This window comes from Macrotis lagotis, chromosome X, assembly GCF_037893015.1.
Source record: "Macrotis lagotis isolate mMagLag1 chromosome X, bilby.v1.9.chrom.fasta, whole genome shotgun sequence".
NCBI lineage: Eukaryota > Metazoa > Chordata > Mammalia > Peramelemorphia > Peramelidae > Macrotis > Macrotis lagotis.
This window is the reverse complement of record NC_133666.1, coordinates 558,867,521-558,939,609: the sequence shown is the minus strand read 5'-3', so window position 1 is coordinate 558,939,609 and position 72,089 is coordinate 558,867,521. Positions and strand designations below refer to the sequence as shown.

The 72,089-nt window shown below is 35.4% G+C and overlaps 1 protein-coding gene across 9 annotated transcripts; it reads right to left on the bottom strand.

Moving 5' to 3' along the window:
• Positions 1–16,469: 16,469 nt before the first annotated feature.
• Positions 16,470–68,488, bottom strand: ATP6V1C1 (ATPase H+ transporting V1 subunit C1). Of its 9 annotated transcripts, XM_074200879.1 has the most exons (17): positions 68,352–68,488; positions 67,710–67,802; positions 52,502–52,752; positions 51,761–51,805; positions 50,969–51,023; positions 44,719–44,886; positions 42,499–42,566; positions 40,369–40,454; positions 39,152–39,246; positions 36,212–36,303; positions 34,073–34,171; positions 33,562–33,630; positions 29,565–29,657; positions 29,384–29,477; positions 25,347–25,444; positions 24,013–24,139; positions 16,470–17,401 (listed from the first exon to the last, which is right to left on the bottom strand). In XM_074200879.1, the coding sequence occupies exons 6-17, from the start codon at positions 44,848–44,850 to the stop codon at positions 17,306–17,308; spliced, it is 1,149 nt and encodes a 382-aa protein (XP_074056980.1). In that variant the 5' UTR covers positions 44,851–44,886; positions 50,969–51,023; positions 51,761–51,805; positions 52,502–52,752; positions 67,710–67,802; positions 68,352–68,488; the 3' UTR covers positions 16,470–17,305. The 9 variants fall into 9 exon arrangements, with proteins under 9 accessions (XP_074056980.1, XP_074056983.1, XP_074056981.1 ...); XM_074200882.1 differs by lacking the exon at positions 50,969–51,023; XM_074200880.1 differs by lacking the exon at positions 52,502–52,752.
• Between the last annotated feature and the right edge of the window lie 3,601 nt (positions 68,489–72,089).

Genomic DNA, 72,089 nt, shown 5'->3' with positions numbered 1-72,089 from the left:
TGTTTGGTTCTCAAAACAATCACCTAAGACATACACAAGGTATGCATGTGAAAAAATGCTTGCTAAAACGCTTATGTAATTGGTTACGTAAATGTAGAGTATAAAAGTATGTATCCTGTGATCAATAAACGAACCAGCTTATGCATCATATTGATGTCGGCCTGGGTTCCCTCCTCCAGACTCGACAATTATTATTATTGGAGTGTGTGTGTCTGTGTGTGTGTGTGTGTGTGTGTGTGTGTGTGTGTGTGTGTTTGCTATTGTCTCCACTCAGTGACTGGTCTCTTTGCCTAAACTCTTGCACAATTTCTTTGAATACATTGCCCAAGGCTGGGGATAACTTAAGAAGTGCATGACATAATCAAAGTTTAGGTCCAGCCATTCATTATAATAATCATTCTCTCAATAATTGTCAACCAGAGCTGATTGTCATTCTTGGGAACATCCCTCTTCTAATGGGCCTCTAAGCATGAGTCCACCACCATGAACCTTGGTTTCCTCACCTGTAAAACAAGATTGATATGAGTGGTCTCTGTCTTAAACATATTCCTTGAACTTTGAAGTCTCGCTTATGTTTCTTTGGTACATTTAAACAGCATTTGTTTCTGTTCTTGTCTCTATCCCAGAACTTTTTGGTAACTGATAAATCATTCTTTTCAAAATAACTAGACCTATTTCACATGTTGAAAAATGCTTTCCCCTTTGACCCAGCAATACCACTACTGGGTCTATACCCTGAAGAGATGAAGAAAAAGGGTAAAAACATTACTTGTACAAAAATATTTATAGAAGCCCTGTTTGTGGTGGCAAAGAATTGGAAATCAAGTAAATGTCCTTCAATTGGGGAATGGCTTAGCAAACTGGTATATGTATGTCATGGAACACTATCGTTCTATTAGAAACCAGGAGGGATGGGATTTCAGGGAAGCCTGGAGGGATTTGCATGAACTGATGCTGAGTGAGATGAACAGAACCAGAAAAACACTGTACACCCTAACAGCAACATAGGAGTGATGTTCAACCTTGAAGGACTTGCTCATTCCATCAGTGCAACTGGGAACAATTTTGGGCTGTCTGCAAAGGAGAGTGCCATCTGTATCCAGATAAGGAGCTGTGGAGTTTGAACAAAGTTCAAGGACTGTTCCCTTTAATTTAGGAAAAACAGATTATATTATTGCCTGATCTTGTTACCTCTTAGACTTCTCTTCTTTAAGGATATGATTTCTCTCTCATCACACCCAATTTGGATCAATGTACAGCATGGAAACAAAGTAAAGACTGACAGAGTGCTTTCCGTGTGTGGGGGGGGGGAAGCAAGATTAGGGGGAAAATTGTAAAACTCAGATAATATCTTTAATAAAAATAAATTTAAAAAAAAAAAAAAGAAAAATGCTATCCACATCCAGAGAGAGAATAGCTGGAGTTGACTACAGATTGAAAAACTATTTTTCTTTTTTTTTATGGGGGACGGGTGGGAAGGGCTGTGTCTTCATTCACAACCTGACCAATGTGAAAATGTTTTTGTATGATTGCACATGTATAACCTATGTCAAATTTCTTAGAATCTCAGATAGGAGAAAAGAGGATGATACAGGAAGAGCATTTGAACTCAAAAATTTTAACAAAAAATGAATTTTAAAAATTGTTTACTGGTAATTGGGAAAATAATACAATATTATTCAAAATAACTAGACCCGAACTTCAGAAAAGCCCAGAAAGATTTGCATGAATTGATGTTGAATGGAGTGCTTAGAACCAGGAGAACAATGTACACATTAACAGCAGCACTGTGTGATGATCAGCTATGATGGGACAGTTCAATGATCAAGGACAATTCTAAAAGACTTGTGATAAAAAAAAAAGTGCCATCCCTATCCAGAGGAAAAACTATGGAGTCTGAATGCAGAACAAAGCATACTATTAGGACTTTTAAAAATGTAGTTATTTTGTGTTTTCTTTTTTCATAGTTTTTTCCTGATTCTTTTTTTAGTTTCTTTAGTTCTGATTCTTTTTTCACAGCATGACTAATATGGTAATATGTTTTGCATGATTGCACATGGATGACCTCCATCAAACTGTTTACCATCTCAGGGAGAAGAAAAGAGGGTGAGGCAGGGTAAGAATTTGGAACTCAAAATTTTTAAAAATATTTTGAAATTTTTAAAATTTTAAATTTAAAAAAATTTTAAATGAATTTTTAAAAATTATCTTTACATGTAATTAGGAAAATAATACAATATTATTTCAAAATAATTGAACTATACAAGGAAACCTACACTTTCATATATTTGAATTTGGGGGTTTTGTTATAACAGTCAGTTGTGTTCAATACTTGTCTTACTACACAGGCAGCAATAATAGATGATGACCATTACTGAATTGGAATTACTGAATGGAAATGAGTGCATTTTAGTTAAAAGAATTGATGAACTGGGTTTTTGACTGAAAAATAGTGCCCTATAAAAAATCTTTTGTCCTTTATTTTTTATTAATATTTTGTTTTCCAAATATATATGTGTGTGTGTGTGTGTGTGTGTGTGTGTGTGTGTGTGTGTGTGTGTATATACACAATAGTAGTTTTTTGTAAGGTTACAAATTTTAGAATTGAAATTGAATGTGTTGAGAGAAATCATATCCTTGAAGAGAAAATAAAATATTAGAGATAGCAAAATGATGTAGTATATAAGACACTTTTAAAAAAAATTGAAGGGGGCAGCTAGGTGGTACAGTGGATAGAGTACCAGTCCTGGAGTCAGGAATACCTGGGTTCAAATCTAGCCTCAGACACTTAATAATTACTTAGCAGTGTGGCCTTGGGTAAGCCACTTAACCCCATCTGCCTTGCCAAAAAAAAATTTGAAGGTAATAGACTTTAGTATTTGTTTAAACTCCACAATTCTTTCTTTGGATACATTGCAGATACTCCAAAATTGTCCCTGATTGTTGCACTGAAGGAATGAGCAAGTCCATTAAGATTGATCATCACCCCCATGTTGCTGTTAGGGTGTACAATGTTCTTCTGGTTCGGCTCATCTCATTCAACATCAGTTCATGTGTCCTTTAGACATGAAGTGGAAGAAGCATAACGAGGAGATGCAGAATTGATGCAGATTCCTAAATTTATTCCAGTTAGTTCAACTGAGAGGAGATAAAATTCTATGTAATGCTCCAAACTAAGTTATGGTCTGGCCTTAGGGAAGGCTCATTAACTCTTTTGGGAATGAGCATATTACTTAAAAGTGCTGCTGCAGCAACTAATCATCACCTTACCTTAGCATCAGCAAAGGAACAGAACACAGCAAGAAAGAAAAGATTAATGTTTAAATGAATGCCAAAAGCATTAGAAACCACACTACTCTCTATGTGATTAATATAATTTAATAGGTTTCTGTGAATGAATGTAGCCATACATTTGGACAACAAAGGTCATATTTTTATAGCTTATAATTTCAGAAAATTCAGCCTCTAAATAACCTTGACTGGGACCATATACTATTACCTTGACAGCTTTACCGTTAGAGCTGACATAATTTTAGCTCCAAATTTATTTAATATTCTGTAACTTGTAAATCAGTGCTAAGAGAAATCTTTTACAAGCCATTTACTGTCTGAATAGTTCCTTAATTAAAGTAATAAAAAAGATCCCATTTAGAAAGCTCAAGAAAATTCTTGTATGAACTATTTTGAATGACTATGGCAAAGTGGCATAGAAGCCCTAAGGAATGGGCAAAGTTCTATATTCCCCTCAGTCTATTCTTGTTTCTTATTCTTCAGGTAAATTTCTTGTGAAAGGGAAATAATTTGCATGCCTCTCACTCAACTTTTTTTCATATTTCAAAAGTTGACACAACAAGGAAGAGGAGGATGTAATTTCTGCTCACTAAGTCAGGAAAAAAGTTACATTTCAGGTATGCCCCCACACTGGTTCTAAGAGAAAATATCAAGTTAGGTGAAACAGTACATAGGAGAAAGCTTCAGGGGAACAGTATTATGTAAAAGTGGTTGATTGACATTACAGAAGGGCTTTGTCACTTAATGGTGTGGCTTGGCTTAATTTATCAATAATAAGCATTCATTTAATACCTGAGTACCTATACTCTTCTATTCTCCCTCCACATTTGTTACCTGGTAACTGCATCAGTTCCCATGGGTTTAATGATCATCATCTGTAAATGATTCCCACATCCATATATCCAATCCCACTCTGACCAGAGCTCCAGTGGTGTATCTCCAACTACCTACTAGATATTTAAAAACTGATGTCTTCTACATATCTCAAAATCAACAAGTTCAAAAAAAGGAACTATTATCTTCATCTCTAAACCTATCCCTCTTCCAAATGTCCCTATTCCTGTCTATGCCACATTGTCACAATTTTTGTCACCATACTTCTGGTCATCCAGTTTTTCAATCTCAGCTCTATTTTTACTCTCTCCTTTACCCTACACATCTTATCAATAATCAAACCATTTCCTCCTCCACCATATTTCTTGAATCTTTTCCCTTTCTCTCATCTCCCATAGCCACCACCCTGGTTCAGACCCTCATCACCCTTCAGGGGATTACTTCATTAGACTCCTAACTGAACTCTTTCCTTCAGGTTTCTTAGTCTCTCCTCTGCACATCTGTCAAAATGATCTCCCTAAAATATAAATCTGACCTTGACAGATCACGTCTCTACTCTTTAAATCCCAGTGTCTTCTTGCTGCCTCGAGGACCAAATATAAACTCCTTGTTTGGTTTTTAAAGCCCTTCATGACCTGGCATCAACATACTTTTCTATCTATATTACTAACACTTGAGGGCAGGGACAGCACCAACTTTGTCTTTGTGTCCCCCAAACCTAGCACCCAAACCTAGCACAATACCTCACAAATAGTTTGCTGGTTGTTGTTCTTTGTGCTCAAAGAGGATCAAAAATGCCATCATTATATAGGGGTCAAGGTCACTGACCAGGGCTGAGAAGACCAAGAGGACCTGGGAAGACTCTCCCACAAGTCTGGCACAAATAGTTCACATGAACATTGGGTGTGGAGATGTCTCTAAATTTGCTCATCTCCGGTTTCCTTTGAGGTCATTGCATTTCTACTTTGCTCAGAGTACAGTACCTTCTTTGATGTGGGCATGACTCATAATCAATTTCAAAGTTCTTCAGAGTGATCACAAATAGTAGAAATTTTATAAATATTGATTCATTGATTACATGATATCATGTGAGATGCTAGTGATATCAATTAAAAATGAAATAGTCCCAGAGGCTTCAAGGAATTTTACATCCATTTGGGGTGGTGAGGAGAGAGAGGAAGAGAAGGGGAAGGGCATACAAGTAGACAAGGAGGGAATAAGCATATATATAAAGTGCTGGGCACTATATTAAGTATTTTATAAGCATTATCTCCTTTGATGCTTACCACAACTTAGTGAGTGAGTACTATTATTATCCTCATTTTATTGATGTGGAAACTGAGATAGACAGGGTCAAATGATTTTTCCCAGAGTCAAAGAGCCAGTAAATGTTTGATGCTGGATTTGAACTGATTTTCCTCACTCCAGTTTCAATGGTATCCATCAAAAAATGTAGTATAAAGGAAATTGAAAAAGAGAAAAATTGATAATGGGGGGGCAGGTCTGAAAGGGGAAAAGAGGAGTGTTAGGGAAAGCTTTACATTTGAGTTGAGCCTTGAAGAAATTTGGGAATTTGAGGGCATAGATAAAAGGGGAGTGCATTGTCCAAAGACTCAGAGGTAGGGGATGAAGTTAGTATGAATAGAGTGCTGCATCCTAGAGACAGGAAGACCTGCCTTCAAATACAGAGACATTTACTAGTTGTGTGATTTAGATTATATTTTTTTGCATATTTATATATTATGTATATTTTACATATGTTGTCATCATCAAAAGTAATCTAAATTTTCAATGAGCCTCCACTATGTATAGAATTCCAAATTCTTTAGTCAAAGGTCTTTATATTCTAGCATTAATCTACTTTTCTAGATTTATTTCTACTATTCTTCCACACAAAAACTTCTGCCTCAGTCCAAATGAGTTATATTCACTGCCTTCTCTAGTAGATGACAATATCATCTGTAGTAGAAAGTGCCCTGGAATTGAGTTAGCAGATCAAGGCTCATTTATTGGTTATGGTCTTTCATCTGTAAAAGGTAAATAACAGAGAACAGCCAACATTGTAGGAGGAAGTAATTCAGACCAGAACTCCAACAACAAACTAAGAAGACTGAAAGACTAAGTAGTAATTAGGAATTTAAAGGAGAACCCACAGTGAATTATCTTTCTAGTCCAAGATCATAAATTTAACCTATAGACAGGTGACTAGAGCAGGAAGTATGGAAGTGAGTCCAAAGCTTATAGTTAGGCCATCAAGCAGCTTAGAGGCAGTCAGAACAGATCTTATTCAGCACCAGTCCAAGGTTATGGCAATGGGTCTAGTAGAGGGGCAAGGTGGAAGGATTCAGTATGTAGAAATAGTAGAGATAACATTTTTGGACATGGCCCAATCTGGGAATTTGTTTTAATTGACTATTTATTGCAGGTTTCTTTCCCCTTCTTGATGGGGAGAGGAGAAATGAGGATGGGGAAATGGGAAGATGCTTACTAATTGAAAAAATTTTAAAACAAAGAAAGTACTTATATAGGACCTTTTTAGGAATTTTTTTAAACATATTCTATTGGTTTTTCTAAATTTTATATCATTTTTTAAAAATGATCAATGTTGGAGAAAATGTGGGTAAATCAAGACACTAATGCACTGGTGGTGAAGTTGTGAATTGATCTAACCATTCTGGAGAGTGATTTGGAACTATGTCCAAAGGATTATAAAACTGTGCAAAACCTTTGATTCAGCCATACCACTACTAAATCTATACCCCCAAAAGATCATAAAAATGAGAAAAGATTCACATGTACAAAAATATTTATAGCTGCTCTTTTTGAAATGGCAAAGAATTCAAAATTGACAGGATGACCATCAATTGGGGAATGGCTGAACAAGTAGTAATATATGAATGTTATGGAATACTACTGTTCTGTAAGAAATCATGAGCAGCCAGACTTTAGTGAAGCATGGAAAGACTTGCATGAACTGAAGAAGAGTGAAATGAGCAGAATCAAGAGAACATAGTACACATTAACAGTAACTTTGTGAGATGATCAACTATGATGGACCCAATTCCTCTCAGCAGTTTAGTGATCAAGGACAATTCTGAGAAACTTGTAATGGAAAATGCCATCCACATCCAGAGAAAAGCATAGCATCCTGTTTACTTTTTTAAACTTCCTTTGTTTTTCCTTTCTCATTTTTTTCCCTTTAGTTCTAATTCCTCTTTCACAAGAGCTCTAATATGGAAAAATGTTAAACACAATTGTACATATACAATTTTTACCAAATTTTTTGCTACCATGGGGAGGGAAGGAAGGATGGCAGTAAAATGTGGAACTCATAAACTTGCAAATGGATGAATGTTGAAAACTACCTTTGCATGTAATGGGGGGAGATTATTATTATAAAGGGGAAAATAAAGCCTTCCATATTTTTTTGCCTGGAAAGTGTTACATAATTGTGAGCTATTAACACTATCTTGTACTTTCTAATTTCTATACCTTTGCAAATGTATCTGGGAATTTTCCTCTTTCTTCCTCAGTCTATTATATTTTACCCATCTTTCAAGAATCAATTTAAATCATAGCTTCTTACACATGAAACCTTCTCTGATCACCCCAGGCAAAAGTTCCTCCTTTGACCTCCTATAACATTTTGTCTATGCCATCTTTTGGTAAATAATTCCTAATTTTATGGTTATTTTTAGAGCTGCAGCACAATGACCAGTGAGCTGGTCTTGGAGCCATGAAAAACCTAGGTTTAAGTCCCACTCTGATGCATACTGCCCACGGGAATCTGAGCAAGTACTAAAAAAAAGTATTTGAGAGCTTAAGTCTTAATTTGCCAAGAAGGTACCATTTGGTAAAGAGTTTCCTTAGCTGGGAGATTTCTATATGAATGAAATCTTAAGTATAGATCCATAACCTTCAAAGTTATATATGTCTCCAACTACAGTGCAAGCTCCTAGAAGTCAAGGACTAAATTCATTTAAAAAAACAAAAAAAAACATCATGTTGTATCCATCAGAGTATCTTATTCATATCAACCATTCTATAAACATGCTGATGATAATCTAAAGCAAAGAATGTCTCTTCTATTCTTTAGAGACCAAAAGGCAAACTCTACTCTATATGGTCAGCCACCATCTCTAGACAAGAGAAAGAAACTCTTACTATAGTTTATCATGCAAAACAAGAAAGGTTGAATTCACATATACTTTTTAATATATAATGGAAATAGAACTGTGGAAAAAGTCCATCCATGGAAGAGACAGCTAATATGAAACTTAATTGATATTAGGAAGAGAAAATTGCAAAGAAGCAAAACAGGATAGAAGAAATAAAGTTCTGAGTTTACCTAATTATTTCAATAATACTGCTACTAATAATTTTTCATATATGTCCATACAAACTTCCATATGCCAATGTAAACTTCTCTGACAGTGTCTAGCTCACAGGATGCAAAAAGTTGTAGAATGAAAATTCCTGTTTTATAATACTTTATACTCTTTCAAAGTTCTATCTCAAATATTAGCTCACATAATCCTATGAGACTAATAGCATAGATATCCCATTATATAGATGGTAAAACAGACATGAGGGTAGTTAAGTAATTTACCTAAAGCTACCCCAAAGTTAATAGTCAAGGATGGAGTAAAAATTTTAGTTTTCTTGACTCATAATACTCTTTCTACTATACTACACTGACATCACATGTAACATTATTTTGGTTCATTTTTCTTTAAAAATTTTTCAAGCAATATTACATTAATTAAACTACCTATACTGCTACAGATAGCCAGCAATAGCAGTACTAAGACAAAGTAACATGTTGCTGTTCTGTCGTAGTCAACATGATCCCATTTGGGGGTCTTCTTGACAAAAATATTAGAATGGTTTGTCATTTCCTTCTCTAGCTCATTTTACAGATGAGGAAACTAAGGCAAACAGGGTTAAGTGACTAGCTCAGAGTCACACTATCAGTACGTGTCTGAGGCCAGATTTGAAATCAGGAAGATGAATCTTCCTAAGCCCGGGCCTCATACTTTATCCACTGTGCCATCTAATTTCTCCTAAGAAATATGACCACCTAGATAAGAGAATTGTTTTCTTACATGAAGCTTCTCACAGGAAAGCTTTCCTACAAATGACTATCTTTACAAAAAAGGCAATTTTGTTGAAAGGGAACACTGAAACTAAGAGAAAAAAGTTAAGAACAGGCATGAGAAAAGATTACCAATCTGAAATTGTCAAAAAGGGAAAACTTGAGACCCAAACTCTATTTTGAGAAGGGAAGTAGGAAAAGAAATATTTGGAAATAAAGGGGGTAAAAAAACAGTTTAGGAGGTATTAGTCTACCTCCTGCTGCTGTACTGTGGGAATCTGATTGATTTGGGGAATCTAAATAGAAATCATAATTATCATATAAGTTAATGTCTCCATATAGTAAAAATTGAGACAAATGTTATGTCTGGTTATTAAGATAAGAGGGAGCCCTCCAAAATATTTTATTTTGGAAAAGAAATGCTGGCTTAGGGACAAGCAAGCAAATGGATTACAGCTATGGAAAAATTTACATTTATTTCAAATCTAACTACATAATCACACTGGCTCCATTCCAAAATACTGTGCTACTAACACTTCTCAGTCTGTCAGTTCCTATACTAGTACCCTGATTGTTTCTTTAATGTAGATTTTCCCACCCTCATTAACCTGAAATTTACTCTAAATATCTTAAAAGTAACTTAAAAGTAACAAGTCAAACTGAGAATGACCTTTGAGTTGCAGCAATCTGTCTGGATTAGAATTTACTTTGATGATTTTATCAACTATATAGAAATCAATGCTTTTAAGTCTCCTAGAAAGAAGCTAACAAGGTGGAATGGTAAATTAGTTCTCTATTAATATGGAAGGTAATGGAAGGAAAGGGAATATAAAGGAGAGGAAGAATGCAAATAAAATCCAATAAGGAAAGCTAAAAACAAAAAAAAATGGTTTCTCCAAAAGACGGGATCAAAAAGAACTAAAGGATTATCATATAATTTATCTCAATGCGCAAATTAACAGCAAATCTCCCTGACAAGAACCTAAGGAAATTGGCTAGAGAAAAAAAATTTCTTAACTGAATCTCACTGAATCTTCATAAATATTATCTTTTCAAAAACATCGGCCAGTATTTGTTTGCCTAGTGAGACAGAATGAATATAAATTAGGTAGAATGTACTGATATGTATGTGTCTTACATACACACACATATTGCTGCAAACAATGTAAATCAAATAGACTGGTAAAATATTTTCTGGGTCCACCCAAGATTTTTTAAACCTATTACATTTGAGAAATATCATGTAATAAAAGCATCTCACCATGCCTTCAGTCAGTGTAGGAATATTCTACAATGCTTGTCATGCCCAAATTATCTGCATTAACATAGCTGTCACGACTATATAAAGGATATGCAAGGTGTGAGATTCACCAGAAAAGGTATAGATCTGGGGAGTATCACCAACCTCAATGTCTTCATAGCTACTGTTAACTTTAATTCTTCCCTGGTATAGTGGGTAGATGCTTCAGTATTGGGCCAAGAGAAAAATGGCATAGGGTAATCTTTGGTAAAACTTTGAAACTTCAACTATCATTCTAGTCTAGGGTACCTAATAAAATGATATTGAGGGGGGGAAAAAATCTAGATTTTTTGTGCTGTTTTCTTCATCATCTCTTTTCAGTATACTTCTCCAAAGGGGTTCCAAATTTTCTACTTTCCTTGCTGCTCAAGTAAGTTGATTAAAGTTCTATTGAGGTCACATATTGCTTGCTCATTTCTGCTTGACAAAGACATACTCCTATCCTTAACCAATGAATGAATGCTATGAGTCACAAGGAAAATCAGGTGAAGGGTGGAAAGAGGATGAAATCAAATGTGAAATCAAATGTAAAATAAAACACACTACTGAACAAATAAATAATTGAGCTTCATGTTCTATTAACAGTAGACCAGGGGGTGGCTAGGTGGCGTAGTGGATAAAGCACTGGCCCTGGAGTCAGGAGTACCTGGGTTCAAATCTGGTCTCAAACACTTAATAATTACCTAGCTGTGTGGCCTTGGGCAAGCCACTTAACCTCATTTGCCTTACCAAAAAAAAAAAAAAAAGAAAAAGAACAGTAGACCAATAGTATCTTCATATAAAAAACACAGTACTAATAAAGCTCAATGTAACATTAAACAATAGACGATGCTGATTTAACACTTAAAGGTTCAGGACATACTTTTTATATATTTATCTTATCTCATCTTCACAGTAAGCCTGTGATGGAGATACTCCAAGCATGAGTGTTACTGTTTTATAGATGAAGAAACTGGAGCCAGCATGCTAGAAGCATGAATTGGAATTGTCTCCAACTTCAAGCCCAATGCTTTTCCTTTACAGAACCCTGCTTTTAAGCAGTGCAAGAACCTCTTCCCTGACAATGTCCTTCCACTAACCAGTGAAAAGGAAGGTATGTATGTAAGGGCAAGGGCAAAGGCTGTCCCTATTATTTCCTTTGTGTCTCTCTCTACAGAGCCTGCAACATTGCTTTGTAAGCAACACTCAATACAAATAGACTGACAAAAGGAAGTCTAGTTCTATTAGAATCACAGCTGTTTTCAATTCAGCTGATCCAATATTTCCCAGCAGAAGTTGTTTTTAATCTTTCTATTGCAGTTCATTTATGTGTATACACAGAGATAAAGACAAAGCATACACGGCTGTCCTCTGTAATGAAAGCTAACTGCTGACCATGTACAGAAATCTGAGTCACTAACACCACTAATTCAGCAGCAGCAACCTCCTATGGGCAATGTTCTAGCTAATGCTTTGGTTTTGATTTATGAACTAGGAGAAGCCAGATTTCCACAATCAGTGAGTTTTCCAGGTGCAAGATCCAAAAGTCTAGTCTACTTATTCTAGTCACACACACTCACACACACACAAACAGAAAAGAAGCTAAAGGAAATGGTCAGGAGCATGCAGAACAGAATGAAGTTAGGTCACTGACTTTTGGCTATCACAGTTATCAGTCTAATTTGAATCAATCTGACACAATGGGGTGAGGCAGAAAGAAAAGGGTGGTGGGGAAGGAGTAAATTCATAGAAAGAATAACTAAGGCATTTCTCTCCAACAGAAGATAGACACCAAATTTTAGATCTAGAAGTTACTGTGAAGATTATCTGGTACAACATTTTAGATGAAAAAACTCAAATGATCCTTAGTCCTTATACTGAAAAAGATGTGCAATCTACTTTCTCCAAGAACTTCCCATTAATATCTTTTTTGTAACATAATGCCCTAAATTTGAACATTATGAAGCTGGAGCAAGTTTTTCTCTCAGTAGATTTCACATTTTAAAACCAACATTGCCAGAATCTTTGGGCTTAAGCAAGCATGTTTAACAGAACTGAGGCGCCCTCTTCTGGTCAAATATATAAATCAATACTTGAAGTCTGCTGGTTAATGTATGGGGAGCTACAGCTGTTTCAAAATAGATGATCATTTAAATGGCATTTCATATTTATCAAGTCACTGTACATATGTTGCCATGTGATTTGCAACAGCTCTACAACACCCTCCCTTTCTCTTCTCTGACACCAACAATGGTGCAGACCCTCATCACCTTACACCCTAGACTATACCAAAATGGTGAGTCTTGACTGTTCCAGTCTCTCCCATTAATCCATTCTACTCCAACCCAACTTGAATTCTATCACTGACGTGATTTTTCTGAAAGCACAGGCCCAACTACATCAGTCCCTGGTTAATAAAACTCTCTGGCCCCCTTTCACCTCCAGGATCAAATACAAAATGCTCTGTTCGACATTCAAAGCTCTTCCTCCTAACTTCTTACCTCCTACTCCCCACCATGCAGTGACTAGCCATCCCTTTGTGCTCAGCATTTTCTCCAGCTATTTCTCTGCCTGACATGCTCTTTCCTCATCTCAGCCTCCTAGCTTCCCTGATTTCCCTTTAAGTCCCAACTACCACTACCTCCTGTATAGGAAGCCTTTCCCAACCCCTTTTAATTCTATATAGACTTGTTTGTATATGTGTTTGTTGTCTTACCGATTAAGTTCCTTGAGAATTGTCTTTTATTATCTTGCAAATAGTAGTAATTTAGTAAATGTTTATTGACTGAGATGTGATAAAACAACAAAGTAAGGTAGCTGGATGGTTCCCATTTGGGGAGGGGGAAAATTCAGAAATTTAAGCTCCTTGCCATGGTCACAAGCTAATTGTTATCAATAACAAAGTAGCAGAGCTGAGTATCATTTTCCAACATTAGAAAATACAAAGACGGCTAGGTAACGCAGTGGATAGAGCACTGGCCTTAGAGTCAGGAGGACCCAAGTTCAAATCTGATCTCAGACACTTAATAATTACCTAGCTGTGTGATCTTGGGCAAGTCACTTAACGCCATTGCCTTATTTAAAAAAATACAAAACTCCTAATTAATCTAGAATTATTCTGAGAAATCTAAAGAAGGTTCAAATAAGTATTTTGAGAGGAAAGCTAAGTTACCAAAACACCAAACAGATATGGAGAAAATATTAAGCCTAGAATTGCTTCCACCATTAAATATCTGTTATTCAATCAAGATGGGCTGGGCAATGGAGCTCAAACAGAAAGGCAGTGCATAATAGGAAAAAACCAATGCCAGACGGTTTCAAATCCCAGTTCAAATACTTAAATTGGCTATGTAACCCTAGGCAAATCACTTGACTTCTCTGAAAGGCTTCTATTTCTTACCTTATAAAATGGGAATATTTGGATTATCTCACTAGGTGATTGTGAGAAAAACACTTTGCAAGCCCTTAAAAGCCCTATTTATGGGGGTAGTTCTATAAGTGAGGAAAAAGAGAAGGGAAAAATTTAATAGGGAAAATTTTAGTCATGTTGAAAAAACAAAAGATCAACAAAAATTTATTGGAAAAAAACTAAAAAGTTATTAGAGACCCATTCTATCTGAGCAAACTAAAGGGAATGAATTTGAAGAAGCATTTCTCTTTGCTATTAATTCATTGTCATAGCCTTCCTACATAAATAATCAGAAAATAAATAAAAAGACCTTAGAGATAGTTCTACTCTAATCACACAAGTGTTCTCCTAAAGCACTGCTATGCAAAATTGTGCAATAAATAACACAATGCTTATGAAGAAAATGGTTGGGGGGGCAGCTAGATGGCACAGTGGATAAAGCACCGGCCTTGGAGTCAGGAGTATCTGGGTTCAAATCCGGTCCCAGACACTTAATAATTACCTAGTGTGTGGCCTTGGGCAAGCCACTTAACTCCATTTGAATTGTAAAAACCTAAAAAAAAAAATAGTAGAGGTTGACATGAGACCTATCAAAGTCACATTATTCCCAAACCATTATTGGTATTGGCAAAACAAAAGATAAAAGTATAGATATGCCACTGTTTCCATTATCATCTATTGTTATGATCTATAGTAGACCCATCACATTTAGTCACTAACACCTCAATGCCAATATGCTACAATAAGGCAATATAGATGGTACTAAGTCTATTACCTTCAATTTTTTTTTTTAGGTTTTCAAAACTAGTTTAAAACCGGCCTCAGACACTTAATAATTACCCAGCTGTGTGGCTTTGTACAAGCCATTTAACCCCATTGCCTTGCAAAAAAAAAAAAAAACTAAAAAAGAGAGAAAAAAAGAAAATGGGGTTAAGGGCCCTATTCTCAAAAACTTTGGTTAAGACAGGGAATAATAATAATAATGACAGTACAATTTTATACATAGAAAATGGTGAATAAATACAGAAATTCTACACTGGATAGTGGTCATCTCTGCTAGTTTTGGCTGCCATTCAGCCTATATTACCCCAGGCCCCAATGAATTGAAGGAGAAGCTGCAACCAGCAGCCCTCCTCAGACCCCAGCCCCTATTATTCCAGAAAATAAACAATATGGCACTTAACTTTGAAAAAGACCATAAGTTTGCTTGTGGAAGTGAGAGTCAGAAAGGTTAAAACCTGTGAGTTAAAATTGTGAAGTGGCGCAGTCTTCCAAGTTCTATCACTGATTGTCAAGGAAGAATTTGAAATTTGTGTCAGGTTCAAAATATTTCCGAATATATTGATTGTTGCAGCCATATCACATTTTTGAAACATTTATTATAGAATGGACTGTGCAAAGAAACATTCACATTCAATGTATATAAATCTGCATAGCTGTATGTAGGTATGTATTCACACATAATATTACTATTGCACAGTACTTCAGAACACACAGGGCATAGGGAATCTTAAAATTCTGAAATCAAACCCAATGAATAAGGAACCATTTCAATACCTGGATGATAAATCTAATGGCAGAATAAATCAAAGTCAAAAATGTGGAGGCATTTAAAACAAAGAGGGGTGACATATTCCCTTACCTACCACAACAATATCAACTTGTAAAACTCCAAACATCAAACTGCTCACCTATTTCTGAGGAAATTTAAAGAAAGCAAAAGTAGAACCGGAAAAGCAAATAAATTTACAAGATAAGAAAAAAACATTTTTGCCATGCTTGATGCTAAATTGTGATACCTAAAAGCTCAGATGGAGCTTTTACAAAGAAGAAAAAAAAATCTCTAAAATGATAAAGGGGACACCAAGAAGTTTCTGCATCACCCAAAATGCACAGTTTAGACAGACTGATAGGATATGTAGATAACATAACAGCAGCAAGCTGCCAAGAACACTGACCCAAGAAGAACCACTAGATGTCCTTGACTGCCTTGATGGCCTTAGTCGTGTCTTCTTGTGCTCAGTACTCACTCTGACTACTGACACAAATTTTTCAAAATCACATACAAATCAAATTGGCCAGGTAAATTATTTGAAGCACTGATTTCATGTGAAGCATATAGGGTAATTATATCTGCTGCTCTTTGTATGATCCTGTCATGAACTTGATAAAAGATAATTAGGTCACCTTTGAACAAACCCAAGAAATTACCTTTCAGCTCTAGTGACTAAAACAGGGTCAAACATAATCCACAGAAGAAAAAGAGGTGACAGGAAAGTTAAATATCACACTAATAATCAAGAAGCTAGAAAGATGACTTATAGTGGGAGTAAAAAGACCATCAATCTCAACTACATTTCTTCCCAAAGAAAATGCTCTTTTCAATGTTCAAGTCTGAAAGGCTTTTCCTTTACAAAATGCTCATTATCAATTTTTTTAAAGTTTCTTCTAAACACGGAGTCAGGTTGTTTCTATTAGTACAATATTCAGAAAAAAATTAAAGGGATTCCTTTATAACTAAGGTTACAATGACTTGAAAATAATTCAATTGACTGAAGGTGCATAGTTTTGCTGGACTTTATTCAAAATTAGACCTACTTCTCAATCATTTAAGAATACCAAAGGTTTGGTCACCAGATATAAACACCCATATGTTTTGAAAAATGAACTTCAAAATCACATTGCGTGTAATGAGGCAAATTTGGCACAGTAAGATCATCTGTGGAAAGCAAACACAAATTGAAGGGAAGGCAGCTTGTGCCTTGCAGCATACAAATACGTTAAAGTGGTACAGCAGCAGCTAGTCAGCAGTGATCTTAGTTACTGAACTCTCCGATCAACGTTTGGAGAAGTTATGCACACCACCACACACCTTTGCACAGGTAATTTTATTCTTGCCTGTGGGTGTTGACAGTGCTCATAGATTTTTGTTGGAAATATTCAGAAAACACATACCTGAATATTGTCACTTTTTTTTACATCACAATTCAATAACCATTTAACAGTTATAGCTACTAAATACAAGGAACAAAAATGGTACAAATGTTTACACTTTTTCCTTGTAAACAAGGTCTTGAACAATAGTAATGAATTTACTGAATGCATATCACTACATCAATGAAGAAAAAGCTTTTTAAATATACTAATCTGTTTATAAATAAAACTCTGATTTTTTTCAGTACACATTTACAGACCTGATCAATAAAAAGCAACAATACATATACTCTTCTTTGAAAAGAAAATATCAAGAGACGGACCACTTTGGGAAAATTCATCTAAGGAAAGGGAATAAGAAGCAAGCATTGTATTAATAGAGTTAAAAGTATAGGCATACTTCAAACTCCTTTCTGTTCATATACACCAACACTAGGCTAGGATTGTCAGTACTGGACCATTTTTACTTAAATTCCAATAGATTGCAATCAATCTTGTAGTACACATACGGATAATATTCTTGTTGACTGAGATTTAAACCCGGAATATCCATGGGAGCCTATTGAAAAAAAAAAGAAAAGTTTAAAAAGTTAATACTTTTAAAAATAGAAATATAACAATATTCTTTTGTATTTTGTAAATAATTTTTTCTTTCAATTATGACATTTTCGTAACTGAATTTTGGGGATACCAGTCTATTCCTTCTATGTGACAACAATATGATGCATCTGATTCAGAAGTGTGATGTATTAATAAAGATCTCATTTACCATATATGAATATCATAGGACATTCATTAGTGATAAGTTTAAGTAGTTTACGAACCTTAAGATATTTTGGACAATTCTATAATGCAACACTTAATTTTCTGATTTACTTTTTTTTTTAGGTTTTTGCAAGGCAAATGGGGTTAAGTGACTTGCCCAAGGCCACACAGCTAGGTAATAATTAAGTGTCTGAGGCTGGGTTTGAACTCAGGTACTCCTGACTGCAGGGCTGGTGCTTTATCCACTGCGCCACCTAGCCACCCCTATAACATTGAAAGCTAACTTCAAAATTTGGAAGATCTGGGTTTAAGTCTGATCTCAGACTCTTTTCTTTGTTTGTTTGGTTTTTTTGCAAGGCAATGGGGTTAAGTGGCTTGTCCAAGGCCATATAGCTAGGTAATTATTAAGTGTCTGAGGTTGGGTTTGAACTCAGGTACTCCTGACTCCAGGACTGGTGCTCTTTCCACTGTATCACCTAGCCACCCCGCCCTCTGATTTACTTCTAAGAGAAATAGTTTAGTGTAAGTTTTCAAAGGCTGAACTTGGAATAAGGATGAAAGACCTGGATCCAAATCCCAGGGCAACTCTTTGAACCTCTCTAAAACTATAAGATATAAGAGGGATGCAAAATGAGTTAGATGAAGATTTTTCACCCTGTTGATTTTTTTTCCTACAAAAACTACAGTTATCAATCAATCTAATGGAAATGTTTAAGATACTACTATAATAATATGTAACAAAAAAAAAAGAACTAAAATCAGCTAGCTTCAATTTTTTATAGAGGAATGTGTATTTCTAAGCATTATTCCAGCTCTACTTGATGAATATATTGGTCAGAAATCTCTCCCTTTCCCTACCAAATGATTTTTAAAGTAGAGGGATAAATGATTCATTTTAAAATGCTGACTTGTACATACAATACTGTTTTCTTTTGTTTTCTGGGAATCACAAAAGAATTTATAACATGCACTAAATTGAACAAAAAAAAACCCTACTTATTTGCCCATTCTTTGCAATTTACAATGGCTGTATTTCAGTATTTTCTTAATTAGGACACTTACCAAGGCCCATAAACATCTGATCATACACCAAGATAATGACAAGTTTTTTTAAAAGGCTAAGCAGCCAAAGATAAAACTTAGCTGTATACAATGGGTAAAAACTTTATTATACTTGAATCAGGGCAGAACAACATAAAACACTTTGTAGTCAAAGACAATACATCCCAAAGTTCAACATGACACAACAGCCCTTGAAGTGCTGACAATAGCTTTTAGCATGAGGACTCAGTATTAAAAATCATAGGAGCATTTGGATAAGTAGGATGAAATATTTGGAATATAGATTGAAAAGGTAATAAGCATCAAAGTTTTCTCCTTAATCTGAAATAATGGTTTACATCTAAACTTTTGCATTAATTTAATTTTCAGTTACAGAAAATAAAATCAGGAAACTTAAGTGAAATTATTCTATATGCAACCAGTTGACAGAAATGCTATACAACTTTCAGTGACTCTGATAGTTAATAATTATCCTTAGGTACTTAATGTTAACTACTGATAGAGGTACATATTGATAATGCTTCTTTGATGTGATTATAGTTTTATCCTCTTTTCTAAATAATCCTGTAATTATGGAATATGACAGTATCTTTTGAGATACAGATAGAGAATAAGACTACTGCAAACTTACACTCTCCTGATTTAAAGAACTCAATTCCCTCTGAGAACTCTAAATATACAGAGTGAAACCTATAGAATAAGGCTTAACATTCTGCTAACTTGTTAGTAATCGCAATTTGACTTGGCAACTGAACCTTAATCAACAGTCAGGATCTACTTGAAAGGAGGAACATGCTCCAACTCCAACTACTTCTTAGGGAGATAGTAGTGTAAGCACTCTTATCCATGCATAACTCTGCTCAGGAAGGTACGACAGAGCAAGTGACCAGGTAATGGATGTGGCCTAGGAGGGAAGTCAAGGAATAGACTTCTTTAGTGAGAAGTCTTTGGAAAAACTGGTTCTTAATTTCTACCTTGAGGAACTAGCAACAGTTCCATTCAAAGAAAAATACTATTCCTGTACTAGAAAAGCTAGCTATAGTAATAAGAAAAAAGAAATTAAAAGTTTTAGAATGAGGAAACAAAACTATCCCTGATGGTTGACTTGTAGAATCCCAGAGAATCAACCAAAAAAACAGTTGAAACAATTAAAAACTTCAGTAAAGTTGCAGGATACAAAATAAATTCACATAAATTATCAGCATTTTTATATATTATTAACAAAGTCTAGCAGAAAGAGAACAAAAGAAAAATTACAATTAAAATAACTGCAGACAATGTAAAATCTTTTTTGAGTCCACCCACCAAGACAAACTGAGGAACTATAAGAACAAAATTACAAACTACTTTTCACACAAATAAAGTTAAATCTAAACAAATGGAGAAGTATTAATTGTTCATGTATACAGAACAATATAATAAAAATGACAATTTTACCTAATTGATTTACTTATTCAGTTTCAGGGAAAATTACCAAAAAATTATACAGCTAGAAATACAGTAACAAAATTCATCTGGAAAAATAAAAGGTCTAACTGTAAGAAATAATAAGCAGGGCACTAGGCGGCATAGTGGATAGAACACTAGCCCTGGAGTCAGGAGGACCTGAGTTCAAATCCAGTCTCAATCACTTATTAATTACCTAGCTGTGAGACTTTAATCCCAATGCCTTGCAAAACCAAAAAGTTTAAAAAAAAAAAAAGAAAGAAAAGCATGGAATATAGAATGAAATGGCAGAATCAAGAGAATGCTATATACAGTAACAGAAATAGTCCTAAGAACAATTATAACTGACAAATTTATTTTAAATATTATAAATAACATAAAGGTTCTATGAAGGAAGACATATAGTAAGTACATTTATATTTTAGTGTCAAAAGGTAGCTTTCTCTAGAGTGGTGGGGAGAGAGGGAGGAAAAAAAGTAATTTTGGGGTTTTTTTTCTTTAAATTCAAACTGAATTTAAAAAAAAAATTTTAAAAGAGTAACAAATCGGGGCAGCTAGGTGTAGCAGTGAACAGAGCACCAGTCCTGGAGTCAGGAGAACCTGAGTTCAAATTTGACCTCAAACACTTATAATTACCTAGCTGTGTGACCTTGGGCAAGTCACTTAACCCCAATGCCTTAAATAAAATTTTAAAAAAATATATTAAAAAAAGAGTAACATCAAAAATATCAAAACTATCAAGGGTTATCAATGGGAATAAAAAAGTAAAGGAAGGTAGTCTAGCAGTATCCCTATCTCAAACTGAAGAGAAAAGCAGTAATTATCAAAACAATCTAGTACTGGATAAGAAATGGTAGGTCAAGTAAACATAGTAGTAAATGCCCATAGAAATCTAGTGGTTGATAAAACCAAAAAGCCAAGCTTTTGGTAAAAGAACTATCTGACAAAAACTGCTGGAAAAACTAGAAAAGTATCTGGTAGAAATGAAGTACTGACCAACATCTCACTATATATCAAGATATGATTAAAATGGACACATGACTGAAGAATAAAGGATGATTTCAGAAGCAAAAAAGGGAGCATGGAATACTTTACCTGTCAAATCTATGGATAAGAAAAGAATTTATGACCAAAACAAGAGACAGAGAGCATTATAGGAAGTAAAATGGATAATTTTGATTATATTAAATTTAAAAGATTTTGCACAAACAAAACCAATGCAGCCAAGATTAGAAGGAAAGCAGAAAATTTTACAGCAAGTTTCTCTAATAAAGCCCTCATTTTTCAAATATATATATATATATATATATATATATATATATATATATAGAGAGAGAGAGAGAGAGAGAGAGAGAGAGAGAGAGAGAGAGAGAGAGAGAACTGAGTCAAATTTATAAGAATAAAAGTCATTCTTCAATCGATAAACCCTCAAAGGAGAGAAACAAGCAGTTTTCAAAAGAAGAAATCAAAGTTATCCATAGTCATTTGAATCCTCTAAATCACTCCTGATTAGAGAAATGCAAATTAAAACAACTCTGAAGTACCACCTCACACCTATCAGGCTAATAACAGAAAAAGAAAAGGATAAATGTTGAAAATGTGAGAAAATTGAAACACTAATGCATATTGATGGAGTTCTGAAATGATCCAATCATTTTGCAGGGCGATTTGAAACTATGCCCAAAATGCTACAAAATTGTATAAACTTTAATGCAGCAATACTACTTACTATATCTGTATCCCAAAGAGATAAAAGAAAAAAAGGAAAAGGATAGGCAGAGACAAGACAGTGCAGAAAAGGGCAGGACTTTACCTGAGCTCTCCCCCAAACTCTTCCTTCAAATTATACCCTAAAACAAATTCTGGAGTAAGAGAACCTACACCAAAGGACAGGGTGAAACAATTTTCCTGCCCAAAACAATTAGAGGGTTGGCAAGAAAGGGTAATAATAAAGTGCAGTCCAGTGTTCAAAATTATTTTAAAAAATGTTTAAAATTATTTTTAAATGTAACTGAGGAAAAATAAAATTTAAAAATTCCTTTAAAAAAAAGCAAAATAATATTCTAGGTGACTTTAGGCTTTGACCTGTTTTGACTAGCATTAATTGAGCAACCTTTCTTTCTTTTGAGAGTCAAGAGAAACTTAATCTTTACTTCAAGTGGTTATCTCAGCAAAGTAAATGCCTTCTACAAGATAAAACCATATATTAATCTTTTTATAGTACAAAGACTTTTTCTCAAGAAAGATGTTTTACTCAAATATGTACTCTTGAACCAGACAATATTATTTAAACTTACAAGCATCCCTGAAGGTTCACTAACACTTCAGCAAATAATAAGAAACTATTGTTTGTATAAAACATTTGAGAGGCAAGATTATCAAGAGCATAAGATTTAGAGTGACAAAATCCTTGTCTAAATCCTTCCCTTCATGTGAACCAGAGAAAATGATTTAAACTCTCAGAGATCGAGTTTCCTTATTTGTAAATGAGAATATTATCTGCACTACTTCTTGGAACTCTTGAGAAAAAGATCTCTCTCTCTCTCTCTCTCTCTCTCTCTCTCTCTCTCTCTCTCTCTCTCTCTCTCCCTCCCTCCCTCTCTCTCCCTCTTTATATATATATATATATATATATATATATATATATATATATTTATATATAATTACAAATTTTAAAAAATTTACATATAAAAAATTATAAAACTTAAAAAACAATGAAAGTACTTCATTACTATCTCTTATTAACACCTCTTTCTGAAACATATCAAATTAGTGTAAGATGCTCCATGACAAGAGATTTTAAGTTCTCCCTAGGCCTTAAACACCTAGATCAACTTAAAAATAAGAACCTTTGCAGACAAAGTACTGTGTATTCTGTCATAAAAATTTCCCAGCATAATAATGACAAAATCTAACATGCAATGCATAATAGCTGATTTTTTTTCATAACACTACATATGTTTAAACACCAAACTAATAATAGCATGCTAACTTGCAGACTCTAAAGCTGGGTGTTTTACTATCTTTGTAAAAAAAACCAAACCACTACTGATTTAGTACCAGCATGCAAACAAATGAATTCAATTAAATACCTACTACATACAAGGCACTGGAAATAAGGATACAAAAAAGAAAATCAGCTATTGCCTTGCAAGTTAGTGGATGATACAACAAAATAGCTAAATACAAGATAATCTAAGGACAGAGCATAAGAGGAATCAGGAAAGGTCTTCTACAGAAATTGATAACAGAGTGACCTTTGAAGAAAGTAGAGGATTCTAAGTAGGTGGGTGTGATTTCAGGGCCTTGAGAACAGACTGTGCCAAGGCAGGCAATGAACCCTAATTATAAAAAGTTTAGTATAGTATAATCAAGACAGTAATAAAACAAATTTAAAGTAAGCTTTAGAATATAATGTCTGCATGATTTTGGAGTTATCATTTTTTTTTAAAATGCACAAAGACCTAAAGAATATGACTTTTTAGTGGATTCCTTCAAGTTCTATGATCCCTAAATGTTCAATGCATTAAACCCATACAAGAAGATCAGAAAGAGAAACTATTTTAATGTAATATTGGCTCCAGGCCAAATATCTTTAAAGGGTTTTATAAAATAAAATCTCTTTAAAGGATTTTATAAAATTACATTTACTAAGCTCAGGCTAAGGAGATTAACATATTAAACTAAAGTTTAAAACAATGAACAAAATTAAATTACAAATATGTTTAATTTCTGTATGAGAACAAAAAGGGCTTTTAAAGGACTAGTCATTTACTATTACTTTTCAATCATTCTGTTTTTTTTCCTAAGATGCATGCTAAATGCTCATCTGAGAATCATGAAATAAATGACTTTGATAAAATGCATTCTTAATGATGGGGACATAAACATACTTACATCAATAATAGCTGCTGCACTACTGTCCAGGTGTTTGTATAAATCATACAATACTTCTCTCAGTTTCTTCATGGTCTTTTTATTAGGCTGAAGAAGCATTGCCTGGAAATTCACTGGCAATCCATACCTGAATTATTCCAAAATAAAAAAAAAGGTAAATTTTACAGTTGATGATGTTAAGAAAATGCATGCCCTCAGACCACAATACACTTTTATCTGTGAGAGTAAGGAAATAATTTCATTTAAAAATGGGCATTTTCAAATAAGCAACAATTGTATGTGAATACAAGCTTAATTTGATTCTCACTGACCTTAAGAAACCACATTCTCTCTAAGAGATGAGTTCAGCTTAGTATTACTTGAAGTTTAATTCAATATTTTATATAAACTATGTGCTTCCCCAGGAAATTATGGTATTTGTTTGATAATAATAATAATAATAATAATAATAATAATAATAATAAGGGCTAAGATTTATATATTTATTTTAAAGTACTATGTAAAGCTAAAGATTTGCAATGGTCTAAATAAATATTATTTCATTTTTCCTCAATAACAATAACATTTTACCTATGAGGAAACTGGGGCAGATAAGAGGTTTTATTTTTGTTTCTGTTTAAATTTCTGAGGCCAGACATGAACTCCATGTTCCTGACTCCTGCTCCATAATTCTAACCACTGTGCCACCTAGTTTATGTTTAACAAACATCTTTTTTTGACAATGAACATGAGATTCATCTATACTGGTGTTCTAGATAATTACTAGTAAGATCAGTGAGAACACTTAGGAGATAACTCAGTTAAAATCTTTCTAACATTAGCAATATTTAATATGGTTCAAGCCTAAGACATAGAAAAAATATTATAAGTAAAAATATGAAATATAAATGTCTTTTATTAACTTGTATTTATGTTACAAATATGCACTATAAGAAACTGTGCTTTCATCATCTAATCATCTTCCTTAAAATCAGAAAATATTTAGTATTTTGTGATCCGGTTTTATATTAAAAAAACATTTAGAATTTAGGCCTTAATCCTACAAAAATGAAAGATCTTTTTAATCTTTCAAGATCAAAGGTCACAAAAAGAACAAATAATTAAGTACACTGTAAGGATATCAAACAACTAATATCTCCACCTTGACAGGAACTCTATTACAATGGGAGACTTCATCCCTGAACATGTCAGTTCCATCATGTTTTCTGGAATATCCCAATCTATTATATAATAAAAAAATTTAAGCATGCTAGAATACTTATTTATACAATACTGTGTCTGCTCCACCTCCCCAATTTTTAAGCTAGAGTTGCTATACAACTAAGGTATTTTACCTTAAAACAGACTCAACAAAAACTCTTAATGCTTTCACATGAATCCATGCTATAAAAGCTTCACTGAAATTCACTTTCAGCCACCGAACTAGTGGTCCCTATAGAAAGAAAAAACAACCAGTAATTTGGTCTTGAAAATGGTAATAAGACCATTTATAAAACAAAGGCTACTTATCTAAGAGACAGAGAAACATTCACATTATCCATTTAATAAGATTTTAAAAGGTATTATCATGATCTGCAAAATAGAAGGGAAGACTAAAATGTTAGCTACCACTTCATAACTTAAAAAATAGCCATTAACATATAACAATCATCTTACAATAAAAAAGGAAAGCAATTCAATGGTTTTTATTTAATTACTTTCAAAGCATTTTTTTACTTTTCTAATTGTCATCTAATTTATATTACAATTAAACAAAAGATAGTGCCTTGAGGATAGGATTCATGTCTCACTTTTTTTTGCTATTTGCTTACACAGTGTTCAGTGTGTGTGTGTGTGTATAGAAGGCATTTAATAAGTATGTGTTGATTTGAAATCTCAATATAATACTGAATACATGTACATCTCACAGTAAGATCCAAATATAAAAATCACACTGTACTAAGCAGATAATTGCAGCGGTTGTTAGAAAAGAAATACCTCAAGGTTCCTCTAAATATTGAATCATCCTGATACATTTTAAAAATGAATTCAAATTACATACAACTTTTAAGGAATAGAGGGAAAGAGCTAATTGTGTGACAATTCTCTGAGGTCCATCTGAAAAATTAGAGGAAAAGAGCATCTAAGTTCCTTTTGGGAAGGAAAAAATAAGATTCTTTCATGTAAACTCAAACAGTAAAACCTACAATTATCATAATGAAGTCTAACTAAGAGCCACATTTGGGGATATGTTTTAAATAACCTACCTAACACTCCCACCAAATACAAGTGGTCTTCCTAATTCTAAGGCTATCCCCCTCCATCAACTAAATCACATTGCCTCTTTTTCCAGCCTACAAGAATTACCTAGGCCTCACTCTGCCTATATTCTGAACTCAAACAAGCTTGGGCACTTGCAGGGTAATAGAGCAACTGGTTATATACTTGATATTACTTGATATATTTGATATTAATGGAAAGGGACAGGCTATAAGAAAGGAAGTGTCTCAACTGAGATGATAAAAATTTTCAGCTACTTGGAGCATACTTATATTGGCTAAAATAATTCAAATTTTTTCATTGACATTATAGCATTTTCATTTCACCTCCAGTAGGCTTTACCATTTAAATGGTACATTCTCCATAATAATCTTTACCTGTTCATGAATAAGGCATTAAGAAATTTGATCTAGTCTTTTACTTCTATGATTATGGCTCTATTCATAGGATTAGGGAGCTTTGCAAAAGGAAGGATTATCAACAGTGAGAAGAGGGTCACTCAAAACAAAACTCTGACAAATTCATTACAAACACAAGATCAATGTGATATTTTGGTAGCATTGATATCTACAATCTGAACTCCACCTTAGTCTCCCATCCCTCCCATCCCATCTCCCATGGCTATAGACACCAGAGGCAGAATTTGAAATCTGATTCCTGAACCCAATATTCCCGATTCCAAAGTTAGTTCTCTATCCAATATAACAAATGGTTGCTTTAAAAAAAAAGTTTTAAAAATTATAATTTTTAATGAATAACCAAGAAAAAAAGGAAAATAGAATCTCTATTCCATGGACTTTGCCTTCTAAAACAACTTTGGAATAAAGTCAATATGTTCTCTTCTTTTTCTTTTTTTTTTTTTAAAGGTTTTTGCAAGGCAAATGGGCTTAAGTGGCTTGCCCAAGGCCACACAGCTAGGCATAATTATTAAGTGTCTGAGACCGGATTTGAACTTAGGTACTCCTGACTCCAGGGTCCAGGGTTCTATTCACTGCGCCACCTAGCCACCCCAAATATGTTCTTTTCAAAGCTATTTTCTGATCTATTTCCTTCTGAATTTCTTTCTGATTTCTTTTGTGCATTTTTGAAAATGCTACAGTGACCCTCTTTAAATTGTTCTGAGTTCTGCTCACTCTACTCTTCATCAATTCAAATAAGTCTCTCCAGGTTAGTCTGAAACCATCCTTTAAGAAAAACAAACAAAAACACCAGCAACAACAACTGGGTTTCCCCATGGTACTAGGTTAGTAGATAGAGGGACTATTTACTCATGTCCCAATACTACTGTGGTACTGGCACGTGAGCTTTATTTAACTTGCTCCATTTTCCAACCTAGGTCAGGTAGCACCTCCTCAAGAAACTTGGTGTCCACCCTTCTCCCCCTCCCATCCCCCGCATAGAGCTCACCACACTGTGGCCAAACTTAGCGCAAACACCAGATTGGCCCAGTCCACTGCTCTGTCACCTCAGCTTCCTCAGTATCTAGGATTATAGGCCTCTGCCATCATGCCTGCCTGAAAACCATTTATTATGCAATAATTTTGCCAAGCTGCTTCTTAATCCAGCAACCCTGGTGCCCCTTTCATAATGCATGAGTGCCTCACTGTCCACTTTGGCCCAACCAGGGTGCTGAGTCTCAGTGTCTGCCAGGGGCTCCAGTGCCTGGAAATGTCTAGCAGATGTCAAATGAAGAGGCCTGTGAGAGAAGGAGACGACTTCCTTCAAATCCTTCAGTGACATGGACAATGACAACCATGTCCCCAGGACAATGGCAGCAGACTTAGAACCAACTTCCATTAATGAAGTTCATACTGAAACCTATCACCACCTTTTCCACCCTGAGCAAGGAAGATGCTGCCAATAACTATACCCAGGGGCACTACTTTATCAGAAAGGGAATCATCAATCTGGTCCTGGACAGAATTTGGAAGCTCAATGACCAGGCTGTCAACACTTCTTTATTTTCCACCATTTAGGGGTAAGACTGGTTCTAGTTTCAATCTCTTTGATGAAAGAACAAGTTCAAGCTGGAGTTCTTCATTTACCTAGCTCCTCAGGTTTCCACAACTGTAGTTAAGTCTTACAAACTTCATTCTTGCTTGTCATACTATCCTGGAGCACTCTGGGCTTTCATGATACACAAAAAAGTCATCCATGACATCACAGAAATCAAGATATTTAATGAAAGCTGAATCTATTATTTAAATTGTCTTATTCAGGGGCAGCTAGGTGGAGCAGTGGATAGAGCACTGGCCCTGGAGTCAGAAGTACCTGAGTTCAAATCCGGCCTCAGACAATAATTACCTAGCTGTGTGGCCCTGGACAAGCCACTTAACCCCATTGCCTAGCAAAAAACTAACCAACTAAATAAATAAATAGTCTTATTCATCAAACTCCTCGCTGTCTCTAATTTGATAGTGCCCAGACTGTTGATCTGACATAATTCCAAACCAATCTACCCTATCCTTCAATCCACTTCCCTGTAACCATTTCTATATACAAGACAGATGTAAGTGACCTTGGACAAGCCACTTAACCCCATTTGCCTTGCAAAAAAACAAAAAAAAAAAAAGGAACTCATTGTCACTACCACTAATCATTCTTCTCTTCCTAATTTGCCTATTACTACAGTTATTTTATCCACTTACATGACTGTGCATAGAACATTAAATATAAAAAAATAAAAGTAAGATAGTGACTTGTCCCCAGACCATTTATAGTTAAACCCCATTGAACAAGATGAAAATTAACTTTTTTAAATGATAAAATTATAGCACTATTAGAAGGTTTGTCTTATCCTATTAGGATACATTATCTCATTTGGTCCTCACAACTACCTTTTGAGGCAATCGTCTATGTATTATCTTCATTTTGCAAACGAGCAAATATTAAGTTAACTGACTTGCCCACAGAGGCAAATAATGCAACAAAAAGTAGGATTTAAACTCATCTTAACCTTCAAATTCAGTATTCTTTCTTCTTTCTACGGTGAATAGCTAAAATAGACTTCATTTTGGTTAATCTTTCCAATAAATCATACCCTTAAAAATGTATAAAGAACATATCTTAAGAAATAAAAAACTATGTTTGCTTGATCATAAAGTTCACATACAAATTGCTTTTTCTTGTCAGTAGAGAGCCTAGTCATCTCCTCTTTGTCTGCTTTCATTTCCTCTTCATTATACTGAAAATCACGGACGATGAACCTAAAGTTGAAAAAAAGAAAAGAACTGTCCACACTGTGCAGATATGCTGAAACAGATTAAAAAGCACTTTGAAAGAAATGTTCTTACTTGTTCTCTCTGGCTTTGTGTCTGAAGTCATCCACTGCCTTTCTAAACAAGGTAACGTTGCAGAGGTAACTATCCTGGTCCTCTGAAAGAACTCTAAAAGGGGGAAAAATAACGTAAGAGATTTAGTCTCAGTTATGAGTCCAGTACTCCAGTTTACAACAGATCACATGTGCTTTTACTATGTCATTCCTTCTATTTACATGGCTTAACAGGAAATAGGAGAGGAATAGTGAAGATAATTTAGTCCAAGTCACATTACTCTGAATATTTCCAGTCAAAAATCCTGCTGATGCCAGATCCTCAATTCAAACTTTAAAAAAGTTTATCTTCTCACATGCATCAATCAACAATTTAAATTATGTAGATTAATTGAATCTTAACTAAAATCCTATTCTGAAGCAGTTTTATAAGGTGACATAGATTATAAGTAATCTAGACTGGTCCAGGCCAGGAAATCACAAAGCCTGGGAGTTGTTACACCACACTGGGAAGGCAACAAGTTTGGGCCTAGTGCTGTACTTTACTTCTATTTTCTAAAGAACAGCCTAAATAAGTTCAGAAAAGTTCATCACTAAGTTGGACAGAGGATGATCAACCTTTCAGTCATGGAAACTCTTGACAACCATTTACTAGTGTATATGGTAGAGTTCTGATCTTCAAAAATGGAAGAAATATTCACTCTGCTGAAATCACATATCCTTGATTCAACAAATGGAAAATTTAAAATTATAGGGCATACACAGCAGATAATGTAGCAGAAGTGAGATTCTGACAATGTTGTGAAGTCATTAAATTTATTTCCAGAATTCTCTTTCTTAAGAACCATCCTCTAAACACTCTGAAGTCCCCCATTTCCTCATGCAGCACACACCAATTGTTCAGAGATATGGTCAGCTTCCAGATGAGTTAATCTTACCTTCTCTGGAGGGCTTCAAACCCCATGTTTCAAACTTTTCCATTTCTCCTGCTCCATTTAAAATTAACCTGCCTTGTCTTATAAACCTTCCTTTGTTATGAAGGTATTATATCTTAATGTATGAGTTATTGCATATTTTGAACTTTAAATAGGACTTTCAGTGCCTTATTCCAAAGGAAGTAACAGGCAGCATGTAAGGCAACATAGCAAAACTATAATGAATAAACAGATCCTGTAAAAATTTTTGGAGAGAGTAAAAGAAAAAAAATCCAATTAACAAAAACAGTCTCCCCATCTGGTCAGTTCTCTTGATCAAGAAAGGAAAATTAATCTAATTTCTTGGAAATAATCAGCTATACTAAAACCAACCTCTGAAAATTAGGAACTTTAGGGTTTACAAAATCAAAGCAATTCCATTTTTTTGTAGTAAGAAAACATTAAACTGGAAAAGCAGATAAGGTAGGTAGATGATACACTGACACACACACACACACACACACACACACACACACACACACACACACACACCTCTTTCATCCAAAAGTAGCCTGGCTAAAGGAACCTAGAGAAGGGATTTATTAAAGGAGCTGAGAAATTGAGGACAAAGGATTTTAAGCCCTGAGACAACTCTCAGATATTATCTAATCTATCTTTCATTCTTCATTTTATAGATTAGGTTAGACTCAGACATAATAACCTAACTATGTTCATAAGGATGAAAGTGCATAGGTCTATAACTGAAAAGGACTACTGATAATGAAATGAGGCCCAAAGCAGTTAAGTGACTTGCATAAGGTCACACAAGGATTCAGACCCAGCTCCAAATACAAATCCAGAGCTCTTTCTACTATTACTACTATTTTTAAGAGAAGGCCTAATATATAGACAAGGCACAGGAGGGAGGTGAATTTGGAAGTATATTATAGTATTAAAAAAATGGCAATAATAGAGAAAAGTAAAGGAGAGAGTGGGGTTAAGTTACTTCACATAAAAGAGGCAAGAAAAAGCATTTGCAGTGGAGTGGAAGAGGGAGAAGATAAAGGAATATAAGTGAGCCTTACTCTCATCTGAAGTGGCTTAGAGAAGGAATAACATACATACTCAAATGGGTATAGAAATCTATCTTACCCTAGAGAAAAACAGGAGAGAAAATGGGACAGGGGAAAGGGATGGAGGCATAAATGTAGAAGAGAGGGGAAGATCATAGTAGAGGATAGTCAGATGCACCACACTTTTGAGGAGGGACAGTTCTGAGAGGGAAACTAGAAAAACTGGGGGTAAGGGAGAACAGGATGGAGGGAAATCAAGCTAGCAATAGCAACTGTAGGGAAAAAAATATTGAAGCAATTTCTCTGATGAACTTATGATAAAGAATGCAACCAATCCCAAAAGAGAGCTGATGGTATCTGAACACAGACTAAAGCATACTTTGTTTTGCTTCTGAGATTTTTCTTTGACTATTGTAGTAATGTTTTTAATGGCTACACATCTTTAACCTACACCAAGTAACTTGCTTTCTCAATGGAGGGAACGGAGTGGGAAGAGAGGAGAGAATTTTTAACTCAAGGTTTTGGAAGTAAATGCTGAAACTTGCTTTTGCATGTAGGTGGGAGAAAAAAAATTCAAAATTTTAAAAACTTTTAAAAAAGGTCCACTTCTTTCCCCCCCCTTCCAAAAATTAAAAGTAAATAAAACTAAATCCAAGTCTATGTATTTTTTTGCATTTGCAGAATTTGCAAAATATCTCATAGGTGGCTTCCAATTTTCAGTAATCTGTTATTGGTAGTTTCAAAAGAATTAAGAACCAGTAACCAGTAAGAGGACTTGACATGTCCTTTTTGAACACTAAGGACAACTATTATTATTAATAATATGGGGATTGCTAAAGATCATATGGTTGTAGTTCTTTCATTTGAGGAGTTATAGGAGCTAAGTGGAGTAGCAGATGGAGCACCGACTCTGGAATTAGGAGAAGTGAAATTCAAATCTGGCCTCAGACACCTAATAATTACCTAGTTGTGTGACTTTGGGCAAGTAAATTAACCCCAATGCCTTGCAAATCTCCTCTCCCCCCCCAAAAAAGTTATAGGTTGACTCACTAAAAAACTGTCCTATGAGTCTTCTACTATTGTTCAAATTAAATCTTCATGAGCAAAAGTTTGGGGGTTTACTTGTTCTTGCATTTGGTTTTGAACAAAATGCTTTACCCAGGGGTGGCTAGGTGGCACAGTGGCCCTGGAGTCAGGAGTACCTGAGTTCAAATCTGGCCTCAGACACTTAATAATTACCTAGCTGTGTGGCCTTGAGCAAGGCACTTAACCCCATTGCCTTGCAATAAATAAATAAAATAAATGCTTTATCCAAATTATTAGTGTCCTTTGCTTGACAAAAGTTGCTCAAGCTTTCATGTGAATGCACATACATACCAGAAATTTTCCTGTTCTTCATTCATCTTCTATATTATACTTTTAAAAACTATGTGCAATAAATATATCTAACATACTTCTTTAAAAAAAAAATTAACTAATCTATTTAAATTAATCCAGAAAGTCAAGCAAGTAACATGATCTACAGAGACTTGGAGATAGCAATTACAATGCTGTATGAATGATTTCTTAATACTACATATATAGTCAGAGTCTCGATGTTAACTCATATTTCATATACAGGAAATATGCAAGATTGTTCCAAATGTTGATATGCAATAATACTCAGAAATTACTTCCACTTTCACTAAAGTTTTGTGTCAATGTCTCTTTCTTGGGGGGGGGGGGGTTATATTTACTTTTATAACATGGAAAGGAGGCAACCCTCAGTTTTCCAAGAAAGCTCTGGCAGACCCTGTTATATAAAAGGCCTTGAATAAAGCAAAAAAACCTACCTCTGTCATCCAAGAACACCCTTGGTGCTCATCACTAAGTGAGAAGTTCATCACCAGTGTTGGCCATCATATGATGAATTGTTTTGACAATAACTCAGTGACAATATTTGACAATAACTCTACAATATAGAGGGGCTGGATTATGCAAATTATATTCACAAAATCAAGACTCCTTAAAAAGCAATGCAACAAGAACTTACTTGCTAGACCTTGGGACTACCATCTCAGCCAATGTTTCATATTGTTTAACCCAGTCATTGTGGTTTAACCTACAAAAAAACATGCAACAAGTATTGGAGTAAAAATTCTTATTTGAAAACAAATCTATAAAGTAATCACAAGTATCTAAAAAATTATCAGCAATAAAAAGAACATTTGGGTTCCCTAATGCCTAAATCCTACTTTACTAATAAAATCAAATTTTTCTAGCAAAAGTGAACTTCAAGTGCATTGAGAACTCACTCCTTTATTTCCTGTTTCAAAAGCAGAACATCACAGATCTAAGTTTATAAAGAAATGATGGGAAAATGTGCATTTCCAATTACTTTAGTAATCCTATTTTCTAACTGGGCTTCATTTAAGGTAAAGTAATTAAATATCAATAATAACTATTTTCTTTCAATTTCAAACAAATTCAAACTGAAAATTAAGGGAAAACAGAATATTTTCTTCTTCTTAAAAATTAAAACCTTTACTGTCATGAGTACATACTTTGGAACTACCACCAATAATGTGATGAGGTACTCTGAATCAAGAACAAAGTCATCTTTCTTTACAATTTCCGCTAGGCTTCTTGTTAATAAACTTCCCCTACAGAAGAAAAGAGAGGAGGAAAAAAAAAAGAAGAAATAATCCATTAAAATTGGAAGCACGCACATATAAAACTTAAAAGAAATAAGGAAATAATATTTGTATCACTTACTGAAACTGAAAATAACATTCCATTGAAGCTATAGCCACTATTTTAATATAGCGCAATTAGTGAAAATGTAGCTTGATAATTAATACAATTATTACTAAAAATTCCTCTTAATTTTGTTTTTCCTTATACTTCATTCCAACAAATTTATTTAATAAACACCAAAGCAAACATTTACAACATTTTGACCCCTTTAAAGCAAGGGTTCTTAACTGTTATTTTTTAAAAGTGAAAGAGCAGGGGCAGCTAGGTGGCACAGTGGATAGAGTACCGGCCCTGGAGTCAGGAGTACCTGGGTTCAAATCCGGCCTCAGACACTTAATAATTACCTAGCTGTGTGGCCTTGGGCAAGCCACTTAACCCCATTTGCCTTGCAAAAATAAAAAAAAAAAATAATATGTAAAAGTCAAGGAGCTTTTGGCATTCTGGTCAAGCCTTCTCAGAATAAGGTTTCTGAATGTGTAATATAAAATGTATAGGATTAAAGAGGAAAGCAATTATACTTAAATACCATTATAATTTTTTTTAAAACAAAGTTTACCACAAAGAAAAGCAAGTTTACAAACTCCAGGTGAGGAATTTGTGTACTAAATTCTTGAATTCACATCTTTAAGACTTTCTGTCATGGCTTTTTACTACTGAAGATTTCCTATCTTTTCATACCATAAATATTAACTAACCATCTCATCTGCCACACCTATTCATACAACTCAGGTCTATCAAATCTCTCAGAAAATAATCACATTCACAGCACACACAAATTAACAAAGACTAAAAATTACATATTTACTTCACTGTAAAACTTTTCATTCATAAAAGTAATATATTGGTTTATTGGCTATTTTTCTTAAATAAAAATTTCTCATTTCATTATTATTATTCTTATTTTGAAGTCTGGAGATCTCTCTATCTTGCCAATCTGGAAGTGCATAGGCTACTAGAAAACTAATCTCTCTCACTTCAGCACAGAACTTTTGATCTATTCCATTTCTGACCTGGGTCAATTTGTCCTTCCTTAGGCTATGTAATGGGCAGCTAGGTAGCCGAAAGGATAGAGTACTGGGTTTTAAAAATAGGAAGAGTCATCTTCTTGAATTCAAATCTGGCCTCAGAAACTTATTAGCTGTTGGCCCTGGGGGGAAAAAAACTGTTTGCCTCTGTTTCCTTATCTGTAAAATCAGCTGGAAAAGGAAATAGCAAACTACTCTAATAACTTTACCAAGAAAACCCCCCAAAAAGGGTCACAAAGGGGCTCACTATGCCAAAGCTGTACATAATGCAGTGATCCAATCATCTTAACCCAATGAAGCTCAGAATATATGATTGAGATTAGCAAGGATTATCTGCATCCAGCAATTTCTCACTTTCTAAGAAATTATACCATAGGAATATTTAAGTGACATATTTATAACATGGGAATCATTTAAGTGACAAATACTCTTTGTATTATTTAAAATGTTTTATTAAAATCCAAGTGACATTAAATTTTCAGCAACAATAACTGAACAAAGTTTACCTATAAAATCTTTGCCATACCTAACTTTAAAGAATGAATTTTTTTTTAAGGTTTTTGCAAGGCAAATGGGGTTAAGTGGCTTGCCCAAGGCCACACAGCTAGGTAATTATTAAGTGTTTGAGACCAGATTTGAACCCAGGTACTCCTGACTCCAGGGCCAGTGTTTTATCCACTGCGCCAGCTAGCCACCCCTAAAGAATGATTTATTAAACAAGCACCATAAACCTTATCCTTACCTCTTTTAGCTTTCCTGAATTCTATTAAAATTCTCTTAAGTTTTCTACATTAGACAAAATAACATCACTTTGCTAATGGAAATATGAAAAATGAGCTTACGGGAATGACGCTGTCTATTTCAATACTCTATAATACTTTATCAATTGTTTACATTCAAATAAAGAATAGTTGGGCTTACGCATTTTTTCTTTCCAAATTCTGAAGACTGCCTTTCAGATTATTATATGCAGATGCTCGGGCTTTCAAGTCATTGTCAATTTGATTTACTCCCTTTAAAAACAAACAGAAAAAAAGTTGAGATTTTATCAGTAAATTTTTTTATTTTTTTATCTAAGAACCACTAAAGAATTTGGAACCGCACATTTAGTTTCCAGTTAAATAGAAATACAATAATACTTTTATTCCATAAACAAAATGAACATTTCATTTCATAGATTTTAAAAGTATGTTAACTGAAAGTCACTGAAAAGCAAAATGTTTCCAAAATAAATCATTTAAAGAAAGTTTGTCGTAATCTTATTATTACATCAAGTTATCTTAAAATATGGCCTCAATGAAACTGAGAAAGTATGGGTAAGACCATTTTCAAATGTCACAAAAATGATGTTTGTCCCAGACTGAATATAAAATCATAGAGGAAAAACAACATAAGCAGACAATTCATCTGACCACCAAGGTCTGACTCACTGATCATATGATCATTTCATTATTACAATTTCAACAAAAGGAATAATGTATTTTAGTCACTTAAACCATAGACCCACAGAAAGGGGGAAGGGGGGGAAATCATTCAATAGGACTGTTAAGTCTGCCAATTAAGACCAGTTATTAACAAGAAGTGAAGTCCAGGCCACCCTTCTCCTTTTCCTTTGATGCTGGTTAACTGCCAGCCTCTGAAATGTCTAAACATCCCAGCTCTGTCTAACACAAAAACAGAAAGTTCCTGCCATGCTTCCAATAACCCACTAGTTCATCATTTAAAGAGAGGATTTGATTCTATTACTCTGAAAGAGGAAGAGGGTACTATCTGGCAGTAACCAGATGCTGATAGGCACTATGATCATGATTACAAATGTTCTCTTAGGCAATTTTTCTACTCTTAATTGAAAGCAAGTTTTATTGTCTCTGCTTTGTAGTTATTACTATCAAATTTAGAATCCACTATTATGATAAAAGGAGAGAAGTTTAATAAGTGCATTAAGCAAAATAATTACACTTTAAGCAATCTATTAAAATTGTCTTAAATGACTTGAATGTTGTTGCATCATTCATATCCTAAGTAAAGTTTTTTAATTTTATCAAATTAATGGATCAGTTTGAATTTAATCCAAGTCAATACTCCTGAAGGAAAAAAAAAAAAACAAGCACCATCAGGTTAAGGCTAGGGGATGGTCCCTAAAACGAGGGTTTGAAAATAAACACAGCTTTTTTTCTAACAACCTATCCATTTTTTCCAACTTTGTCCAAAATGCTAAATACCCACTAATTACTAATTATAGAATTATAAGTTTGCAAAAAGATGTAATGCTTCAAGAGTATTCCAAAATTCTCAAGTCTACCAAAATTTGGTTCATGAAGCTTATTAAACCTCTTGTGTATTATAGCTTGTTTTTTCAATTATATAAATTTTCCCTTCTTAGTACTATATTATGGTAACAAAAGAGAAAGTTGGTTCATAAAAAAAATACTATTCTATAGCTTTTTCTCTGGCATATTTACCTCCTGGATCATTTGTCTCTCAAACTGATAATAAAATCTGTTTCACATTCCGGGTATATAACAACCAAGGGATGTTAAAAGCAGAAGGATGACAAAAAGAAGTCAGCTTGGAAGAGACAAATTTGCCACAAATGGTTCACAAAGTGTACAATTCTCATAGAAATAACAGAGTTGACTATAGAGGAAGGTATATATTTTCATGTGTTACATAGGGCTATCTTAGACACAATGTAGACTTGTGTGAAGAAAATAGATCTAGGCATCAAGAGGCCTCTAATCTAGTCCTGGCTCTACCTCCAAAAGTTGTATGACAATTTGGGCCTCAGCTTTCTGCTCTGTAAATTGAGATTAGGCTGGATGCACTTTAAAGGTAAATAATCAAAACACCAAAAAATCAATTCTACTTTTAGATACTTGAAATTTTTTCATTTGAAATTTTACAAGTCTTTCACTAATTCTTGTAATTTTTCTAAGAATGAAATAGCTTTACTCCATCCTTCCTCAACAGTGGTTTGAACACTGGAAAAATGCACAAAATGTACATCAAACAAAAATAAGTCCCAGTAAATATCAGCTAAGGAGCACAGTGTGCCAAATCTGGAGTCAGAAAGACCCAAATTCAATATCTGCCTCAGAAACTATAAAGTTCTGGGGAATTCACTTACCCCAGCCTAGACTTTCCCAGAGGAAGATAATTATAATACCTATTTCACGAGATTATTTGTGAAAATCAATAGAGATAACATGAAGCACTTTATAAACTATAAAGCACTAAAGAAATGTTACAACTATTATTCAGATGCAAGGGACTTAGTTTAGAGGAAACATCAAAATGTTCATTTTTTACTAAAATACCAAGGGGACTTGAGTTAAATTCTTCTTGATTCCTGATTTCATTTATATTTAATTGAACAGTATCCCACACAACAGAACTTAATGGGAGATCAAGGACCATCAGTCAAGGTATTTTAGATAACTAAGCAAAGTCAAACTGCTGTTCAGGTCATTACAACCTGTCAAACAATGAACTGTTTCAAAACTACTTTCCTAACTGAAACTTTTAGGGAAATCTGGGAAGCCATTTATTCTCAAGATAATTTCAGTAATATTTATTCAATTATGTTAAAAAGACTTTTTTTTCTTACTTGGGATTTAACTGGTAATTTATAATAGAAGTCAAAATTACATTTAATGAACATTATCACATAGCTGGAATAAACAAAGCAAAAGTATATTTTTATGTGCTTTCATGTGATGAGATAAAAATATAATGCTCTTTAGTAATGTTATTTAGCATTTTATTCAGTGACAAGAGGCAATGAATTTGGTAAAAAGGTATAAGTTTATCATTTATATAATAAATTAAAATTTAAAAGTCCAGTCTTTATTCTGATCTTACCTTGGCAATTATTTCAGAAATATTTTTCAGGGACTGCTTGATTGGATACTTGGCCATATCCCATTGGAACCTTGTTATATATGTAACCAAGTCAACTGAAATGTAGGAATTGAGTTAAATTTCATTACTAAAGATTCAACACTGAGATTTTAAGCTTAATATTCATTATTTAGTAAGAAAAGGGACCTTGAGAAAGTTAACAAAAACCAAAAATCTCATTACCACACATTATTAAGTTTGATGGATACACTTTAAAAAAAATTGCAGGAATCAGGATTCCAAATTCATAACAAACTAATTAATGACCTCTCCATTTTAATTATTATCCTATTATTTATTAATAATCCCAAAAGGCCTCTTAATTTGATGACCAGTCTTTTTTTATGATAAGCACTAGACAGGTGAAGTAGAATCATAAAAAAGCTATTTATCATAAAATAGTCTCAAGAAATAGGCTCTGGCTAGCTTGTGGATCCTCTTTACCAAATTACCTAACCAACCAGAAGAGATGTATTTAGTCCACAATATTCCTTATATAAACTTTCAAATTATCCACCCTGTTCCATTTTTCTAATCTGTTCCTTTCCTCTCTATTTATAAATTCATCAAATCTCTAGGAAAATCTCAACATTTTAAACAGGCTATCTATTATAACAGAAGACAAATTAAATATCTACACACTAGTGGGGAAGAAAGAAAATGTCAAATTTCAAGCACAATCACTTATCTTGATACAATAGAACACCTATTATACTATAAACTCCCTGGGGGTAGGATGTATTTTATTTTTTTACATCTCCATTACCTAACACAAGGGGCAGCAAACTCCAGCTCACTGATCAAATCTGGCTTGCTGCTAGCCAAGAAAGATTTGAATTTTTTAATGTTAAAGATTTGTCCACCTGACATATATAGTTAGTAGACCCCTGCTCTTTCAAACACAACTTGAGTTTTACTTTAAATAGGCAGTAAATAAACAGAACTGATGAAATAGCAAAAGGTATTAAAAGCACTCATAGGAAACATTTTCTGAGATAACCATTTTAAGAGGCTGTATATGAAAGGGCATAATTTGGCCCATTCATCCTAATTCTTTTAACAATCAGCTGTTATATAACAAGGGTGTTTGTATTTAATGTTACATGTTAACCTTATCATCTGCTTTTTAAGCATAATGATTTGCATCTGAGATTGTGTAAAAAAAATACTTGGCTTACCTCCATTGGCCAACAGGTTTTCTTGAACTTTATCTCTACTATCTTCTAGTACATCAGACATATATTGAGCCACTTTCTTAACAACTCTTGGTAAAGGAAAAAACAAACCAGTAATTATTTTAGAGAAATATAGTACAAAAAGATTAGACCTAAAATGACAAACTTGGGAGAATGAAAGCATATAATCATAAATAAATGTGTCTTCTTTTAAAATGGCAGTGTCCATAATGGACATTATGATATATAATTCTAGTTTTTAACTTCTACAAACTCTATTTCAAGTTAAGATGTGAATTTTGCATTTTTTTTCTTCAAAGTAAATTTCTGAATCTGATGCAATTATCAATTAAAGTTTTAAAAATAAAGTTTAATAATAAAGGGATGATAGCATAGGTGTCTCATATGATCTGAAAAGTAAAGAAGGTGGAAGGCTAGTAGTAGTTCTATAGTAGAAAGAACACTGAACAGCAAGAGAAACTTCCAGTTCTGATTCTGTCTTCAATAAATTACCTAATCCCTTTGGCTGGTAAAGTCCATCAAAGGAGACTTAAAACCAATATCAACAAGAATCATAAAGCAAAGTTGAAAAAAATTTACAACATTCTCATCTATAAATAAAGGAGTTAGATTAGGTGATCTCTAAGATCCTTTCCCACTCAACTTTCTGTAACTCCCTGAAACAAAGTAACATTTCACATATTAGATGATGACAAAACTGAATAAAGTATTTAACCATAAGAACTAGGATGGAGGAATGAATGCCACTCACATACAGGAAAGCAAGAAATAGCAGATTAATAATATGAAGGAATCTTACTATATATTTAAAAAGAAAAGCAAGTTGTACAATATAAATTTAGTTTCATGAGCAATTACCTTTTTTATTATACCATGTTATGGAAATGCTTGTTTTGCTTCATAAACTAAAGTAAATTTTAAAAAAATTTTAAAGTGAAGAATGAAAAAGTTATAAAATAATTCATTAAGAAATATTTTATTGATCACGTAATAAATACTAAGCTGAATTTAATTCAGATATAAGAAATTTTTTTGGAGACTAGGGGCATACAAAATTATGTGAGGCATGGTAATTACTCAAGTGGATCTCAAAATGCAATAAAAGAGTCAGTATCCCTGATATTAGACAGCTTTTATTAAGTGTTAGTGCCAGAACTGAAAGTCCGATAGTGGAAAAAAAATAATGCTACTTCCTTTACCACCTGGCCTGCTAGGTAATTTTTTTTTTGCTTTTAAGAATCAGATCTGCTATTGTACTGTTCTTTAATCATTAATAGCCTTAGATGCAAAGCATATTTATAAAATTTTGAAGACTAGTGCCACATGGGAATATTTTCTATATAGGAAGAAGTCATGGCAGTTGGAAGACACACCTCCATTATCTCTGCTAAGAGGCCAACCACAGAAAATTAAGTAAATTAATAGAACTAGTCTTTTGCTTAGGAAAAAAAAATTGCTTAGGTGGTAGCTACAAATATGTTAAGGACCAGTGTAATAATAGTGTGTAATGTTATTATTCTGAATTTTTAAATGCTGTCTATTAAATTAAAACCCCCTAATTCCTTAAAAGAATAGATAGTCCAGAAAAACTATGAATCCCAAGGGATGACTAAAAAATCCTAGCAGTTCTAGACAATGGTTCTGCTAATATATATAAAAGGATAGTGTGTATAAAGTTAATATGGACTTCTATGTGATTCTCAGTTCACTTAAAGTTCCAATACAATTCTGAAGTTCAGAATTTTTTTTTTTTAGGTTTTTGCAAGGCAAATGGGGTTAAATGGCTTGCCCAAGGCCACACAGCTAGGTAATTATTAAGTGTCTGAGACTGGATTTGAACCCAGGTACTCCTGACTCCAAGGCCGGTGCTTTATCCACTGCGCCACCTAGCCACCCTGAAATTCAGAATTAAAAGAATCATGTGAAATAAGGTTTACCTAAAATGGTCTTTGCTAGAGTCTTTTATTTTAATTTGTGCATTAAAAAATAACTATTTTCCAAAATGATCTAGAAGAGCATTATCTACTATTAAACCTAAATGACTAAAGGTTGTTAGTAACTATTACAAAGGTTTATTTTACACTATAATATGCACATTAAAAAACTTGTTACCCCTCCACAAATGCATCCAGTTTGGCCAATTCATCTGATAATCCAACTAAAACATCCAGGGTGCCAACCTAAAAGAAAGACAAAAAAGCAGTCATCTTGAATCTCATTCTATTTCTATTTATCAATCAACAAATATTTTTTTTAGCACCTGCTATGGGAAAGGAACAATGCTAAGACCTGCAACACTGGTAATTCTGCTCTTGCTCCACAAGACACTGCATTTTCTGGCTCTATGCACCTCACTGGCAGCCTCTCATGAGTGGCTTTTTCATCTCATCTCTGCTCAAACTTCTCAGAGCTAGGGCCTTCTCTTCTCGCCATGTTTTATCCTGTCTATATCTGACTGATACATAGTCCTCTGCATGTCACCTCCCTCAGCAGATCGTAGACTGCTCTCTCTGCACCCACAGAACTTAGCATACTGCATGGCATGAAGTAGGTATTCTATAAATGCTAATGACTGACTTTGCTCATATCTGGTAAACCTTATCCTTGGCAAACATTGTCTCCTCCATTAGAATATGAGATCCTTTTCCTCTTTCTGTTTTATCCAGTGCCTGAACATTCATTCATGTAAACACCTACTAAATGCATGCTGATTGGTTGACTGCTGTTGTATCTTAGTAGTCTACAGCTAAACATCATTTCATATTGGTAAGGGAATCTGTATCCTAGGACCAACACTTCTCATCAAACTTGTCTTACCATTTAATGTGGTTCTGTTCTTGATGAAATTCTTGTTGTCATGAGACAAATGCAGAAAAGCACAAGGTATTTTTAGTAGCCTCAGGAGTGGATGCTAATAAAATTGTACAAAAATATGGAACCTCAAATTATAGCAACTTTTGGAAACTATAAAATTTTGTGTTTAGTTACAATTAAAAACAATTATTTTGGTCATTATTAAGTATGATTGCATAGATGAAACCCTGAAATACAACTTGAGTAAACAATATATTTTATTTCATAAAACAAAAAACACATTCTAACACATTCTAGTGTTCCATTTTTAAATGTGCTATTATGCTCAGAAGTATTTCTCAGCAACTCGAAGGAGCATCATGGAACAGTGAAAAGAATGCTAGATTTAGATTGAGAGGAGCTGTATTCAAGTCATAACACTGTTGCTTACAACCTGTGTGATCCAAGACAAGTCACTTAACTTCCTCTGGACCTCATTTCCCCATATGTAAAATCAGTGAGTATATCAAATGGTTTCCAAGGGCCTATCAACTCTAAGTCTATGATCCTATGAGATTTTCATTACAAAACATCAAAAAATTATAAATACATCAAATGTTTTCATTAGACTCTCATCGTTCTATCCTTCCAATTTTAAACAAAGAAAGATATTAAAAGAATAATAAAAACATTTGATTTCAGGGCTCTACTTCTTCCCAGGAATGTCAATAATAGGTCAATTTATCTGAGATATCCACAAGTATATTAGCTGTAGAAGAGAATTTAGATGCAGACAGCTATATATAAAACTGAACATAAGTCAGAGTATGAAAAGTAAAGCAGAAAAACAAGTTCAGAATACTTAATTATGCAGCAATCGCATCTACTCACACTTCAACATAATTTTAAAAAGTAAAATATATAACTAATATTGTCAAAAATGTAGGAAAATTCCAAGTCTTTCAAGAATTGCCTGAATAGGGAATTAAATTCTCGTGTGTGCTTTAATTCCCAAAAATGCAGTTATCTTTTATCTATTATAAGTTCTAATGAATACTACTAGTGTTTTCTGGATTTCCTAATAGTGAAGAAATCAAATACTAAAATGCCTACAATAGATACTTCAGAAAATGAAGTACCTGGAACTGCACATTAAGGAATACTAAACTTTCCTACCCATGCACTCTATCCCCTATGGCTTTGTCATCTGTCTTTTGCAGCTGATCCATCATGAGCTATTTCTTCCCTTCCCTATTAGAATATTCGCTTCTTGATAGTAAGATTTGGTCTTTCTATTTGAGTCCACTATATTTTGGCAAAAAAAGCTTTTAATGAAAGGTTTGGGGTTTTTTTAGGTTTTTGCAAGGCAAATGGGGTTAAGTGGCTTGCCCAAGGCCACACAGCTAGGTAATTATTAAGTGTCTGAGACCAGATTTGAACCCAGGTACTCCTGACTCCAGAGCTGGTGCTTTATCCACTGCGCCACCCAGCCACCCCTAATGAAAGTTTTTAAATGCATACATTCATTCATTCATTTACCTTTAAGTCAGGAATGTTGAACTTGGAATTAACAGAGAGATTATTACTTTTGGTCGTTGCTGCGTGTAGTTTCTCCCATGTTTGCTGGCATGTTTTCTCCCCAGGAGCCGATATAAGCCAGAACTCACTCATGCTTATAAGGAATTTTTCCAGAAATAAGATTTGATACTGAAATAGAAAAAAGACAATCAAATCATAAAATTTATTTCTAAATTATATCAGTTTCATAGTGTAACAACTTCATAGTCTGAATCTGAATATATACAAAAGGTCAATACCTCCAAAAAAATAAATGGTGATTAAATTTATGCCCCAAGAAAGAATTCTATTAAAAAAAATAGGTTAAGTATAAAATGAAAGATCAAAAAAGTAAAGGTACAATTTTATGAAACAACAAAATTTCCTATATGGGAAACTACACCAAAATAATATTCATATATATATATATATATATATATATACACATTTATATATGTATTCACACTTATATACATAATTATAACACATATTTGAGAAATCATTATCATAGACCAAGAGATCTGCAAAAGGTTCAAAAGTCAATTAGTCCAATACTTTCATCCTATAGATGAGGAAACAAGCCCAGAGGTAAAGTAACTTATCCAAGGTCACTTATTTAGCTTTATTAGCAGCAAAGAATTTCCTGACTTTAAGTTTATTGCACTTTGCACTAATACTAATATTTAGATATTAATACTAATAATTAGAAATACTAATCTGGCCCCTTCCTACCTTTCTAGTCTTCTTAAACCTAACTCCCTGACATAAATTGAGATCCAGTGACACTAGCTGTATATTTTCACTATCCTCCATACCTATAATTGCCTCCCTCCTTATCTCCACCTTCCAGCTTCTCTAGTTTCAAGTTCTAGCTAAAATCCCACCTTTGTCAGGAAGACTTTTCCAGTTTCTCTTAAATGTTAGTGCCTTTCCTCTAGCTGTTTGGGGCAGCTAGGTGGCTCAGTAGATAGAGTACTGAGCTTCGAGTCAGGAAGACTCATCCTCATGAGTTCAAATCCAGCTTAAGACTCAGAGAGCAGACTGTATAAGTCTGGGCAAGTATCTTAAATCTGTTAAGATCAGTTTCCTCTCCATAAAATGAACTGTACAAAGAAATGGCAAACCACTGAGGCTATGAAGAGTCAAGACACAACTGAAACAACATTGTTGTCAACAATACAGCTGTTTGTGTACTGTCTCCCCCATTACTGAGAACAAGAACTGGTTTTGCCTTTTTCATATACATACATACATATATATATATATATATATATATATATATATATATATGTTTCTAGCACTGATCACAGTCTCTGCAAAAGAGTATGCACTCAATAAATGTTTGCTAACTTGACTTTAATTCTTCTAAGGGTTGACTAAGGTTTTTTTTCCCCAGAGGAAGAATTAGTTATTTGAAAATACAAGAAGTTAAAAAATGATATTCAGAATAAATCTCCTTTTGCCCTGCCCTAGAATTCAATTCTGAGAGCCACATTTTAGGGAAGACACTGAAGGGAATCTAGGTAGCAACCAGGATGGAGAGGGAATGGGAGTTAATGCCATATGAAGACTAGTAAAAGGAAGCAATTATCTTTAGTCTGGAGAAGACAGTTTAGGCAGGGATATATATTTGATGTCATTCATGGATTGTAGTATATAGTATTGGGATTAGATTTGCTTTGTTTGAACCCAAGCAATGGGAGGAAAAGCAGCAAATAGTACAGAAGCATATTTCACCCTGATATAAGAAGAAAACAATTAGAGCTTAGGAATTTAGTAATTTCAAGCTCACTAGACATCTCTTTAATGTTAATTGATTATTAAACAAAAATACTCAAAAATGCAAATATTTCAACATACAAACAAAAAAATGGCACTATAAATAAAACTAAACTTGTTATGTATGGGGGGGGGGGTTAAGTATACACTAAATCAAATAACAGTGACAAAATTTCCTTTTCCATATCCCATTCTGAACTTTGGAAAATTTCAAAAAGAGGACAGGTAACATTGTAGTTAGAAAAGCTGTAGAGGAACTTGCTAGATGTGTATTGGAATAAATAATTTCTAAATACTTTCCAACTCTCAGATTCTATGATTCTAAGTAAGGCTCACTATCCAGTTGGTACTACATTTAAAAAAACTCAATGATTCTTAAATTCAAACAATGACTAAAATGTTAAAAATGCAATTTTTCCAAAAGTGGAAATTATTTGTTGCACTCAGCTATTGTAGGAAGTGTGTCAAATTTTTTTTTAAGTTCTGGAAATGTTATTTTTTTCTTGGGGGGGCAGGGGACAAAGGGAAGAAAAGAAAGAGGATTAGTAGATTTATATAGGACATGACTTTATCAGATAAGTATATATATCTCCACTCTCTTATGTAACTAGTAAATCCAGAAAGATGAAAGCTCTAGTTTTCCCTTCTAAGACTCTGCCTATGTTTCTACCTTCCAACCCGATCTACCTGAACTCTATTTTTTGCAAGAGGTGAGAACAGGTGAGAAAATTCTCAGGACTTCTCCCTTTGCTTTAGCTGGGGAATCTACTTAATAAGATAATTTTGGTTATTCTCCCACACTCTCTCATTCTAGAGTATGAACTTCCTTTTCTCTTTCTCGTTTAACTTATCCAGCACTTTGTAACCCTATGATAATATAAATAACAATTAGTATTATATTCTACTTAGTTGCATACTTGCACTATTAATCCTATGAAATTTTTATCTCCTTAGAGACAGATGTTATCTTACTCATCCATAAATAAAATGAGATAACATGAATATAAAATGCATTGCCAATTTTAAAGCACAATATAATTAACAACTATTATTATTATTCTTCTAGCTAATTCAGTGTTTTATACAGAATAAATCTAAGATCCTCAAAGTCTGACACCAAATAAACTAAAAGATCCTAAACTCAAGATCTCCCCAAGAAGTAAGACTCCTTTTTCCTCGACCAAAACAATTGCTCTTTCCCTAGGAATCTAAGATTCAAATGTTAGTGCTAGAAGAAGCCCAGGATCATCTTTTGTTTTTAAACTATTTGATTTTACTAATGAAGAAACTAAGGCTCGGAGATTTGTCTGAGATAAAATAGTTAAAGAGTAAAAACCAAGACGAGAATTCAAGTTTCTAATTTCTAAGTCTGATGCTCTTCCCCATACAAAATTTCTTCTAGAACCTATCCCCCACATTACACCACCCTTCAAAGGGTCAACTTATTCTAAAACAAGTCACAAATATGGTCGTTTCCATAGAGGTTATGAATTTTCTCCTTAACTGTGAAACGAGTGCTCTTGTTTTTTTTTCTGAAAATGCTCTACTCCCTTAATTTCAATAGACATTAATGCTAAATATTTAAAATCTGCAGAGCACTGTATATATCTGACTATGGGAATATTATAACTATTAATAAATTAATAACAAAAATTAATAAAAGTGATTGCTGTCAATCTCATGGAAGAGGAGACAAATACAAATGACTATAATAAAAAATAAAACAAAGGGAATACACATTTACAAAAGAGCAGCTGTATTTTCCAATTGCTAGGGGGAAAATTGCTCAAAAATCATCAAAGAAATGAATATTAAAACAGAAATACCATGTATAAAATTGCCCACACTAACAAAAATCAACAAAATCAACAAACTTCAGCACTTGCTCACAGAATTTCTGGAGAGTAATCTGGCAATTCACAGCAAGAGTTCTAATGATCATTCCTAACAATTCCATTACTTGGCGTGTGCCTTAAGAAATTATCAAAAAGAAAAAAGATTGCTTTTTATATAGCATTATCTGAAAAATTAGAAACAACCTTTAACGTCCTTTCTGGCTCAAGCATTCTGGGATTAAATGAAGAAAGCAGAATTAGAGGATGAATATATGCACCTCAACCTTAATCATCTAAATGGAAAATATATGCAAAGGAGGAATCACAAGGGAAGGAAAAATTGATAAATTTACATATGTATGTATGTGCATGCACATGAATGTATGTTAAAGGTCTTTCTAAAAAATTTATTTGTGACTAATAATGACTAATATTTCTACAGCACTTTGAGGTTTTCAAAAGGCTTATGCCTGGTAATAATTCCAGGTCCAAGGAGAAAATTCATTATTAACAAATAGGGGAGGGGCTAAGATAAAATCTTTGTCCCAAAAGAAAACAGCACTTGAGGCAAACTTTAAAATTATCAACAAGATTAAAATATGGAGGTCAAGTTTTTTGTGTTTTTTTTTGGGGGGGGAGAAATCCCAATATAGGAAACAGAGTAGATAAAAGCACAGCAGTCTGGGATAAGGAATATAAATGGAAATCTACAAAAGAGAGTGGAGTGGAGAAAATCTTGAATTCCAGAGAACAGAGTTTGAATTTTATTTAGCTTACAAAGACTCTGAAAAGAAAAAAGTAAGGATTTCATGAGATTCATGAATAAAGAATTTTATTCAATAGGGTGAAGAATAGTTTATAACTCAAAAAAAGTAGAAATGTTTAGGTGTTAAAACTGTTCAAGTAGGTAACACTAAAGGTTTGCAATAGAATGGTAAACAGTGGAAATAAAAGTGACTTTCTTGCTGATTGACCATCATAGACAATATTACAACTCATATCTCTAGTACCTATACCAACTTATAGTGATGCCTAGAACAAACTCCTCATTTCTATCTCACAGAATATCTATATTCCTTTAAATCTCAATTCATATTATCACCTAAATGAAGCCTTTTCTGATCCTGCCCAAACTGTCTTTTATTCTGAGTATTTTTACACGTATACCTGTCTGATCAAAAAGAATAAAAACTTATAGGGCGGCTAGGTGGCGCAGTGGATAGAGCACTAGCCCTGGAGTCAGGAGTACCTGAGTTCAAATCCAACCTCAGACACTTAATAATTACCTAGCTGTGTGGCCTTGGGCAAGCCACTTAACCCCATTGCCTTGAAAAATCTAAAAAAAAAAAAAAAAAAAAAGGATATAAACTTTTCTGGGCAGCTAGATAGAGTACCAGCCCTAGAGTCAGGAGGACCTGAATTCAAATCCAACCTCAGACACTTAATAATTGCCCAGCTGTGTGACCTTGGGTAACTCACTCTTAACTCCATTGCCTTGAATAAATAAAATTTCTTAAAAAATAATTACTTAGCTATGTGACCTTAGGCAAGTCACTTAATCCCACTGCCTTGCTGAGAGAGAGAGAGAGAGAGAGAGAGAGAGAGAGAGAGAGAGAGAGAGAGAGAGAGAGAGAGAGAGCCAGGAACTATTTAATCTTTTTCTTTGTATTGCCAGCACTGAGTAATTCCCTATTTCCCTATTACTGTCAAGAGCAAAACCACCCTCCTTCCAGTCAACCAAGCCCTCAAGTTTGGCACCATTTTCAATTCCTCACTCATACTCACCCCATATAGCCAATTCAATGATAAGCTTGACAATTCTACCCTTACATTTCTCCATCTTTCCACTCAACATAGCGACTGCTGTAACTTAGGACCTCATCAACTCATTACAGCCTTCTAATTGGCTTCTCCATCTCAAGTCTATCCCCACTGATTCATCCTCCAATTATCCGCCAAAGTGATTTTTATAAAATGTAGTCTGTCTGTCTATCTGTCTCTCTCTCTCTCAACTCCCACTTTGCTCCCTTCAAGACTCAGTTTTGGGGCGGCTAGGTGGCGCAGTGGATAGAGCACCAGCCCTGGAGTCAGGAGTACCTGAGTTCAAATCTGGCCTCAGATACTTAATAATTACCTAGCTGTGTGGCCTTGGGCAAGCCACTTAGCCCCATTTGCCTTGCAAAAATCTAAAAACAAAAACAAAAAAAAAAAGACTTAGTTTCTAAATAACTGGAAAAATGTCACATGCTCATGGCTGTCAAGCTAATATAATAATTCTACCCAAATTAAATTGCTTATTCAGTGCCAGATCAATCAAACTACCAAACCAAAAAAAAAAATAGTAACAAATAGTAACAAAATTCATCTGGAGTAACCAAAGGGCAAGAATAGCAAGGGAACTGATGAAAAAATGTAAAGAAAGGTGGCCTAGCTCTACCAGATCTAAAACTGTACTATAAAGCAGCAGTCATCAAAACTGTACCAGGGTACTGGATCAGTGGATTAGGATAGGTTCAAAAGAAAATACAGGAACTGCTAGGTGGCAGAGTGGATAGAGCACCAGCCCTGGAGTCAGGAGGACTTGAGTTCAAATTTGGCCTCAGACACTTAATAATTACCTAGCTGTGTGGCCTTGAGCAAGTAAGTCACTTAACCCCATTGCCTTGTAAAAACCTAAAAAAAAAAAAAAAAAAAAAATGCTGTAAACAACTATAGAAATCTCTTTGACAAACCCAAAGACAGCCTCAGGTATAAGGACTCACTATTTGACAAAAATTGTTGGGAAAACTGGAAAATAGTATGGCAAAAACTAGGCACAGATCCACATCTCACACCCAATATCAAAAAAAAAAAAATTCTATCTGATCTATGGAAAAGGAATAAATTTATGACCAAACAAGAATTACAGCACATTATAAGCTGCAAATGAATGAGTTTGACTATATTAAATTAAAAAGGTTTTGCACTAATAAAATCAATGCTGCAAAAATTAGAAGAAAAGCAGAAAGCTAGGAAGCAATCTTCACAACCAGGAGTTCTGATAAAGGTCTCATTTCTAAAATATATAAAGAATTGCATCAAATTTATAGGGTCACAAGTCATTGCCCAATTGATAAATGGTCAAAGGATATGAAGAGAGTTTTCAAATGAAGAACTTAAAGCTATATATAAGCATATGAAAAAATGCTCCAAATCACTACTGATTAGAGAAATGCAAATTAAAACAACAATGAGGTATCATCTCATACCTATTAGATTAGCACAGATGAGAAAAAGGGAAGATGATCAATGTTGGAGAGGTTGTGAGAGGATTGGGACATTGATGTACTGATGGTGGAGTTGTGAACAGATCCAACCTTTCTGGGAAGCAATATGGAACTATGCCCAAACAGCAATAAAACTGCTCATACCTTTTGTCCCAGCAATTCCAATTCTAGGATTATATCCAGAAGAAACTGTAAAAAATGGAAAAAGTCCTAATGTTCCAAAATATTCACAGCAGTCCTTTTTGTAGTGGCAAAGAATTAGAAATTGAGGGGATGTTCCTCAACTGGGGAATGGCTAAACAAGTTATGGTATATGAATACTATGGAATATTATTGCTCTATAAGACCATAAATGGATTATGGACTATATTATCCCAACCAGAGAAAGAAAAACAAAATACACAGGAAAAAAAAACCCTACTGAATCTGATGAACACTTTATAAATATTATCTTTTATATATCTCTTTCCCTTAATCTTAATTCCTCATGCCAAAAATTACTAATTTGTAAATATGTTTAACAAAATATGCATGTAAAATGCTAACCTTACTGTTCCCAACTGAGGGGAGGGGGGGGTGGGAAGGGAGGATGGAAGGAAACTTTGTAACTTGGAAATATACATATACAAATGGATGAAAATAAATTTCAAACAAAAAGACTTAGCTTAAATCCTACTTTCTGTAAGATGTCTTTCCCACACATGCCCCCTCCCCCCAAGTGCCTGCCCTCTGGGATCATTTCCCATTTATAGTGCATATCTGCATGTAGGACAGGTAGGCAAGTAGAGTGGATAGAGCACTGGTCCTGGAGTCAGGAGGACCTGAGTTCAAACCTGACCACAGACTATCTGTGAGACCCTAGACAAGTCATTTAACCCTGATTACCTGGAATTCAGGGTCATTTCCTGTTGTCCTTTTTCATTTCTGACCACTGGACCCAGATAGCTCTGGAGGAGAAAGTGAAGCTGATGACTTAACACAGCACACTCTCTTCTTTGAGAATGAGGGACAAACAACAATAACAGCTGTTTCCATGTTATCTCCCCGTCAGACTATAAGCTACTTGAGGGCAGAGATAATGTTTTGCTTTTCTTTATATCTCCAGGGCTGAGCACAATTCCTGAACATTCTAAGGGCTGTAAAAAAAAAAAATTTGTTAAGTGATTGATCAAATGAGATAATATTTGCAAGTGACTTAATATAGTGCCATGTATACAGTAGACACTATATAAATGCCAACTCCCTTTCTTCCTCTTTCTTTTCCTTTAAGGACACCACACATGGGCTTAAAATGTTTTCTGATTAACTGATATAATCCATTGAATATGAAATCCTCTATTTGTGGAAGAAGGGAAGAATCTTAGTTAAACTGCAAGCTGCAATCATGCTTCCCACAATTGCTAGTTGAAGGTATGTGAGCCAAATTAATTACTTATGATAAATATAGGTCTCTTCTATTTTCTTCCCTACTGAACCTCACAATGAAGGGAGGATCAAGGAGTTCTAACCCTGAAAATATCCTTTGGCAGAAATATGAAGAAGGGAGAGAGAGATTTGAAAGCCATCTGCATAAAAAAGTTAGTTTAGGCATCAAGAGAAGTGAACAAAATTGTCAATTAAGAAAATATAAAAGAAAACTAATCAAACATATGAGATAACTGAAATGAAAGAGTAAGGAAGAGAACATGAAGACAAAGATGAAAGGAGAAAAGGAAGTATTCAGAAACAGAGGGAGAAAAAGGTACTGAGAAGAAGTGATCAAGAGAACTGAAAGCTGCAGGGGTCAAAGAGAAAAAAGAATAGGAAAAGCCCTCTGGATTTGACCAGCAAGAGGTCATAAATCATAGGAAGAAGAGTTTTAAAAGCATAACATGAATAGAAGTCAGTTTGCAAAGACCGAATTGGGTAACATAGAAGTAGAAACATGACAATAATCAAACCAAAATTACTTGGCATTGGTCAAAAACAGTAAATCAGAAAAGGCACATAAGCAAGCAAGAATCAGAAACTCAATAAACCTAAGAACATAAATGAAGGGCTGGGGGTGGAGGGAGAATCTTCATTCATTACAAACTACTGGGAAAAAACCAACAAAATTTGGCAAAAAGTATATTTAGTGATAACTAGGTGTCCAAGTGGATAAAATACAGGCCATGGAGTCAGGAGGACTTGAGTTCAGGGCAGCCTCAGACACTTAATACTTACTTAGCTGTGTGACCTTGGACAAGTCACTTAGCCCCATTCATTCCTTGCAAAAAAATGTTAAGTATATTTAAACTAGCAGCCTATATCACAAATGGATACTTTATATAAATTAGTTCTGAATGGATATTTAATATAAATATCTAAGTTTTTAAAAACTGGAAAAGTAGATGGAGATATCTTTCTTAACTATGACTAAAAGAGAATTTTTTTCTAAAAAAAAATTTTATGGATTGCCTGTTTTCATATTACCAACATTTCCCAATTAAAAAAAATTCAGCATAATCAAACACACTGAAAAGGTATAGCATTATAATCAGTATTGTAAAAACACAGTCTTCTATCTTAGCAAATAAAAAAGTGCCTTCTTCTCTTCTCTTTTTGGGGGACAGCCCACAAGGGAGTCGCCCAATAGCTGCTTCCAGAACTCTCAGCCCATGGAAAGTAAGGGAGTAGATGGAGACTGTCAAAGTCTCTCCTCTGGGGCATTACTCATATTCAGACTCTGGTCACAGCCTGGGCCCCTATACTGTCATAGAGCAGGGACCTTCCTCACAGTTCCAGGACAGAGGGATATACTTGTGGTCATACACAGACCAAAGCACAGGTAGGAAACCAGTCAGAACCTCCCATGTTAAGACCCTGAAGGAACTGAGGTCCTTGTGGGTAGGTGTCCCAATAATACTCAAAAGCAAAAGCTCAGGAAGCACCCCAAAACCAGGACATAGGCTGGGGAAATGAGTAAACAGAAAAAAAAAAAGGAACCTGACCATAGACAATTACTTTGGGTCCCATGGAGGATCAAAATACACACTCAGAAGATAAAAAAAAGTCCAAGCTTCTGCATCTAAAGACTCCAAGAAATATAGAAGTTGGGTTCAGACTATGACAGAGTTCAAAAAAAAGATTTTGAAAATCAAGTTAAGGGAAGAGGAAAATTGGGAAGAGGAAAAAAAACCCCATTAAATATGGTATGTGAGAGCAATGAAATATTATTGTCAAAAGAAAGAAATCATAAATGTAAAGAATTCAGAAAATCACAAGATGATTTATTTATATGAACTGATACAAAATGAAGTAAGCAGAACCAGGAAAATTATGCCACAAATGGAAAGAATAAAAGATCTACTACCACCTCCAACAACTGAATGTACAATGGCCACAGTTAATCTGGAGAAGAAATGAAAAAATATACTTCCTTTCCCTTTACTGCAAATGTCGAGGACTCTGAAGGCAGAATGTTTCACAGATTTCATAAACTTTCTGATATGGTAGGTATGTTGCTTAGGTTTGCTGAACTGTTTTTCTTTCTTTTTGAATCTTAGTTACATAGTAGTATTTCCTAGACGGAATAGCTTCCTGGTTATTTTTTGGGAAATTTAAATTTTCCTAATCCTAAAGTTGGGGTAAAAAAATGTGTTGCGGTGATAAACAATTACTGGTTTGGGGGCAGCTAAGTGGTGCAGTGGATAAAGCACCATCCCTGGAGTCAGGAGTACCTGAGTTCAAATGCAGCTTCAGACACTTAATAATTACCTAGTTGTATGACCTTGAGCAAGTCACTTAACCCCACAGCCTTGCAAAAAACAAAACAAACAAAAAAGCCAAACAATTACTGGTTTGAAATAATCCACTGACTTCAAATCAAAAACAAGAGGAGAGGGGGTGGCTAGGTGGCGCAGTGGATAAAGCACCGGACCTGGAGTCAGCAGTACCCGGGTTCAAATCCAGTCTCAGACACTTAATAATTACCTAGCTGTGTGGCCTTGGGAAGCCACTTTAACCTCATTTGCCTTGCAAAAACCTTAACAAAAAAAAAGAGGAGGAAAACCCTGAAAAATAGGTCAATATTGCCAGGAACTAAAACAGAAGAACATAGAAGAAAAGCAGTCAATATCTACTCAATCTGTCATGTTTGTAATTGTATCTGTTGCCATGTTATAAGTTTTTGTTTGCTGGAGCGGCTAGGTGGCGTAGTGGATAGAATACCAGTCCTGGAGTCAGGAGTACCTGAGTTCAAATCCAACCTCAGACACTTAGTAATTACCTAGCTGTGTGACCTTGGGCAAGCCACTTAACCCCACTGCCTTGCCAAAAATAAAAATAAAAAAAAATAAGTTTGTGTTTGTGACCCTGTCTGCTGCAAATGGTGAGTCATTCTTGCAAACAGATGTTAACAAGTTCGTATACAGAATATACTTCATACAAATACTATCAATGGTGTTTTAAGGAATAAGTTTTGGAAGCAAAATGAAGTCCTTAAAAAAATTGTTTGTGGGGGGTTAAGGATTAAGCCTCTGAGGAAAGAAGAAAATCAGTGAAGAGGGAAGGGTTTGGGGAAAAAGATGAGTTATGTTTTTAACTCTGAAATGTCTATGGGACAGTTGATTTGAGATAGCCAAAAGGCAATTGATGATATAAGACTGGAGGTTAGATAAGAGATTAGGGTTGGGTTTCAGATCAGAGAATTATCTGCCTGGAGATAATTGAAGGCTTAGGAGTTGAGATCAAAAAGTGAGATCTCTGAAGTCTGTTTTCCAAATCTTCTGTCAGATCACCTTTGTCTCCATGATCATCCTCCTCTCCCCACTGAGTTTTCATGACACTGCTCTCTCTTGGTCCTCTACTTGCTTGTCTGACTTTCCCTTCTCAGTCTCCTTAAGAATCTTCACCCAGGTCACACTCACCAACCCAAAACTGGGTCTTGGGCCCTCTTTTTTCCCTCCACTCTTCTTTTTTCCTCTTAGTGCTCTTATCAGTTCAATCTTGTCAAATGCAATCATAACATCTAGAAAGATGATGTTCAGGTCTACTCATCCAACTCTAAACCTCTCTGACCTCCAGTTTCAAAACACATCTCCAACTTCCTATTAGACATCTTGAATTAATGTACCAATGACATCTTAAACTCAACACATCCAAAATTAAACTCAATATCTTTCCTAATAAACCATTCCTTTTTCTAAACTCCCCTATATCATCAAGAGCACAACATCTTTCTAATCTCTCAGTCTGCAATTTAGGTGTCATCCTTCACTCATCACTCACTCTCCCCCCTTCACATCCAATCTGTTGTCAAGTTCTGTTGACTCTACCTTTGCACAGATACACCACCCACTTCTCTCCTCTGACACTGCAACCAAAGCCATCATCACCTTACATCTGGACTACTACAATAGCCTTTTGTTTGATTTCCCTGCCTAGCTGCTCTCCAATCCAATTCATTCTCTACTTAGTTGTCGAATTGATCTTCCTATAAAAAGCAGATCTAAGCATGTCATACATCACCCCCCCCCTTTACAATTCAGTCAGTTCATTAGATCCAAATTATCTCCAGGATCCAATATAAAATCATCAGCTTGACATTCAACTCCTTCATAAACTGGTTCATTTCTATCTTTCCAATCTTCTTACCACCTTTCTCCCTACCACATTCTATGTGATTTTACTAACAGTGACTTCCTTGCTCTTCCCAACAAGATACTCACTTCCATTTCCCAACTCCCAGTATTTTCAAGGCTGTCTCCAGTGTCTGTAATTCTCTCATCACTACTTCTTGGTTTCCTTCAAGTTCCCAACTAAAATTCTATTAGTTGATAAATGTGTATTCTGACTTCTTCAATGACCATGCCCAGGTCTCTACTTCTGCTTATACATCCCTAGTCTGACAGATAACAATATTAGTAACAGGTCAACTAATAATAACCCTACAATGGCCACTAAGTGTTCAAGAGAAAGGAAGAGTGAATCAATGCAGCAAACGGCATTGTTTTATTTTAAGAAATGGTCAGGGTGGGGCGGCTAGGTGGCATAGTGGATAGAGAACCGGCCTTGGAGTCAGGAGTACCTGAGTTCAAATCATGCCTCAGACACTTAATAATTACCTAGCTGTGTGGCCTTGGGCAAGCCACTTAACCCCATTTGCCTTGCAAAAAAAAAAAGAAAAAAGAAATGGTCACAACCACTCCTTCAGGCAACCATTACCCAGATCAGTCAGCAGTTACATCAAGACAAAATCCTTTCCCAGTAAAAAGATCATGATTCACTGAAGTCTCAGATGATGGTTAGCATTTTTTAGTAATCAAGTATTTTTAATTATTATATGTGCATTTTGTAGACATACTAGTATTAACAGACTACAAGATAGTATAAACATAACTTTTATATATACTGGGAAACAAAAAAAAATTGGCTGACTCACTTATTGCAGTGGTCTTGGAACCAAACCTACACTATCTCTGAGGTACACCTGGAGTTCTGTGAATGCTGTCTCCTTTATTAAATTGTGACCTCCTTAAGATCAGGGGCTTTTTAAAATCCCTTTCTTTTTATCCCTGGAACTTAGCATAATACCTGGCAGATAGTAAGTGCTTTAATGTTTATTGATTTGATCTATATGTCAGAACCTGTAATACTCTGTCCCATCTTCCCTCAACTGAGTATTTCTCCAAACTTTCCCTTTATCTGTTGATGGTACTTGGAAGCTGTCTCTTCCTTCTTCCTCAGTTTGGGAATTCATCACCTTAACCTGGACTATTAAAAAAAAAACAGCCTTCCCTTTAGTTTCCCTGCCTCCAATTCTCCTTTCCAATCCATCCTTAATCATTGTAAATCCCTGAATCACAGATCCACCCACCTCCCCTATTCCTCCAGTTCAAATATCTTCCACATAAAATCCTCACCAGTCAATTACTGAGTTGTCCATTTTAAGCCCTCCATTTCCAGCTTTATTATTCCTCTCTATCTAGTTCTATCTGGTCTGCTAACTGCTCCAAATATCTGACCTCCATGCATTTTTTCATAAGTGACCCCAAATTCCTAAAATCCATACTCCCTCCTCACCTCTCAAAATGTTTGACATTTCTCCAAGCACAGAAAGGGGGTTTCTCCACCCTGCAGTTATTTTATGAACATTCTCCTTCTCAAAATTACTTTGTATATATATTTTGAATTTATTCATTTTTGTAGACTAACTTGACTAAAAGGCAAATTCATGAAGGTCAGGCCTGTTTCTTTTTTGTCTTTGAATGTACATAGGAGGTGCTTAAATGTGTGTTGAATTAAAACCAAAGAGTGGAAATATCAACCAAGCTTCTATAGAAAACAAAAAAGCATCACAGGTTTGACATGTAGGCTGAATTTTTCTTATAGAGGGTTCAACAGACACAAGAGGTAAGATGCTGAGAGAAATGGGTACTGAGGACAAGTCAAAAGAACCACCATCATTAACTGAATGTTCTCTGACAAAGTGTTTTTTATATATAAGATATGTGTTTCACTCTGTAGTTTCTTAATGAGATCCTACATACTAGCTTTAAGTATGCAGAGTGTTTAAAAAGTTTAAAAGCAAATACTGATCAAGCCAAAAGTTGAGAAGTTAAAAAGAACACTAGGCAAAGCTATCAGACTATATCAAATGCTAATTTACTTTAAAAGTTCATCCCATGAGAATTATCTACTTTATAAGCTACTTTGCAGACAAAAAATATGAAATGAAAATACAAGTTATGACATAATTATCTCTTTTCACAAGCTAAAAAACTTAGGCTCAGAGAAGTTTAATGACTACCACATGGCTATTGTGGCAGAAATAAAAACTTCAAAATCAATCTAAGTGAGCCAGGTACTGGTGACACAGACAAAAATGACATAGCTTCTGCCCTGAACAAGTACATTATACAAGAAAGAACACATACATAAATAAGTATAAACAAACTATTTTAAAAGTTAAGTTTATGGAAGAAAATTAACAACTAGAAGGAATAAGAAGTGCCACAAGTGCCACTTGGGAAATTTAAAGAAGAGAAGATTTGATTCAGGTCAAAGAGCTGGCCAGGAAAAAAAGCCTAAGAGTGCAGAAAGGGGCATAATGTATAAAAATGTTTAAAAGGTAGGTTGTAGGGGCAGCTAGGTGGCGCAGTGGATAAAGCACCGGGCCTGGAGTCAGGAGTCCCTGGGTTCAAATCCAGCCTCAGACACTTAATAATTACCTAGCTGTGTGGCCTTGGGCAAACCACTTAACCCCATTTGCCTTGCAAAAACCTTTTAAAAAGAAAAAAGGTAGGTTGTAAAGGGCTTAAAAGCTAAAATGAGGGACTTCTATTTGATCCTGGAGGAAGAGGAAGCTATAGGAGATTAATGAGTAGAGGAAATAATATGTTCAGAACTGTACTTTAAGAAAATCCCTTCAGCAGAGGGTAAAGGACTGACTAATGAGAGATACTTGAGAGGCAGGGAGCTAAATTATAAGACCAGTGCAATAATAATACAGGCAAAAGGTGCTGAACTAAGGGTAGTTATTTGAGTAGAAAGAACTTAGTTATTTGAGTAGAAAGAAAAAAAAAGGGTAAGGTATTGTGAGGCTAGATAACAAAATTTGTCAATTAACTCATAAGTGTAGTGAGGAAAATTGTGGAGTAAAAAAAACCAAACCAAATCAATTAGGCTGCAAACCAAGGGAACTGGAAGGCCTGTGGTACCCACTATTAATATAAGGAGGTTTGGGATGGGGGAAAGTGAATTTGAAGGGAAAGATAATGGAAGCATTTGTTTAGACATATGGAGTTTGAGAAGCTGAAGGGACATCCAATTTTAGATATCTATTAGACTGCTAGAAATACAAGAATGGAGCTCAACAGAGACTGGGGGGGATCTGCATATGATTAATAATTAAACCCATAAGAACTGATGCAATCACCAAAATAGAAAGGGAGAAAAGAAGGTCCAGGATAAAATCTTAGGGCACACCTAGAGTCAGGGATACAATATGAAGAATGAACCATCAAAGAAGATTGAGAAGGAATAGTCATATGAGTAGGAGAACCAAGAGAGGCTGGTGTCATGAAATCCTAGAGAGGAAAAAGCACCAAGGAAAAGTGTTGTCAACAGTGTCAAATGCTGAAGAGAGATTGAAAAGGTTGAGGAGTGAGAAAAGCTGTTAGATTTGGCAATTAAGAAATCATTTCTAACTTTAGAGAGAACAGTTTCATTTGAGTAAGGAGGCTAGAAAGGGTTTAAGTAAGACTGACAGAAGTATAGACAATAGACATAGACTGCTTTTCTTAAAGTTTGGCTATAAAAAGGAACATAAAGTGCAGTAATTTGAAAGGGGTGGTAGATGTTTTTTTCCAGATTTAGGAGATATTGGTCTGGCAGTGGAAAAAGGAACTAGTGTATAAAAAAGGATGAAAATGGGATAAGTGAAAGGGTGAAAAAGTGGGAAAAAAATGAGATGAGATCAAGGATGCATATAGAGAGGTTGGTTTTAGAATTTAGTATTATATCTTTATTTGAGACTAGTGTAGCCAATCAGGGATGATATCAAAGCTTCTGAAATGAAGAAAAGGTCAGAAGAAAGAACTCAAGGCAAATGGTCTCTTCTCAACAAAATATGAAGTGAAGTACTCAATTCAAAGAGGGAAAGGGAATGATGAGAGGTTTAAGGAAAATTGAGAAGACTTAGAACAGACTCTGAGAAGAATGAAATTGAGAACAAGTAAAAACTCCATCTTGCTGCAGTGAGGGCTCAGTTAAGTTTAGATAATAAATCTGTAGTTTTCTTCCAGTTCTATTTAGCATGCAAGAGTAGGAGTGTGTAGAGATGAGTAAACATAATCCAGGGTCCAAGTTTGCCAAGATATGGGCATCAAAAAGTAGAACTGGTTAACTATAGGAACAAGTTTGAAAAGGGAAGTAAGTGATGTTAGATGAAGGATCACAGCCTACAAGAACACTGAGGGATGAAGAGGTTAGAAGTCCCAGAGAAGACAAAAAACAGTTTTAGTACACCAGTCCAGAGGCCTCATAATGAACATGCTACTCCATCTTCTGATACATCAGGCAGGTGATGTTATGAGAAGCAAGTGAACTGAATTTGAAGGGATACTGTGCTAAGTCACCAGCCTCACTTTCTCCTCCAGAGCCATCTAAGGTAGAGATATGAATCAAGATGACAGAGAACGTCCTGGATGAGATATGTTAAGCAATTTGCCCGAAATCATACAGCAAAGGACAAGTGTCTGAGGCCAAATTTGAACTCAGACCCTCCTGATTCTAGGACTACTTCACCACCTAGCTGCCCACCTAGCTGATAGATGAGGTGATGGAATCAGGGTGTAAATTCACATTTTCTTTTTTCAAATTTGCTCAGTGTTCTATTACTATAAAAATTTCTGAAAGGGGTTTCATTTTTCTTGTGGATTGTTAAAATTTTTAATTTAAAAAAGAATAAGTCTAGGAAGGTTAAGACATAGGGACAGACAGAATGATAAGAGGAAATAAGAGTTCAGAATTTTGAAGGACTAAACCCTCAAAGGTGATGATGAGAACAAGGCCATCACTATGGTGTTGGGTACTGTCAAATTCAAGTGAAGGAAAGAAAATGGAAAAGAATGAAGAACTGAGAAGTTAGAATATCTGAATGGACATCAGCATATCCAACAAAAGGGCAGGAAATGAACTGGAGATAAGATTGTCAAAAGGTATGGAACTCCATGCTAATCCTGTTAACCTCACCTATAGAAAAATCTTATTATTTGAACCACAAAGCTACTATAAATGAATTAGTCAAGAGAGGCGCCTTTTCCTCAATATTATATATCTAAAACTCGGAAAAGGACAACAGTAAATGTCAAAAATCTTAATAAAAGAAATGAATGTAATAGGCAAGGTATTAGTATGGCTCCACAACAATTCCATTTCTACAGGAATCTAGTATCACCTTTCACTAATATGCCTAAATGATTTATTATTTAATTTTATTATTACAAAGAACCAAACAGAATTGTTAACTCTTTCTAAATTTCAAGACCTTCATTGGTATACTTTTAAAATAACATTTTCCCAAAGTATAGCTACTTCTTCATTTTCATGCCTTCTGTTTGCAAATGCTCAAAAAACATTGTGGTTTCACCTGCTAGCAAATCAACCAATCTTGGTGAGATATAAAAGACTGAACAATTAAACTATGAAATGAAGATGAATAATTTTGCTTTTCCCAGGAAATTAACAAAGCATAACTACATGATTTCTGGAAAGCAAAACACTGAATCACAGATGCCAAACAAAATGGCAGCTGAATTTATAAGAGAACTATGCCAAGATTAGTTTGGAGTCCAAAAGGATCTTATTCAATCTCAGATTTGCTTTATTTACCCAGATAACTGCTGTTCTCACCACCTAGATATTTTAACTATTTCTTTGCAAAGGGGGAATTGCAGAAGAGGGGTTGGAAACTACATAGTTGTAACTGCTCCAAAAGCTTGGATCTTAACAGCTTAATTCCCTTGAAAGCTTTCATGTCAATTAGTATCCATGCATGCATGGTCACAAATTTTCTAAGCTTCAGATTTCTCATCTTTAAAATGGAAAGAATACCTATATCATTTACCTCAAAGGATTACAGTTAGGATCAAATGATCTGATTCACACACGTAAAGAATTTTTCAAATGTTATATAAATGAGTTAGTATTACAGTTTTGATTCCTTCCTGCTGAAAGACTGGGTGTTACAACAGAAAGAGCACTCTCTGGCTTCAGAGTTAGAAGATATGGATACAAATATGCTAACTCTATCACTGGCATGACTTGGAACAAGTCAGGTAACTGCTTAGCCCCAGTTTTCATGTCATGAGTGGGGTTAGACTAGATAGGCTTGAAGGTACCTTTCCCTTGGATGATCCTAGGAACAGAATAAACCTTTTGGTTCTTACAGCCTCATTATTCAATCTCTTGGCCAGGTCTGTTTACTTTGTACTTCCTTCCTAGACTGTTTTTTGGGGTTTTTTTTTAGATTTTGCAAGGCAATGGGGTTAAGTGGCTTGCCCAAGGCCACACGGCTAGGTAATTATTAAGTGTCTGAGGTCGGATTTGAACCCAGGTACTCCTGACTCCAAGACCGGTGCTCTATCCACTGCGCCACCTAGCCACCCCCTAGACTGTTTTAATAAACATCTCCTTATTACTACAGTCCTGGATCTCCTATCTCTCCTATACCTAATATTTTGCCTAATCTCTCTCATAAGAAACAAGCTCCCTTTTGTTTTAAATGAATTCATTTACCATCTCCTCCAAAAAAGCTTTCCTTGATTAACTCGACCCATTCTTCACCAAAGCTTCCTTACTCCTCAATCAGGTTTACTTTAGAACTTCCAATTGCCACATTTCCCCTCTTGTCATACATTGCTAAATCAAAGGAACTGTCCCCATGTGGCTTTCCCGGTTTCACATGAGATTCCCAAAAGACTGCTTTATTTTCCCTCTAGGAATAGATAAGTTAACTAAAATGGAGTACAGAGCCTCATTTCACTGGTTAAGTGCTAAAAGCTAACACATTCCTGTATTACAAGCAGTGATATTATATGGTAAAAAAGAGCACCATTATCTGGTTACCTAGATTTGGGTCCCACTTTTACCTGAATAAGTCACAATCTCTCCAAACCTCAAATTTCTTCTTCTATAAAATAAGGATAATAATACCTGCACTATCTACCAAACAGGGTTGTTGCAATTAAAATGAGAAAAACACTGACTCATATTCACAAGGTATTTTAATATTTACAAAGTGCTTAAAATACATTTACGTGATTCATATAACAACCCTGTGGAGATAGTGCCTATATATTATTCCCATTTTAGAGATAAGGAAATGGAGGCTCAGAGAAATTAAGCAGTTCACCTAGGGTCACACAGAGACTATCAGTGGCAAGAGTGAAATCAAAATCTTCCCTACTTCCAAGTCCGATGCTTTCTGCACTACACCATGCTATTTTTCACAGATGTGTGTGAAGCACCTTTTACAAGCTATCTCTTATATACATTCATGATTATTTAACAACTTGCCCAGAGTAATCAGTCAAGAAGTTTTTAATAAATGTTTACCCTATTTCAGATAATGCACTAGGACCAGGATACAAGAGAAAAAATTGAAATAGCTCCTAACATGTTAACATGTTAAGGGGAGGCAAAATAGGGGAGACAGCATGTACATACATACAAATATAAGGCAATTTCAGAGAAAAAGAATGAGTCAGTGAATGTCTGACTCTCCTGTTTTTGTATGGCCTCTGACCTAAAGATGGTTTTTACATTTTTTAAATAAAAAAAATTAACAGTTTAAAAAGTTTACAAATTTTACAAATTAAATAAAATTTAATTTTCAAATGTTTGACATAATCATAAAACTTTAAGATGTAAAAAATCATTCTTTGTTCAAAAGCTGTACAAAAACAGGCTACATCTGTAGTTTGTTGATCCCTGCCTAGGACATCCACAAAAATTTCAAACAGTCCCACCTACTGGTAACCCAAAACATCACTGATACAGACTCTGAAATGCAAGCCAATTTTTAACTTAGAGAACCGAGTTGGAGACAGTAGTATCAACATTTTTTAAAATTGGCTGTGTACATGTAACTTCTCTTCATGCTCTTCTAATAACAAGTTAGCAAACCAATTATTAGATCTTACCAAAACAAGACAAAATGAAGTAGAAGTTGCATGACCTCAAACTGTAAATGAAATTAATAACATGCTGCTTTCTAGCTGTGGCACAAGGTACAATTGTAACAGAATAGCTTATTATGAATCATTTATCATAACTAAAGCATGCAGAAAGCATGATACTAGAGTGACTGCTACAAAATGAATATATAAAGATCAAATATATGTTGTTTTTATTATTTGATCCTTTTTAAATACTACCCTTCATGAGAAATCTCTTAATCTTTTTTTTAGTCCTTGCTCAGACTACTAATTTATTTAAACACTTCTGATGACGTGGATGACTTCATTTATTCTCAAGTAATGATTTCAGGAATTTCACAAAAATGAAATTTTTCATATTTCTTATTAAAATACATTCATTTTACACATCATGATAGTTTCTTTTGTATTCCTTATGTAAGGCCCTTACATATTCTTTATGCATTCAAGTGAAAAAATTTTAAAATGTTTTATTGGTTTATTAAACACTTGCTGATTTTTACTTTATAACCAATTGGTTGTATTTATTAAAGAAAAAATCTACTCCATATTTCGCAAGTATACTTTATTTACTCATATAATTTCAACCCAATTTCCCCCCAGAGTAGTTCTAATTGTGTATTTTTGAAATATAATTCCCCTTTGGCCTCCATAAAGAGGGGGGCACTTGTGTTCTTAGCGGGGGGGGGGGGGGGGGGGGGGGAAGAAGAATTCCCTAACAAAACAAATGAGAATTTTTGGTGAACTTGCTTGGCACTGCCAGGGATTTCAAATTTAACCCAGCAACCTAATTTTCCTACTTCCCCATAGTCAGCACTCTCCTAAACCCTGGATTTCCCCTCCGCCAATGGATATTCCTGGACCTCAACAAATTTTCCCTTGCCTAGAGTTTCTGGACTTATATCCTGCTGTATCCTCTTTTTTTAACATCTTTGGGAATTTATCATGGCTAGTAGAATAGCACTGCATAACACCCTTCACTGCTAAGTTGTCTTCATCACAGGATACTCTAGTTCAAAATTCTTCAATTAAAAGTCCAGTGATACTTGACTTAATTTTGCTGAACTGCTTTTTTCCTCCCTTCTTTTTATTCTCTTACAACAGATGGCCCCGTGGGTAGGGAAAAGGAGAAGGGCATACTTGGAAATAATTATGTAAAAACAAAAGCAAAGGACTGGACTTCAGGAAGAGAGCTGGGAGTTAACTATCAGTTGATTTAATGTGAAACAAAAGACAATAGGATTTGTCCTCTGGGTTCATGAGCTTCTAACAAAGAAAATCCCCAAAGGAAGCCATTCTAAGAACACTTAGTGACATTTTAGCCCAAGGTTTTTAGAGTTGAAAGGGATTCTAGATGTAAGCAAGTCACTGTAGAAAAGAGGAAATTGAGCGGCAGAGGGGTTAAGAGCACACTGAATGGGTATTGAGTAACAACTAGGACTTGAAACCAATTCTCTAACTCCAAATTCATCACTCTTATATTTGTGTGCACTTATACCTTCTAAGGAATTAAGAATTTTCATCTTCATATTCATAGTATATAAGCACAGTTAACCTGTACTTAGGCACTTTACAGGAGGAATTTGAATAGCAAATCTAGTGAGAGCAGAGTTAAGACTTCAAGAGATAGATATCAGGGAATTTAGGTCTGTTTATCAGGAGCATAAATTGTGTGAATGGGGATAATAAGTTAAAGCCGGTTAGAGCCAGATTTTTGGCTGCCTTTAATTAGAGGAGTGGAAGAGAATGCAAATTTATATCGACTTCTTTGTCCTAGGCCTGGAGCCTTATAAACACTTCACAAATACTATCTCATTTGTTGTTGTTGTTGTTGTTGTTATTATTATTATTATTCCCATTTTACAACAAAGGAAACTAAGGCAAACAGACTTGCCCAGGATCATACAGCTATATAGTATCTGAGGTTTTTTAGAGGTTTTAGAACTGAGGTTTTTCATGACTCCAGATCCAATGTTCTAACTACTGCACCACCTAGCCACCGCCAAAGTATCATTTGTATTTTATTTAATAAGCAACTAAGATGCTTTTCAGCAAAAAATATATAACCTCCTTGTGGTTGTTTTTAAATACCAGCAACTGGCATACCTTTAATAGACGCCTTTTGAATAAAGATTAGAACTTTATATTTAACCATTCTGACAGTGGTCTAACCACTAGAAGAGATTGGAGGCAGGGAGATCTGTTAAAATGTTACTCTAGTATTCTAAGGGTGTGGAAAGACAATCTCAACAAGGGTGATAGCAGTAAGTCAGTCGAGAATCATTTATTAACCATTTAGTAGTCGGTCCCAAGGACTGAGGATACAAAGCAAAACTGTACAGACAAGATTTATACAGTATAACGGAACACGATCCAAGGTGGGGAAGGGGTAGGACCGCCGAGAGACTTACTACACAAAGTGGGATTTGAACTGAGTCTTGAAGAAAGCCAGGCAGGTCAAAGTGGAGGCGAGAAGAAAGAGGAGTCCAGGTACAGGGGAGGAACTGAGAAAAACGCAAGATGTGAGAAAGACTGGTTAGGAAAACATTTCTGAGGCAGAATGAAGAGACGTGACGGCCAAAATGGCCCGGCTCGGGGCCGGGGCCCGGACGGGCTCGCGGCGCCTCTCGTTTTCCTTCCCCCCACTGCTCCCGAATTCACCCGTGACCCCGCACCCCCACCTGCAGCGCCCCAACCCTGACCTTGAGATCCAGGCCGGCCGGGCGCCCGCAGACCCCCGTGACCTCTGCCCCTCCCCCAATGGAAGGGCCCCGGCCCCCGGGGCCGGTCCAGGGCCAGCCTTCCGATCTCCCCCGCCCCCCGGCCGGGCTTCTGCAGACCTCGCATCGGCCGGCGGGCCCGGGGCCGAGTGGGGCCTAGAGCCGCGGGCCGGCGGGCGACGCACGGCCCCAGGCCGGGTGCTCCGCGGGGCGGCGGGCGAGGACGGGCGGAGCGACCCGCCCGGCGTCCCCCCCCCCCCGCCTGACAGCTTACGGAGCGCCCGGCCCGGCCCGCCGCGGTCCTCCCCGGCCGCCCGGCCGCCCATCACTCACCGGAAGCGCCGGCGGAGGCGGGAAAGCCAGGAGGCAGCGGCTCAGCTGTCCATCTCCCGGCTCCGGGCTTCCCTCAGCCCGAGCGGCGACCGACGCGGGTCACGTGCCGAGCCCGGCGAGTCAGCTGACCCCGCGGCGCCGGCCCACGTCGGCGCCCCGCCCCCGCGCTGCACGCCGCCGCGCCTGCGGCCCAGGCTGGGCGGGGCTTCCGGAGGGCCGAGCGCGCAGGCGCGGGCGGGCGGGAGGGAGGGAGGCGAAGGGGGGCCGGGGCCGAGGAGCCCGTGGGTTCCTGCTCCGTGCGCGGCGCCGTTGTGGTAGCGGCCTTTGTGGCCAAGCGCCCCCCTTCCGGAGCCCCCTCGGGGGAAGCCGCCTCGGAGACTCGGCTTGGGAACGGCGCGGCCAACCGTCGTCCGATGCCCCCGTGACCCCCTCCCGCAGCCCCCGGCCCGCGGGCGGGGAAGACCCCCTCCGTCCGCCGCGAGGCCTTCCCGCCCAGCTGTCGGAATGGCGGGAGCCGGGCCCTGCCCCACCCCCTTCCCTTTTCTTAATTGGATTGGGTCCGCTTGTGGGGCAATTGGAGGGCCGAGCGCTTGTCTCCTTTATACTGATGGGATTAAATTATAATACATATTATATAATTTCATATTATTATATAATATAATTCTAATTATGGGATCAAAAAACCAAATATACGGGTATAGCCAATCCACAAGCGTTAGGTGCCCACTAGAAGTTGGAGTTGATAATAAATAGCCTTCCATAAGGTTGACTTAAACTACTAATCAATTATTTTATCCTCTACATAATAAAAGTCCTCCTTAATAAAGTGTATCTTCCTCCAGGTACACATGGACTCCCTCTGGATCCAGCTCTTAGGACAGCAGCTGGCACAGTGGGACCTAAGAACTGTTTATTGAATTCACCCACATTTTGGCCCTCTCTGACCCCTACCACTTATTTAATAGAAAGACGTAAGTTCATACTTTGTATATTAAGGTGATGTAAATGATGTTAATAGTGCCCCTGTTTTCAAATTTGCCCTATTTGAAGTTATCGTTAATATGTGATACACTTAAGAGGATTCATTCATTCTACTCCAGGCCAATCCATAGCCTCATTTGTAAAATTATGAGCAGCAGCATCTTCTAAGTCTAGTATATACACTTTGCAAGTTAAATGCTTCTGTTTTCAATGATGTGGTAAGTGATCATGCTTTCTAATGGATCTTAGTTTGGGCAAGGATGAATTTAAAAAAAAAAGATAGTACTTATTTCTACTTTAAAACTTTACCCCTCTGCTTCAAAAAAAAAATAAATCTCTAGGGGTGGCTAGTTGGAGCACTGGCCCTGGAGTCAGGAGTACCTAAGTTCAAATCTGGCCTCAGACACTTAATAATTACCTAGCTGTGTGGCCTTGGGCAAGTCACTTAACCCTATTGCCTTGCAAAAACCTAAAAAGAAAACAACTAGTTTCTTTCAAGGTTTAGCTCAAATTCTTAGGGGAAGCCATTTCTGCCCCATCTCCTACTAATGCCTCTTCTCCATCCTTCCCCTAGTTAGATTATATTAATTTTGTATATATTTACTATATATATTTAAGAAATGAATATTCTCTGAGCCAGACCTTTACATATTCTCTGAGTCAGACCTCTACATCTTTCCATGAGATTCTAGGGGTACTTTCTGAGGGATTAGGGTGAATCTCCAAGGCACTTCCATTATATACTATCTATACTCTCCAGGAGGAAGACTCCCTGGCCTCTTTCTGCAGAATTGCTTTAATAAGTACTAAACTCAATGGCAAGTCCCTCCTTTCATTCTCCCCCTTGTTTGAAAATTTTGCTATCTTAAACAAATCAGCACAGATATATTTTGAACACATTACTTTTGTAATCCAGAGTAATGCTAGGATTCCCTAAAAAGTATAAGTTCTTTTACTTGCTTCCCCAGTGCCATACAAGGGTCTCAAAACAATTGAGATATGATTATATACAATGCCAATAGACAGATGGAAAGTACAGTTGTCCCCAAGTATAAGATTATGAAGATTCAACACAGAATATATCAAAAAGTTTATGAAAAATTACTGTTTATCAATACTCAATGACTTTCTTAGTGTTCAAAATAGCTTTACTCAACAAAAGAGAAAAAGACAAAGTCAGCTTCTTATCTTAGTATTTCTATAGAACTGCTCAGTCCATGTGGGGTTTTCTCCTTAGAATTTAAGTTTTGGGGGAAATCAGAAGTTTTTCTTCCCCTTACCCTGAGATGACAAGACAAATCACTGGTGCTTGCAAAGCAGCTCTGGGTCCTGGGCAGGGGAGGGGGAGGGGGGAGGCTGGGGCATACTTTTCCATTAGTCCATCCAGACTATGTGGGACTAAATCCCAGAGTGTGGACACTGTGATTTAGGGGGTCAAATAGAAGTCAGTCTGTCATCCTCTGATGAGAAACCAATTGCCAAAGGCATAATTCTCTCAGCACACAGAACTGTATATCTAGTATATGAACAAAATTTTCTGAGAGTCCTTTTCTACAGGGAACAAAACCAAAATTTTTCTGCCTATAATGAAAAAAAAAAATTCATTCAGTAAATTTTCCTCTGAAAGACACCCAAAATTTCCTCCTATGGATCTTTACCACTAGAATTCCCAATTTACCCAATAAAAGGACAAGTAGATTCAACAAAATTACAAATAAGAAAAAGGAATTAGCTATAATGAAACTGAATAGGCAAGCCTAACTATAAAACTGAAGTGCATAAGCACTTCATAATATACTAATTCTCTTTAAACACTGAAAAAAAGAACATCTCAACTACCTTCCATTATTTTAAGTAATTCAAGCTCTGTTACTCATATTTACCTCAATATCTTAATTTATACAGTATTCAGCAATATTACAAATATTAGTATTTAGATATTTAATATCAACAAATGCAAAAGTCAAATATCTCAAAAGGAACTGACTTATAAAGGAAACACCCCAAAAAATGACTATAGAATTACAGCCCTAAACTAATGGGGGGAAATTGCCAATTCTTTAGAATAGCACACAAAAGTATATTATAATGAAAGATCTGGATAGAGAATAGAGAATATTTTCACAACTGTTGTAAAGGATCCAATTTTTATCCCAGATGAGGTCCTACCTGGCTCTTCCAGGGCCAGACCAACTACATCTACCTGGCTGAATTCTAGTGAGTATCCTGAGGAGATTGGTTTTCCTCACAGTTGGCAACCAGTGACTAGTGTCCCAATTCCATTTAAACAATATCAATTAACTCTTACAAAGGAATATTTACTTCAATGATACTTGAAAAACAAAAATTTCCCTAACTTCTGGAAGAGCGTAGTCTCCCCAATATCACAAATCTTTTGGGCAAAAATGGTCCCAGTCTTTTTTAAGTGCATTTTTATCCCACATATTAACATAGTTTTTACATGAGATTGATCCCACCAAATTCAATGCCTAAAGTAGCATTACTGTTGATAAAGCCTTTGACTTTGCTACCAATGTTTTTTGCACCAAAAGGAATGAATTTTCAATGTGAGCATTTTACACTTTAGAAACTGGCAAATGCTACAAATCAGGGATTTATTGTTTTCTTACTTGTCTAGTCTAAAGAAAATGATGGAAAAAATATTTATATAGGTTAAATTTAAAAGTGTATTCTGCATGCAATCTCTGGCCTCTCATTCCAAGTGAGTTGTTAAACATTTAGCATTATACTCCAGGT

Bases quoted from the DNA above. Each gene is read 5' to 3' on its own strand.
- ATP6V1C1 (XM_074200879.1), bottom strand. From the start codon at position 44,850: ATGAGTGAGTTCTGGCTTATATCGGCTCCTGGGGAGAAAACATGCCAG. The intron at 33,631-34,072 runs GTATGTACTCAT...GTTTTTTTGTAG, and splicing joins TTATTGGTGGTAGTTCCAAA to GTTAAACCACAATGACTGGG. The intron at 17,402-24,012 runs GTAAGTATGTTT...TTTTTTCAATAG, and splicing joins GTGCAGCAGCTATTATTGAT to GCTCCCATGGATATTCCGGG.